Source organism: Camelus dromedarius, chromosome 3, assembly GCF_036321535.1.
Source record: "Camelus dromedarius isolate mCamDro1 chromosome 3, mCamDro1.pat, whole genome shotgun sequence".
Classification (NCBI taxonomy): Eukaryota; Metazoa; Chordata; class Mammalia; order Artiodactyla; family Camelidae; genus Camelus; species Camelus dromedarius.
Window position 1 is genome coordinate 116,886,955 of NC_087438.1, and position 60,948 is coordinate 116,947,902.

Consider the following 60,948-nt stretch of genomic DNA (forward strand, 5'->3'; position numbering starts at 1 on the left):
TACTGAACTCTAGAAAGTTCATGATGTCTTCCTACAAACACAGCACAGGCTGGGGCACGTGCTAGAACTGGAGGCACTAGGGAAGTTTAAGTTTTATGACTCTAAACACATGAATTCTCCTTTCCAGCTTCCCCCTCCTCACATTAAGTGCAAGAAAAACTAATGCAATATAGAGATTGACAAATTGGATGGGGGAGCAACTGAAAAAGGATTCAGTACCTAAAAATCCACTACGATGTCTCCTTATGGACACAAACATATCCATCCTCTCATATGAGAACCTGAATGTGTTCTATTCTACACATCACCCTCATATAAACTCCTTACCAACTGGACCATAAATAGCTCTGACTTGTAGATAAAAATACTATATATTAAATAAAATCACATCAAAAACTAAGTAGCCTTTTAGCCAATGTTTAATGCAAAATGATACTTTTAAGATGACTCTAGAGTTCTGAATTTAGAAAATTTTTGTTTAACAAGGGTCTTAGCCCACGAAGATAAAAAGTAAACTTAACTTTTTTCTTCAATCATCAGGCTACACCAGTTTCTATTCTCACTGTTTCACGTTTGAAAAGCAGAGGCTGTCGTACATACCACTGCTTATCAGTAGTTTAAATTGCCTCACGTGGTTTGTCTTATTTTCCACTTCATAGAAATCAGTGTCTAACAAAAAGTGAAAACGGACACAGAAGTGATTTGTTAGAAGCCGTATGTAGAACGTAAATACAGACATTAAAGAAAAGGCCCTATAGAGGGTCTGCAGCTACAATAGTTTAAGCTAAACGCCTCCTAGAAGTTCCTAACTTGAAACGTTTCTCTGGCAAATGAACACCGCGAGTGTAAAGCAGAAGTCAACCTACAAAGCATCATCCAGACCAAACAGAAGACAGGACAAAGCTAAGCGTGGCTCCGCAGTCAGACGGTCAAAGGGACAAAGGAAAGAAAGGCAACAATCATGACATGGAATATGCGGATATTTTCTAAATTACCAAATTAGTCTATAAGCATCCAAAGCATTCAGGAGAAAATTTCAATCCAAAGCTTTTAAACACACCTTGAGGTCTTTAAGCACACTATGGGGAAGTCAAAAAGCTAACCCTGAAATAAAGCACTTTGCACAGCCACCACATGATGCAGCTGGTCCTGGAATACACTGGAAATAACAGTCAGCTTCAAAACCCAAGTGATCAAGAAATTACATGCTTTTAGCAAACTTTAACGTCAGTTGGGGGCTGCAGGGCTGCCACTGTTCTCACAATCCACTCGCTGCAGTAAACGTCTCCTCCACCTGCGAGTTTAAGAAAACTCTTCAAGTTGGGTCACCCAGGGGCCATCCCTCTAAAAGACTCAAAATAACGCAGCCTACAGAGCAAACAACATCTAGAACCGGCGTTATCTTCCTCCCCCCAACCCTCTCCCCTGGGCAGCAGAATGTTTTTACTGACCATAAACACAGCCTCTTGCTCTGTCTCCGCAAACCCCGGGCGGGGGCGGGGCGCTGTGCGGAGCCGCGGCTGCCCGGCTCGGACACGCAGGACGCCGCTGTCTCCCCTCCGCCGGCGGCCCCGCCGCGGAGCCGGCTCGGTTCGGACCGTCGCGCCCGTGAAGATCGGCACAGCGGCCCGGCCGGCGGCGCGCAGCCCCCCCGGCCCGCGCCCTGGGCGGTGGCTCCGCGCGGCGCAGCGGCTCCGGAACCGGCCGCCGGGCGGGCGCTGGGGGCGGGAGCTGGGGTTAGGGGTTGACAATGTCTTACTTTGCACTAACTTTTTTTTTTTTTTTAACATTTTTTTTATTGATTTATAATCATTTTACAGTGTTGTGTCAAATTCCAATGTGCAGCACGATTTTTCAGTCATACATGGACATACACACACTCATTGTCGCATTTTTTTCTCTGTGAGCTACCATGACATTTTGTGTATATTTCTCTATGCTATACACTATAATTTTGTTTATCTATGCTACGATTTTCAAAATTGTACTTGGCACTAACTTTAATCCTAAGAGTTATGCCCCTCTTGGGGTCTGGCAGATCTTCTAAGAACCTTTACTAGATTGCTGGTTACTTACTGGTGGGCATTTGAAAACAATGATACAATATAAAACTTGAAAGCAATAATGAAAATCAACCATATTATTTGATATATAAAATACTGAACTAGGAAAAATATATGTTAAGAATAAGGGTAATAACATGATGGTGTGTATAGCACTTTATGAACAACTAGGGCTGAACACATTTTTTTAAAAATTTATTCTATATTTCATTGAATAACAATCTTGTGCCTTGAGTTTGCTCTTTGTGTATGACGGATGTCTCATTTTTAACAATACTGCTGTAAACACAGATTGATGAAATTGGGTCTAGACTATGCAAATGTCCACAATCTACTGCTCAAGAGACAAATTATAAAAATTATGTCACAAGGAGACAAGTCTCAAAATAGTTATGTGATTCATAGAGGAGGCACATTTTTATTTATATTTTGTAGATGAGCAGTTTGCAGTTTGATGGGAGCTGGGCTAGAGAATGAAAATTCTAAGTTGAAACAAGTGTTGCAAATGCGTGGAGACAGGAAAGAGTCTGCAAGGAGGACCAGCTGCATATTGTTTACGACGCCTTTTGTGGGTTGACTAGTAGAGTATATGGGGGATACATAGCAGCCTGAGAGTTAAGGGTGTTGTGCTCTCTGCTGGTTAGTCAGAAGTTTATTTTATTAGTAATGTGTAATAATTGAGATTAAAACACAAAAAGTGTGGTCATTTATGAGTTTTAGTAAGAATATTCTGCTAACAATGTAAAAGTTTTGGGGGAAGGGAGGGGTACGACCTAGAGCAGTGATTCACAATCCAGATAGATTGTAATAAAAGAGTTACACAGAGAGTTAAAAAAAAAAAACACAAAACTCCACATATTCTGGTTAACATCCTAAACTTAAAGAATCACATAGGACTGGAACTTGAGAAGCTATGTTTTTAAAAATCCCACTTAGTAGTTATATATTGCTAGATAAAAAGTTATCATAAAACTTGCAGCTAAAACAACAAACATTCATTATCTCAGAGTTTCTATGGGTCAAGAATTGGAACATTGTTGAGCCAGGCCTTTAGCTTCAAAGTCTCTCACAAGGATGTAATCAGGATGTTGGCCAGGACTGGAGTTTCATGTGATAACTGTGATCAAACACTGTAGAAAACGTTTTTTCAACTTTAAGAATTAAAGTCAAGCCAAGTGTACGGGTTCATCATAATACAATGTTTAAAAATGATGATAAAAATACAACTAGAAATTTATATTTATGTATGTGTATATATATATGTGTGTGTATATATATATATATATAACCTATAGGTGAAAGAAAATTTTATTTTGAAAATTATAAAATATTTTTAAATGAAAAATACTGATAATACTATACATCAAACTTTCAGGATGCAACCAAATCACTAATTCCAGTGAAATTCGTGTCCCCAGAGCCACATGCTAGTAAAGAATTAAAGTTGAAGACAAGCTAAATATCAGTCACTACACGTGATACAAATACAAAGTAGAATAAACCAAAATAAAAATGAAAGCATACTTAATGAAACAAAAAACGAATATACAGTAATGGGATCAAAGCATCCAAAATGTTGGTACTTTGTGAAACTGGTAAAGCTAGACTGACTAGTCAAAATAAATGAGATCTGTGTTCCAAATTGCTAAGAATCCAAAATGCCTCAAAAAATAGTGTCACAGTCTGAAAAACAAGAAAGGACCAAATAATCTACAAAATCATGCTTTTAAAAATCCACCACAGGTTATGTCACAAGGTAGGAATATAAACTGAATTCCAAAGGGTCCAAATCTCCTTTGAGAAGCCACATAAACTTTTTGACCACTAGTAAATTTTAGAGATTAGAATAAATTAAATAAAATGTTAATGAATTTCTTGAAGACTGAGTAATGGCTAGAATCTTGAGAAAACTTGACATAAGAGGAATCCACACATACTCATAAAAAATGTCCCATTGGCCTCCATCAGGTGCTCATAAGAAACAGCAGGTGTCAGGAAGAAGATGTGTGACATCCTTGGCTGGACAGGCTGACTGCACTTCCCAAGGTTTGAGGGGCAGCAGGAAGACCTGGAGAACCCAGGAGCCTGTAAGCATGCAACAAAGCCTTGCACTGAGTAACAAAAGCAGCAGTCTACCATTGGAATAGGTCAAGGGCACAGAGAGAGACTGTAAGACGGGTCAGCAGGTCTGCTAACAGTTGAGGGTGGAACAGGAATACTCAGGAAACCCTCAGACCTGCCACTCAGAGCAATGCCATGGCGGAGTTCCAATGGAGGAATGGGAAGCTTTCTGTCTGCTTGATGTAGCTGCAGCAACAGCAGAGCCCAGCCAGGTGGGGTACAGCTGCATTGGATCAGTGCCCCCCACAATCATCCTAACTGAAACTTTTCAAACATAAATTATTATCTCAATATCTACTTTTTTACAATGCCAAGCATACAATAAAAATGGAGTCAAGCAGAAAAACAGAACATGTTAAAACTATGAATCATAATGAGATAAAATGAGGAACAGAACCAAAATCAGAGATAGACCAAATGTTGGAACAATCAGACAGGGCAGGGATTTAAAATCGCTATTATTATTATGTTGAAGGATCTAGTGGGAAGGTGAAGAACACACATGAACATATGAGAAATGAAATGGCAACTACTTTTAGAGTTAAACGAAAATCCTATAAAAGTAAAGCACAGTATCAGTGGTTAAGAATTATTTTAATGGAATGAACTAAAACAGATGTGGGCAAATTGGTGGAAAAAATCAGAGAGCCTGAGATAGAGCAATACCAGTTTCCACATGGAAAGCAAAGACAAACAGAAAAAAATGACAACTGAGCATTCAATAGCTGACAACTTCCCACAGGACAGTGTCTAAAGGTTTACTGTAGGTAACTGGAAAAATCAAAATAGAAGAAGTTAAGAAGAAAGGGAAAAATATATTTGAAGGGAAAATGGCCAGGAATTTTCTAAAAGTCATGAAAGGCAAACAAATGTCAGATGAAAAGCTCATTGAACCCCAAGCAAAACAAATAGAAGATAGATATGGCCATGTACCTCACAGACTAGCAATAAAAACCAAGTACAAAGGAAAAACTTGTAGGCAATTAGTGAAAAAATGAAACACTGCATATAGAGCAAGAAAAATTAGGATTGGAAGCAAACATTGCTAGAAATTATAAAAACGAGGAGAAAGTACAACAACATCTCTGCAGAGCTGAAGGAAAAATGTCAACCAGAATTATCTACATAGTAACAATGTTTTTAAAGTGAATGCAAAATAAAGACTTGAAGTATAGCTTTTGAACCCTTGTACCCTGTTGGTGGGAATGTAAAGTACGTAGCCACTATGAAAAACTGTATAGGGGTTGCTCACAAAACTAAAACTACAGCTATCATACAATCCAGCAATTCGATTCCTGTGTTTGTATCTGGAAAATCAAAAACACTAATTTGAAAAGACCCCTGCACCCCAATGTTTGTAGCAACACTATTTACAATAGCCAAGACATGGAAGCAACACAAGTCCGTATCAACACCTGAATTGATAGAGAAGACCTGGTGTATGTACATGTAAATATATACATAAAGTAATATTACTTAGTCCTATAAAAGGCCGAAACTCTGCCATTTGCAGCAATGTGGGTGGGCCTAGAAAATAGTATGCTTAATGAAATAAGTCAGACCGAGAAAGACAAGTACTGTGTGAGATCATTTATCTGCGGGATGTGAAAAATAATACAAATGAGTGTGTATGCAAAACAGAAACAGGCTCACAGATGTAGAAAAAAACTAGTGGTTACCAGTGGGGAGAGGGAAGGGTGGGAGGCAAACTAGGGGTACACCATTAAAAGACACGCACTACAATGTATAAAACAGACATCTAACAAGGAGACATTGCACAGCACAGGGAAGTATAGCCATTATTTTATAATAGCTTTGACTAGAGTATAGTCTGTAAAAATGATGAATTACTATGCTGTACACTTGTAATGAATATAATTTTGTAAATCGACTATACTTAAAATTTTAAAAAAGGAAAAACATGGAGGCAGGGGCTGGGAGGGGGTCAGGTACTGTGAAACTTTAAGGACTAACCACTTACAAGAATATTAAATACATTTTAAAAAGTCAAAAAAAAAAATAAAGCTGACAGACTTTATTGCCATCAGGCTTTCACTTTAAGAACTGCTGCAGGCGGGCGGGGCGTCGGGCTGGGAGCAGGTGGCCGTCTCCACAGCCGGTCCCCCGCCCGGCCGCCTGCTCTCCCGCCCCGACCCGCGCTGCGCCTCCGCCTGCGGCCGCCGGGCTCTCCCCCCCCCCCCCACGCCCCGACCCCCGCGGAGCGCAGCGGGGAGCGGGGAGCGGGGAGCGGGGAGGGTCCCGGCGGCCGGCGGGGCGGCGGCCGTGCCCGCTCGTCGGCCGCGCGCGCTCGGGGGCCGGGCTGGGCGGGGGCGGCGGGCGGTGCGGGGCCCCGCGGGCGCGAGGAGAGGATCCCCGGGAGTGCAGCGTCCCCCTGGGTGCCCGAGGGCTCGCGTGGGGTCCGGGGTGGAGCGGATCCCATCCCCCGACTCGCCTTGACGCGGGCGGAGGGGGACCGGACCCCTCCTACCTGAGTGCGTCTTGTCTTTCTCTATTTGAGTGAAAAACTGCGGTGCAAAATAAAAACGCAGAGCAAGGTGGAAGCTGATTGAAGAAAAAGTCACATCTTAGATTAGCTGTTCAACTGCTGCCTCATACTGGATACAATTTTGGTTTCCTATGAGTACAGACTTTAACACAGAGGTTTTTGGAATTTGACCGTTAAAAGATTGTGAAGTTTAAAAGGCCAAGTTTTGTTACTTTAAAGTATTAGTACATATGATCTTTCATTTTCCTAATAATTGTTGAAACCAGATTGTAGAATAGTGTCATATTTCATGCCATCGTTGCATAATAAAGTGAAGTTTCAATTCAATAGGCGCTAAAATGGAAGGCTTCAGGGTATATTGTGTTTGATACTTTCAAGGTAATACCATTTTACATTCATTTTAATGAAAAATTGTGTCTTTTAAATTCCTTTTTTATTATGTACAGATGTCAGGGTAAGATCTTTAATGCTTTTAGTGTTGGGGAAGTATTTCAGTATACTTGATGTCAGAACTAACTAGTAAAGCATGGATGATTTAAAGAGTGACATTTTAGTATTGAAATTTTAATTACTGTCCTTGCTATTTGAAATCGAATGTGCTTGTGAAGGGGGCCATATCTTTCAGAGTTGTGCTTAGTACCTACCTATAGGCTCTTGAAAATGCAGTAATGAAGTGGTGTGTTTTAATTTGATAGTTTTCATTTTGTGGATTTCATTTTTTATTTGAACATGCTTTTTTCTCTCTAATATGGTACATAAGAGAGAGTATGGATATATTTTGAGATTAGATTATGTTAATAGCAGATACTTTAACCACATATAGTCAGTTTTGGAAGTTGAATATAAAATATAAAACTATAAAAAGTTACTGATTATTAACTATATTTATAAACTATAAAAAGTTACTGATTATTAATATATTTATTGTACATTGGAAGCCTGCGTTTTCTAGTTTATATTTCAGCTATCTAATTGTTACATTTACACTGATTTTAGATTTATGAAATTTTATACCTTAGCACAGTGAAAAATAATATATTTTAGGCAGTTATTGATGTTTTCTTAAACCACTGAAATTTGTTTTGAAACTGTTGCTAAAAATTGTGCTGGTCAATTTCATATCCCATTCGTTCCTTTTCTGTACTTTACATCATTGACAGTATTCTCCAACTGGGGAAGGAGGAGTGCAGAAGCAGTTTTGGACTATGTTTTAAAACTATTTTAAAATTACACTTTCTATTAGCTATAATTTTGTATTGTTTGCTTCTTGGTGGCATGGGAGGGAAGGAGTACCTGTGTAGTTGTGAAATTTAAAATTAGGTGAGCTCGATAGACATACTGTACATGTTTTGTTTTTTAATCGAAAGTAAACATCTATCTTACTGTCAACAATGAACTAATTAACTAGTGTATGTTAAAAATAAAATTTTGAGCTCCCAGTCTGTCCCTTCCCACCCCCCTCCCCCTTGGCAACCACAAGTTTGTATTCTATGTCTATGAGTCTGCTTCTGTCTGTATGTATGTTCATTTTTTTTTTTAGAAGTGACTTTGAACCTCAATAAGCTTGTGAGAGCGTCATTTTGGTGAGCATCAGTGAAATTAAGACAATGATCAAGTAGTTCCACACTGACAGTAAAAAGAAATAAGAGAATCAAGAAAATTGTCCATAAAAAGAAAATCAGTCTATTTCCTGTATCACATGTCAGTCTAGGTTACAGCAGTAAAGGCACATTTTGCAATACCGAAGCCTTGTGACTTTTATGTGATTGACACAAAATATGTATTCATAGCAATCTTACAGCCCTAACCAGCTGATTTAACACATCATGTACCAGAAGTGTTTGATGATGCTTTCTTAAGGCTTTTCATTTTTATAAAGTGAAGCAACCTTGATTGATAGTATGAAGAGGATATAAAAGCTGTAGATGTTGATTTATTTCAACAGCTATACTTAAGCAAGATAATGATTTCTTTTAGATATTCTGCTTTCTGTGCTGTATTAGGTGTCAAACTTAGTTCTTTCAAAGAAATTGTATCCCCAAATCAGGGCTTATATCTGTCATTTCTACATCTGTACTCCCTGAAGATTCTATTTATGTTCATTTTAAATATTTATAGTAGGGTTTAGAAACAGTGTTAAATATATAGAAATGTGTTTTTTTTCCTTTACATAATGAACACACTAAGAACAAGGATAGCACATCTCTCTCTCTCTTTAAATTTGTGTGTGTGTGTATATGAGAGAGAGAGAGAGAGAGACAATTTTGCCATATAAATAAAATTTACCAGTGTTCAAATGAGCTCAAAAGCATTATCTCATTTATTTCTTGTGAATTTTCAACAGTCTTGATAGTGTAAGCCCTTTCAGATAAGAAAACAACAATTATGACATTTTTAAAAAAGTGCATACACCTCAGTTCTCACAAGGCCAACATATAAACCTATATACTCAGGTAACAAATTGTTTTATTTATTTTTTGTTGCTTATTTATTCTGCAATTGAAGCATTATTGATTCAAGTGTTAATTAACTGACACAAAAGATATATTATCACTAAAAATTTAAAGCATAACATTTTACAAATCTGAAATTTTACTGTTTTTGTCACACTCCCTCTTGCATTACCATTTCATTTTCATTCATTCTTGAGTTACTACAAAAGAATCATGGGCATTTTATTTATTTGTAAGATATCTTATCCTACTTAGTTTAAAGAAATTTAGCGATTTTTAAAAAAAGCACTGATAAATTCACACAGAAAAATATTAGAAAACATCCAATGATAGGCTGCCTACGAGTGACTCCACTTAGATTTAGGATGCACACAGACTGAGTGCAGGAATGGAAATAAATGTTTCAAGCAGATGTTAATGTAAAGAAAGCAAGGGTAGCTACACTTATACCAAACAAAACAGACTTTAAGCAAAAGATAGTTAAGAGAAAAAGAAGCATTACATGATAATGAAGGAATCAGTCCATCAAGAATATATTTGTAAAATTGGGTATAGAAAAAATGTATCTCCACATAATAAGGGCCATATATGATAACTATACAGTGGTGGAAGGTTGAAAGCTTTTCTCTAAGATCAGAAGCAAGACAAGGGTGTCCACTCTCAGAACCCTTATTCAATATACTACTGGAAGTTCTAGCCAGAGCAATTAGGCACACACCCAAAAAATTAGAGCCATCCAAATTGGAAAAGAGGTAAAACTCTTTGTAGATGGCATGATCTTTTCTGTGGAAAATCCTAAAGACTTCACCATAAAAAACCTTAGAAATAATAATCCAACTCAATAAAGTTGCAGGACATAAAATCAACTGACAACAAAATAGCAGAAAAAGAAATTAAAGAAGCAATCTCATTTACCATCACACAGAAAAGAATAAAATACCTAGGAATAAACCTACTGAAGCAGGCAAAAGACCTGTACTTGGAAAACTGTAAGGCATTGACAGAGAAATTGAAGACAACACAATCAGACTGGGAGATATTCCATGTTCTGGGATTGGCAGAGTCAATACTGTTAAAATGACCCTGCTACCCAAGGAAACCTACAAATTCAATGCAATCCTTCCTGCTTTGAAGTATATAAATCATGTTAAAAGTACTCCATGTCAGTATTATAAATGAGTACGAATAAAGTACAATATTGCCCAAGGCAATTTACTCCCTCTGAAGAACATTTGTTTCTAAATCTCTTAAATATGGTGTCTGTTATTAGACTTTTATCATTGTTTTAAATTAAATGAAGAAAATTAGAAAAGGCATGGAAAATCTAGAGTGAAGTCATTCTTCTATTTGGAAAAGTGAATCAATCAATCAATTTCCAACAGTCTCAAAAAACTATGAAATAAGTTTGACTGTTTTCCCTTCTAAATCAGCTTTCAGCTGGCAGCTTAAAAGTGCCTTTGCCATGATACTAAAGCCCAGTGATTGTCTCATATATTTTATGTCCTGAATGCCAAATATCATTCAATTTCAGAAATATATTTGGCAGTCATAAAGAGGAGAAATGATTACTTTTACCATTTACAGTAACCTTAAAACTCTTTCCTTTTATTCTTATTAAAAGTTCCAGTGTAAACTTCTTACAACAGTGGTATAACATTAAATAAAACAATTAATTAATTGATTAATTAAACAATTTCAGTTTTACTTTTCAAGATAACATACTTTACACTTTTTTTTTTTTTTTTTTGCTATGGTTAAATTCCACCTTTTCTGAAGAAGGAACAATACCTCAACTCCTTTAGCAATATATCATTTGTTTCCACAGACTTTTCAATTTTCTCACTGGCACTGTTTCTCACAGCACAACCAGACATTTCTGGTAAGGTCGCCATCCCAGGAAACGTACATCCTTAGCAAGCTAAGAGGGACTCAAATACCCATTTGAATCCCTTTTGCTTTTTTAAATAGTTAAAAACTTAGTTAATGTTTAATCATTCATCTGTTTTAATACAAATCAAGTATTATTTTTTAGCATTTTGTTATATTATTTAAAGTCATCTGTGGTTGCATTTTTCTATTATCTAAATATTTAAATGTAGTATTTGTTAAATATATTTCCTATCTGTAAAGTGTATATCCAACTGAATAGTTTCCCTAAAAAAAAGCAATGTTTTTGTATAATCAATCTTTACCACACTGATTCAGTCTTTACATCCAGAAACTTAAATGTTCCACCTGTTTCCCCAAATCAACTATTGAATATTTTTTCTTAAACATAATTCATAAGTCTAGTTTCTTATAAATAATTTCTTATAATATCCTATGAACACTGGTTTTCCCTATATAAACTGCTGTAACTGTTGAGTATTCCTTCTAATAAATAACCATTGGAGTAGAATATGATTTTCCTCAGACTTTGGCTCAAAATATAATAATCAACTCAATGTGTTTACTTATTTTATTTCAAGTCAAGTTAGACATATTGAAGCAGTCTTTCCAAAGCAAATTTTCTAGCCTTAGAAATTTGGTTAAATGATACTATTTACAAACCATTTTTTAAAAAGTTTAGAACATTGATCAGAATATTTTATTACATGAGAAATATTTAAAGAAATCAACCTATGCATTTGATTAGTCATTAAGTAGAAAACAAGTGTAGCTATGCTAGATTAATAGCACTGAACTGCAAAATAAATAAAGCTCTAAAAATAAGCTAATTTGGCATGAGTTGATAATAACCCACTTCACTGATGAACATGAGTTTAAGACATATTTTAACTCTTTGCCCTCATAAAAAAGACCAAATTGAACCAAATTAAAAATAAAGAATTCACCAAGGCAACTTTCCCTTTGGGAGTGATTTTAGGTAACTTTATTTTTCACTCGGGTTTTTCTTATATCTACCTTTTACATCAGTAGTCTTAATGAGGAAATTCAGGGATAATGAGTTGTTCTGGGTCAGTTGTGGTCATTTAAAGTTTAGCTCATTCACCCAGAATGACACCACTGAGTTCCTGTCATCATTACTGAAGTTACAGAAAATGAGTATTAAAAGTACGTGATTGACTTATTAGAATGTTGTGACATAAGACAAGCACATAATTTTTTAAACTGAAATTTACTTTATGTTTCCTGATTTCTATATCACTGATCAAATGGAATGAGTAATTTTACTTTTCTTTGCATGAAAATTTAATGAGGTGATATCACACCGTTTGGGTAAAATTATGTCATTTAACTTTGCACCTCATTTTAAGAGTTCCAGTCATCAACATATTGTCAGAAGGAATTTTTGTGAGTTGAGACAAAACGCTTGCAAAAAGACATCCTAACTTTGTGAAGGACAGCTAGAAAGATTAAACAGAGTTAGCTCTCAGGTGACAACCAGGCTGAGGAAGTTTGGTTATTGACAAAGAATTAGCGAAGGAAATTCCTTTCTCTCTTTTGATAACAGATGCAAGAATAATTAGAAACTGACCCAGACATGTTCATAGTAAACCTATTAAAAATATAACGGCAGCAGCCAGCAAAAAACTGTCACATTTATTCTTTCAATACATACAACATTCTTACAGCGGCCACGCATTTGCCAGCAATTTTCATTCCCTTTCCTGCTCAACCCCTGATTTAGGCCAGAAGAAATTATGAAGAGCTGGGGACAGGAGGTGGGAAATATACTTAATATATTTGAAACATATACAAATATGCTCAGATAGCTACAGCTCTCTTTTCTCTCTCCCTTTGACTCTCAGTCTAAGGAAACAGTCCCTCCTGGTGACAGGGAGACAGTATCAGCGAATCTAAACTTTGAGTGACTATTGTTCATTAGAGCTTCTCTAATCATTTTCAGCTAGTAAATTTATTTTTGTGCTAAAAATAAATCTTGAAATTTCTGTGTACTTATTTCCTGTTGCTGCTATAATAAATTAGTATAACATTAGTAGTTTGAAATATTTATTATTTTATATTTCTGGAGATGAGGCATCTGAAATCCATCCTGCCGGGATCAAGTCAAGGTTTTAGGATGGCTCTCAGGGGAGACTTGTTTTAGTGCCTTTCTGGCATCTTGTGGGTACCCACATCCCTTGGCCAGTGGACTCTCCCTGCATCTTCAGAGAACATCACTCCAATCTCTGCCTGCCACCACATCACTTTCTGTGTCCCTGTCTCCTTCTGGGGCCCCCATATATGGATTCATGTGATTAAATCAAGCCCATCTGGATAATCTAGGATACTCCCCTCCTATCAAGAACCTTGTCTTAACTGTATCTACAAAGTTTCTTTTTCATAAAAGATAACATTCATAGGTTCTTGGGATTAGGACATGCACATACTTCGGGGTGCCATTATTCAACCAACCATACGCTGGATTCCCAGAAACTGCTCAGGAAAGTGATGCCTTCAGTTTATGTGGTATCTACTTCTGATGCTCCTGATCACAGATACTATGGCCTTAACTCCTGTTCATGAGCATCTGGAGGGAAAGGCACTGTCTTGATCTAAAATACAACACAAATGAGATTCATGTCAATCACCACACTTTTAAAAATAGTTTCGCCAGTGATTTCTTTTAAATTTTTAAGAGGCAACTTGTAAATTGTAAAAATTTCTACAAGGGTGATTTTTTTCCTATTCATTTTTCTGTGTCATTATTAATGAAGACATATTGGCACTTTTACTTTCTCTGAGGCATTTCAAGTGTTTATATCTGTTTCTTACAAATATAAGCGTTTCAACCATTCACAGAAATCGCACTAATTTAGAGAAATTAAGCTGTCACTTCTTATAGAGCTGTTTTAATTCACTTTATCATTTGATATAAAAATTCTACTGAAAAAAAGCAAGAGAAATAATAAAATATATGCTTATAACTTCTTCCATTCTTGCTCTTATAATGGTATGATATAAAATCAAGTCAAATTTTAAGTGTGAGAGAAGTTTTTGAATATATTCATGACTTACATCCCTCTTAAATTTCTCCCTATGACAAGACTAGAGCTAGTTGATTAATAATCAGTAGGAAATGTGTGGAGTCACAAAATACTACTCATCACAGACCAGTTTACACCTGCATGGACAAGTGACAGTGACATAAGCACACCTCCTGAGTGTTTTTATTTTTGTCTTGGAACAGCTATTAAGACACCTATACATTTCCTGTACAAAAGCTATTGAGAAACAATAGAAGCTGTGAGGTAACTTCAATTTCCCTTCATCTTTCTAAGCTGGGACTCTGTGTCGCTTTATTACTGCCTGCCGCCTAGCTACAAACGATAATTTTCTCCAGCTCAGAGAAATTGTCTATAATTTGATTAATTATTGCTTCTCCTTCATGTGTTCTTTTTACTCTTTCTAGAGCTGCTATCATTCACGTGTTAGACCAGCTCGATCTATTCTTCCAGATGCTCAGCTTTCTTCATCATGTCATTGCCTAATTTATCCACTAAATTCTTCAACAAATAACTCTTGAGCTCCTACTGTAGATAGTTATTCTTCCAAGTAGGTGCATATTTTGATGAACAAATTCCTTTCTCTCACGTAGTTTATCTTTTAGTGGGAGATGACAGAAAAGAAAAATCAGATATATTTCAAGAGAAACATAAAGCAAATGAAAGTGGACAGGAAGCTCTGGTAGTTGCTTTTCCCTCAAAGTTTGCCAAGGACAACTTCATGGGCAAATTACCACCAGTCTAGCAGAAATTTAGAGTAAGAGTCATGTATACAGCATAGAGGTCAAAGCAGGTCCCCGTTTCTTTATTTTTAACTCCTCTTTAAAATAGTTCTTCCATTGAAACATTCTAGATTGCTGTAACTTGAGTCACTATTTCCCTTTGAATTTTTAAAATTAACTTTAATTCAAAAGTGGTTTGTAGCTGCAGTTTTGCTGTGTACACAAAATGTCTTTGTTCTCCTTTGAACCTCTTTCCATATTTTAACTATAGTTATCTAAGTTGTCCTCTCTTTTCTCCAGAGACTCTAACCCCTTCAAATTGTATCCATTTTATTCTAACCCATTTTTATCCCTTCCATCCTTAAATTCAAAACTGAGTAGATTCTTTGTGGTAAAGGAGACGGAGAATACCTAAGTAGACTGATTCTGACCCACCTTCACTAGTGAAAGTGTACTGATAACGTACCCACTCTCTTCTGCCTATTGTCCCAGTGTTCCTTATACTAACTTACAAATGCTTACCTAGCTGACAAAGTCAGAAAAGTCTGCAGAATTGCTTTGTTGAGAGAGGCTGAGACCTAACTTATTTTAGTCACACAAGGTTTCCACCGACAATTTTGGTCAAAGAAGGCAGTTGCTTTAAATATGAGGAGAGAAGTGAGAAACCCATTTCAGATCATTATTTGCCTAGAATAGCCAATGGATAGTTATATTTTATACAAACTATTATTTTATAATCAACATGAAAATGTTGCAGAAACCTGAATTCTGTTGAGAGACAAAGTGACACTCGGAGGGTTGGAGTACTCGGGTTTATTTCACCTGTGGGCCCAGAGGAGTTAACACTCCAAGCTCTGGACCCCATTTGTAGGTTTACACAGGATTTTATAGGGTTTTAGGTTTTGATTAAGTTTGCACCATGTGCAAATTAGGTGTTAGAAATGGACCAATCTGGAACGAGCTTTTGAGAACCAATGGAATTTTAGGGGTAAGTTTCATTTTCCTAGAAGCAAGCAGATTTACAGAAGCACAAAAGTGGGAAGGCAGTGGCCTTGCCTTGGAGGTCTTGCTGGTCCCTTTGTGGTTTTTTACCCTTAAAAACTATTAGGAAACAGAGAATATTTTCAGGAGACTGGAGGGTAAGTGGGATATAAATGATTATGATGAATAGGTTAAAGGTATCATTTTCAGTGGTAAAAAGGGAGATAATATATGGAAAAGCAGAGAGGAATTGCAAAGATACACATAAAGAAAGAAAAGAAAGATAATGGAAATAAAATATCTCAGTGGAAAAGCTAGGGGAAAAGAAAGAAAACAACTTTATCCTCTCCCCCTGTGTTTGTTTCTCAAGATGATTTCCTATAACTGCCTTAAAAGCATCTCCATTATTGGGCTGCATTTTGTCAGTTAGGCCAATACTTATTGGACAATTGGCTTTACTCTCTTTCTTGGACAGAGTTCCCCAAACTTTGTTCAATTACCAATGAAATACATGCTACTCATTTTAAAGAGAAGTGTCAGGCTATGAGGGGACGCAGCATCCAGAAGTGCAGAATAATGTCATCAATCCCAGAGCAAAATGGCATCACTGGCATTGTGGTAAATCCTTCAGTAATACAGAGATGCCGGCATTAATTGCAGCTGTTTATTTTTTAAGTGTAGAGAACTCATAAAATAAAATAAAAAATCAGTGAATGTAAATATTTAATATATTTCAAATACAAGTTGTTAGAATAGACATTTTTTCAATGTATCTAGGAAATTATAAATTTTATAAAATAAAACAATGTATAATGCCATTGTAAGTGAATGGTAGAAAATTATTGAAGCAATGCATTAAATAATGAAGTAACCATAAAACATAGAACAAAACAAAGAAACTTGAAAATTAAATATTATTTGATTTTTTTAACAAGCTAGCTTCAAAGACAGTATGCATCAAAGACAGTGTCCCTTTTGGCTACTTAGTATATCCTTGCTTAAAAGTTTTCAGCTGCTGAAATAGCTCTTTGAAACTCAATACTATTCCTGGAAATTGAAAGGAGATAGTTGTAAATTAACTCAAAATTGTTTTCTCTGACTCTGTAATCTTGAAATACTCTTATCACTTGTTTGAGGAATTGGAGGAGGTTCTTGGTGTATTTTGGGGTGGGGGGCTGAACTATTCTATTATAAGTAAGTTGTAATTTTTGTCTCAAATAGAGCTTTGTGTTTACTTTTGTCATCTTTGGATTCATCATGTATAAATGAAGATTCCGATGCAGAGTTACTTGTATCAATTTCAACACTGTCATGTTCCATTTCTTAGAAAAAGCCTTTGAAGTAAGTAAAACCATTCTTAAAATAGAAGCTTTGCAATATTGCTGGATGCTCAGTCTGAGACTCTTATGGGCACAGACAAGTGTATAACAATAGATCACTCATTTCATCAGTTTATCTTTTTGGCATAAACTGGACAACTGAGTCACTATCCAGATCTAAAGACACAATGCATCATATTTCATAGGTTCTTCAAACCTTAAAATTAAGTTATCAGAGCAAGTCTCTGTATTTTGGCCATTCAAATGAGCATGATAGACTTTAATCCCAGGAGACAGAAAGTCAATATTAAAAATAATAAAACAGCCATTTCTCTGGCTTACTGTGTCCTTAGACTGTGGCACAGAAAATCATAAATGCATAAAATATAATGATAGACTGTGATAAGGGCTATAAAATTTAAAAAATAAGGACAGGTTAAAGCAGAGAGAGTAGTGGAGAAGAGCTGTTTTAGGAATGTTTATTAAACTCAACAAGAAAGACATCTTTGAGGAGATGGTATTTGAGTAAAATCCTAAATGAAATGAACATTGAGCACCATAATTTCTGGTTAAAATGTGTCATAGATAGAAAACCAACAAATACAGGGATTTGAAGCAGATGCTTAAGGTATTCAAGAAACTTCTTGTGGATCAAAGTGGCAGAAACTCAGTACTCAGAGGCACTGTAGTAGAAGGTAATGGGGGAGGGAAAGGCAGAGACAAAATACAGCCAGCATGATACACATTTAAAGTACTTTAGATTTTATTTAAATGTTACAAGAACCCACTGAGGGAGAGTGGCAGGGGAGTAACATGATTTTAAAACAAATACATTCTCTTGTGTACAAAAGAGATGATAAGGAAGAAAAACATTTCAATTCTGCTTTATCTGTAGCTCTCACCATTCAAATGATGGCAATTCTGCCTTTTAACTGCTCAGCTAAAAACTATAGAATCATTAATTATACTCTTTTAAACTCAAACCAGTATAAGGGAATATCCTATCAAGTCCATCTTAAAAGTCCATCCATAATCTAGCCACTTCTTACATGTCCCCTCTCCCATCCTGCTTCGAATCGCTATCCTCTCCTGTCCAGATCACTGCATTAGCTCTTAACTGAGCTCTTCACATCTATCTGTCCTTCTCTACAGTTGTTCTCCAACATGGCAGCCAAAGCATCCCTTTAAAGTATATGCAAAATAAGTCACCCACTCACCAGCAGCCCTGATGTGCTTCCTATTCACCGTAGGGTAAAAGTCAATGGCCTTAAAATGGCATTCCCGGTCAGCACGTGCCCGCAGCTCCAGTTTCCTGCCCATCCGCACTGCTTCCCCTTGTCTTCCCCTGACCTGCCACACCAGCCTCATGAGTAGGATCTGAGTAGACAGGGACTTGGCATTGGGTTCTCCCTCTGCTGTGAACGCTCGAGATAGCGGCGTGTCCCTTCGCCTCACTCTAACCACTGCCCAGACACTCGCTTTCTCAATGAGACATTCACTCACCATCCTACATACAGTTGAATGGGGAGTCAAAGCAGGGACGGAACGTGGGAGGCTAACGAGATTTCCAGATGAGAAATTTTGGTAGTTTTAACAAGAGAGTCACTTTTATATAAATAAGTGAATAAATGTAAATAGTAAATAGTAAATAGAAAAAGTAAATAAATGAATAAAAATGTTCATACACATGATATATATTTATGGGGAACTTAAAAGATTTACTGATATACCAGAAGCAGGCTAAAAGACAAATGAAAGAAATGATGGATCAAATAAAGAACACTGGCAGAAAAGCAAGTTTAATCCTGGGATTAAAAGTCAACCACAGGGGAGGGTATAGTTCAAGTGGTAGAGTGAATGCTTAACATACACAAGGTCCTGGGTTCAATCCTGAGTACCTCCTCTAAAAATAAATAAATAAACCTAATTACCTCCCTTACCAAAAAAAAAAAAAAAAAAAAAAGCAAAAATCAACCATTTCTTCATAATATATGAAGTTTGAGATGCCACATCAGGTTTGTATGGAAATGGACACCAGTTTACCTGGTTGGATGCAGAATTAAACTGGTTTGGTGTTTTCAGGTCAACAAAACATGAAACAAGGGAGATACAGAATTTGAAACTGAATATACATGTATGCTGAGGGTGATGAGCAGAGAAGAGGAATTTCAACCAGGTAACTAGAGGTACCTGTTGGTGGTAGGAAAACATGACAGAATTTCAATATTAGGATATGTGATTGAGTGAGCTTGAAGTACATGAAGTGATGATCAGAGAGTGGAAACATTTAAATCAAGGTGTTGCAGGGCATGTAATTACAGGTCATGATGAATTAAAAGCCATGACCACGGGAAATGGACCAAGACCAGGAGGAGGAGGGGAAAATATCATAAAATAATTGTCAAAGGATTTAAGCAACCAAGATGGGTGAATTTGCAAGATAGGTACTGATATCATGAAGAATGCTGACAACAGTGTTAGAGAAAGGGACACAAGCCTGGGGATGGACAGGAACTAAGAGGAGAGGAGATGCTTGAAAGGAGCCTTGGGAGAAAGAAAGAGTATGAGGGCGAATGGTCCACGGTATAGCCATTGATGAACATGGACAGGCTTTTGAGGGGGAAGAGGACAAATGGTGTAGATACAGCAACAAATGAATAGAGCCACCCAGGAGGACTACAGGTCCTCAGGTTTCAGTCAGAAAAAGAAAGGAAAAAATGCAAAGAGAATGTGGCATTGGGAAATTTGCTGCTGACAAAATGAGATCCTGAGGGAACAGTGTATTGGATACTGAAGTGTTGGAGGCTGTGCAGAGCAGACTGGCACTAAGGTTCATTTGATATGGTGTCCCCTGGAAGATGTAGAGGTTACACGGTACTAATTCAAACCTTACGTACATAGCTCTGTACTAACTTCTGTCGTGGTGTCTTATTATTTATTATTTGCAGAGAAATAAGTAGGTCCAGGAGTAATGGAAGAAAGGATTATACATGTATTTTCAAAATGAACCACTAGGGGGCCAGGTGGCAGGGTGACCTCTATACCAGTCCCCGGGGAATACAAAATTATATTCATGGTGGCAGAAACTATTCGTGATGGTAAAATGTCAATGGTGTCCCAGATACTTTCAATTGTAATAGAGTTTCAAACCATAACCTGAAATATTAATATTGTGCTTAAACTTTAACAAATTTTTTCTCAGTTAAATTGCAGAATGATTTATTTGAAAGGGAAAGTTGGACTTACACATACAGCTACTGATTTCAAGGAAAGAAAAATATAGCCACTAAGCTTTTGAGATAATTAACCCCAAGAGATTGAGGTTTCCTGTTGGTTAAGAACTAGTGAGCCACCAAGTGGAAACATTCCATTATTAGCAAACTCCTCATCCAAAAGTGTGATTGTTTTTTTTCCCCAAAATTAATGTAAAAATGTAACTTTATTATATGTTGAAAGGAAATCTGTCTACCTATACATTTCTGTGGTCCAACACTCTATTTCAAAGTCACGATGCATGCTTAATTAGGTTGATTTGTGACAGAAACTGAAAATGCTAACTCTCTCCAGGGCTGACATGGTGAGACATCACACAGACTAATGAAATGCTGAAACTGACGAGAAAAAAAAAACATATTTTAATACATTGAATTGACACATAAGTTGGGCAAGCTATAATTGCGACTCCGTGAGTAGGAAACAGGAAAAAACAAAACAAAACAAAACAAAACAATAAGCTAAGAGAATAAAATAGAACATCATTATTCCAGGAAATATCTTTGAATTTGAGGGTAGAAAATAAAAGGTTCAGAAAGCAAAAATCTGTATATAGAACAAAAATTCTGCTTTTTTTTTTAAAAGCATAGTGCTTATTTTTCCAATATCGAGTTTCTGGCATATTTTACAAAAGTAACTCTCAGTAAATATTTGTTTAAATGATTGAGTTTCAGGCTGGAAAAAAAAGACAAACTGATGTAAGAGAAAGACACTGAGTAGTTTCATTAACATCGATTTCCTGATTTATGTTTCCTCATTTCATTCCAAATATTCAGAATGTGATCATCTTTATATGTAGAAAATATTAGAGGCATTACATTCAGTAAATATTAAAATAGGCAGGTGTGTGTCTCTGTGCTGTGTGTGTGTGTGTGTGTGTGTGTTTGTGTATGTGTTTGTGTGTGATGGCAGTACCAGCAGTGTCTCCAAGCCCTCATGTGGTCTAGTGGTCCAGGCCCTTCCCGCTCTGGTGCGCAGCCGAGAGCTCAGAATCTGCCTGCCAGGTCATGATGCCCCTCTGGCCACTGCCCAGTGCTCCTCAGAGGGCTGACCCGGATCCTCAGCACTGACTCTGGAGGAGCTTCCGGGCTGTCTATTGAGCTCCCTGAGCACCTGACCAGCCCACACACCCCTGACTTAATGCCGATTCTCACAACTGCCCCCCTCTGACCTATCTTCAAGGCCACCAGCCTGAACCCCTGATCACCATTCACCACAGAAACCTCCCAATCATGTTCCATCCTCCTCCTTAAACATCGCAGTTATTTGATGGTACCTTCCCTGTCTCCTCCTGTGCTGTCCTTAACAGCTAACCCTCCTGGGCGTTCTTCTCATTCTAATTCAGTGATTGACAACTTGCCCATCACACCTTCCTCTGATACAATCCCAGTCTCACTTAGTTATTTCAATATCTGCAGAGTTGACCCAGTTAGAACCCTAGCTTCTCAGAGGAGGAGGCTGTCTCAGCTCAAAATCTCAGTCTTCATTCTACCTGCAACCTACTCCCACTGCAGGGTTGTCCATGCTCCAAAACCATCACACGTGATGTTCCTGCCATCATCTTAATGTCAAAGATCTCATGCTCCATCAACGGCCTCATTCTCCTTTTTAGCTCACTCCTTCTCATGCTCTGAAAACAACTCTTCAACCCCATAATCCATTGCCCCTACCAACTCTCAAATGTCTTTTAGTCTCTCCCTGTACCCTTACCTATTGAATTAGATTATGTGGCTCATTTCTATATTCACTTCTTGCATATGCCTGAAAATCCCCTGCCCTCTTCTCTCCATTACTGTAGCCCGATCAAGACCCAATTTTAGTTGAATTAAACACCCAAGCTGTTTCATGTGAACATGTGAATAACTTCCCGTATCTGAGGATACTGCACAGTACTGTAGACTGAACTCACTCTTAATCCATGATCACTAGCTTCAAGGAGTCCATTATTGCTGCATATCAGTAATGCTCCATTTTCCTCCTACTCATGTGGATGACTTCACACCTTTTCATTTCACATGACTTCTTATTTTGCTTGAGAAATAGAACAATCAGAAGACACTTTCCAAATGATTCAACCCCACATATTCAAAACACCTAAATCAGTACAAATATCCTGCTTTGTCTCCATTGTAATTGATGTAGTGTCCACCGTCCTGCCTAAGCCTGCTCCTCTGTTTGTGTGCCGCACCCCAGCCCATCTCTCCTACTGTTTAAAGATGGCCAATTTTGAATGTCCTTCAGGTGCCACTCCATTGCTCTATATTCCTAATACCTTTTATAGGAAAAGTCCATTTCTTTCCCTCCATTCACCTGTGAAATGGGTCTACCCAATATTTTCCACACCATTCTGTCTGACTGCTCTTTTCAAGGGAGTCCTTATTTCCAATTTCCAATTGCAAAGATCAGTTCTCATTTCCTCTAACTATATTTAGCCACATTGTTTGAGATAATATAGCACTGTCTTAATATTCTTAAAGTATTTCCTATTTCCTGTGATGATTTTTATAGCCCTGACTCACTGACTGCCACTTCTTAGTTTTATTTTCCTGTCCTTTAATTTCCTCAAATAGAAGAGTGCCCAGGGTCTCATCTGCAGAACTCCCACTTCCCTGTCCAAGCTCCCTTCAAGGTAACCCATCCAGTTTCCTGCTTTAAATGCCATGTCTTTGTTACTGTAATTCAAACACATATATGAAGCTGAGACCTTTCCTCTAGAATGGAAACTTATGCATCTGAATGCCTCTCTCAGGGTTCCCACTTAGCTATTGCAGCCAACATGCCCAAACTGATTTCTTGATTTCCACCCTTCCCAACCATGCTGCTTTTTACACACATTTTCTCATTTTAGATAAATATATTTCAACATTTCAATGGAGCAAAAAAGAAAGCTTAGCATTATCCTCGACTTCTTTTTATCTCTTGATTCACATCCAGTCCTTCAGCAAAATATTGACTCTTCCCTTTAGAAATATATTCCAAATCTGGCCCTTAATTATCACCATCATGTGACTTCCTGGGGGCAGTGTCAGTCACCACCACCTCTAGGATGTACATCATAGCACCTTCCTCACTGGTGTCCTTGTGTCTTCCCTTGGGGTCATACAACAATATACAGTCTAGGAAAAGGATGGAATGGTTCCTCAAAGCAGCACCTGCCAACTAGAATGGAAGTCTCTTGAGGGCTGGGCATTCCATCTGTTACACTTGGCTTTTCTCTACTGCTGTAGAAGAGGGTTTCACTGTTATGAGAGACTCTTCAAGTATTCTTATGTTATATCTTTCATTTTCTGCAATTACTGTAGCTCATAAACTCCATTTTATTTTCAAATTATTAGCACTCACAACTAACACATCCTTCAGTAGTTTCAGAGAATCATCGACTTTCTATTCCACCTGCCTGATGACTCCAAGACATCAATTATCCCTTTTCCTTTCCCACCAGGTTGCACTTGTGCCCCCCATGCTCCCAGTTTGTAGGCACAGGTGAAAATGAGCTCCTGTCTAACCCTGTGTTGCCTGTGGTCAGGAGATGCCAGTTGAATTCTTATGCCTAATGTCTTAATGTCTTTCTCAAGCAAGCACTTTAATTTCCTCTCTCATCTAATCATAGGAATTTAGATCCAGTCCATCTGTGCAAGTACAGAAACTGATACCATCATCACCTTTCTATTCTCCTCTCTTCATTTTACTTCTTCCCCAGCTCCACACTCCCCCCAACCCCGGATTCAGAATAGAAGAGAAAATGCTTGGGTTGAGGTGTGTGGATATAGCAGGGGAGAAGATAAAGGAGGATCTTCCTCATTGGTGCTGTTTGAGTTCAGTGCAGCATCTCAAGAATTTGGTAGAAATACACATTTGCAGTCCTCATGGGTCATATTGAATTAGAAACTCTAGGGGCAAGAGACAACTATTTTTGTTTTAAACAGCTCTTCAGGAGAGTCTAACATAGCTAAACTCTGGTGCAGATAGTGTGAGAATCACTTTTAGAAAAATACGCATTTTAAGATAACAATGCACAGATAATTTTTTTGCTAAACGCATTTAAATCAAAGGGCTTTTATTTTTATTTTCAGCGATTCTCTTAATTTCCTTTGAGAAAAGAGAAATAGTCTTTCAGACTACTTTTTGTCACTGTTTTAACTTCATGCTTTATTAGTTTATATTGATGACATAGCCATCACTTCATTCTGAGTCAAAGTTAGGGAATTTTCAACTATCCGTGGTGAGTTGTGGGAGGGATGAGAATCTGGGTGCTGGAATACTGTTTTTGTGCTTCAGATTTCACCACATTCTTACTGATTTCTGAGCTTGGATTTTCTCTCTTCATTTGAATTGGACTGTGCTATTTCTGACTCATTAATGCAGTTTAGTTTTTACTCTCCTGTCACTTCCCTAATATTTCCTAATATCTCCTGTCAAGCTCTATTAACCAGAAGTCTAATTTAGCCAAAGGATGAGACAATGTTTTTAATTATGTAGTTTTAAATGAGCACAATGTATGTTGTGCTTAATGTAAATTCTTAAAGAACATGGGCAATTTCAACAATTAGAACACATATGTACTGGCTCATATTAATTTCATGAGTTGTTCATTAATTTCAAAGTTGTTACAACTTGTTACTTACTTGATGTATTTATCCTAGAGAAACCTAACTTGTATCCTTATAACATTCATCCTATCAAAAACATGCTTTATAAAGCATTCAAGATCAAATTCCATAATTTTAAGTTTATTAATGATAGAAAAATAAACTGAGGCATGACAGTAATACCTCTAGCTATCTCATTTTCCCTTTGATGATAAAATTTAAAACAAAGCCTTCTAGACAACCAGAATCATGCTAATAAGGGCCAATAAAATTATCATATTTGACAAAGAATGAATTTTATATATAAAGGTACATTTACCTCATTTATATAATGCTATCCATATTTTTAAAAGTACATTACTTTTGTAAGTAGATTCACAAATATACTAGCACTATAAGGCTTAGAGCCAGAAATTATAACTAAAAGGTCAATATCTTTAAAAGGATGGATTTATTGGTAAGTGAATATAAGATTGCATGCACTCACTAATTTCTAAGGTATTGAAATGATGAGGTTTCTCTTCATTCTCTTTTGAAAATGTCAAATTTTAAAAACTGATTTTATTTTTTTGGTAAACTTGTGTTTAGATTCCTTTGAAATTGCTCAAAGTACTGTCTACTGTACATCTGTGATGTACATGAATGCTTCTTTTCAGTGTGTTTTAAGGCTTTCCTGTATCAGAGCTTTTAATTTTCTTTTTTTATGAATATTCTAAAATTTTGAGGCTGTTTACTGCCCTTCATTAATGCCCGACAGAACTTACTTTAAGCAGCTGGATAAAAGTCAAGCAAGAGTGAACAGTACAAATTGTACTTCTTAATGTTGTGAGGAAGTGTCTACAAAGCTATTTAAAATGGTCTAAAATTACAGGCCCAGATAACTAGGTCACTTCTGTCATTCAAAAGTTGGTAATTTTTAGCAAGTTTTTATTTAAATAAGGCACTGCTTCCTAAAACTTTGCCTAAAGATCCTAAATGAAAACTACCAACTGAGATCTGTGAATTGCAGAAAGAGATAATTACTCTACACTTTCAAAATATAATATTAATGTTGTATGTGTGCAGTAGAAGTAATACAGTGGATACTTACATCACCTCTTCTTTCTAAACCTTCAGATATTATTCAGTTATCCTACAAAATTCCATTATAAAGCAAAATATATGTTTTATAACTGTATGTTCAAATTCTGTCTGAGAATTTCTCAAGGATTTATTTAAAACCAATACCACAATGTTTAAATATCCCATAAAAACACATTCACATTTTTCTACTTTAACTGGAAATAACATATTGTAAGCCATTAAATAAAATTTAAGCTTGAAACAGAACATTGTTTTATTTCAGCCCACATGGCTTTAAAATTCATATATTTTTGTTTAAAAGTAGGAAATTAAGTAATCCTACCTGCAATGATCATTTTTGTCATATTTAATACTTGTGGCATCAGTCTTGCAAAGAAATGACTCATGTGGTGTTTGAAGTTGCTTACAAAGCAACTTGCTGTCAATATTGGTGAACACATGCATATGACATCCTAGAAAAGATTAAAAGGTAATTTTTTACAAAAATGTTCAGGTATTTCAAATATAATGAATGGATTCTTACATGGGGAGGGGAGAAAACTATTTACATGAGCAGGTAGTAGAATTTCTCAGTGTAACAATGTGGAAGGTTCTATTTTCCCAAATATCCCAACTCATTTCCCATGTCGCAACCTGTTCCTACCACGGTATTTCAACACTCCCCTAACTGAGAGTTGAGGACTGCACTTCCCTCCTTGAGTGGAAGCAAGCTGTGACTCTGGGGAAAATATCTTTGACTTTCAAAGCTAAGTTTAAAAGACCTCTGATTGTCTTGGGAAGTTCGCTATTGGAACCCAGCCACCATGCTGTGAGGAAGGCCAAGCCGCATGAAGAAGTTATACTTAGGGTTCTGGCTGGTAGTTGGGTCTGGTTGACTGCCAGTATCAACCACCAGACATGTAAGGAAGTCATTAAAATATGAATATGAATTCTTATTATAAGTTCAAGTATTAATCTTATTAAAAGGAAAGATATTCATTTGTAGGAATTATTAAATGATTTCCTAGTCTTTCTTCTTTAACTATTAAATTTAAAAGTTAAAATGTAACAGTAAATATAATGAAATAATAAAGAAAAATTATTTTAAATAACTAAAAATGAAAATTTAGATGATTACATTGTTCACATGGGAGAATTCTGGCAGAAGAACAAAAAAATGAAATTGAAGAGTGTTTTTGAATTTATGGTTTCTATTTAAAATACGAAAAAATGAAAATAAGTTAAGTAGCTTTTCTGATTTTCCTGAATTAAGAAATTATAATATGTTAATTAGAATTTTAATTACTTGTACTTTTCAGACAGATTAGTAATGGTAAAAAATAATTTCAAATAGCTCCCTTGTATGATAGATTCACACTTACCTTTGGAATAGGAGTGCAGTCGGTATGATTCTGACATGGTATCGGTGAACACCCATTGACATCAGTTTCACAATTTTGTTTGAGAAAGCCTTCTGGGCATTCCCCAGTGTAAGCTCTCATTTTGACTAATTCCCCCTTCCCAACAAGACTGAGAAAAACAATGTTCCATTGACTCCTTACAGAATGGGCCTTAAAAGATGACACACACAAAGAAAATAAATGTGATCATAGGCATGTAGCCAACTTAGTACAGAAAAAGGCTCTAGAGTTCATGAAATCTTTTCTAACACATTTTCCTGGTGTAATTTACATATCATAGAACTCACCCATTGCAAATCTAGAATCCAATAATTTTTGCAAATGTATGGAGCTATTGGACCCTCAGCACCAGTGTTAGCACATCTCCATTAACAAAGAGCTCTTATATGGTCCCTTCTTGTCCCTGGCTCCACCCCCATGTGACAATTCATCTTTCTGTCTCTAGAGATCGCTGTTTCTGGGCATTTCATACAAATAGAATGATAACAACGTACTATCTTTTGTGATTGGCTTCTTTTCCTTAGAATAAAGTTTTTGAGGATTTTTCATATTGTATCACTACCTTGTTACCCTTTACTGCCAAAGAATCAATTCAAAACTATACAATATTTTATTTATTCATTCACAAGTTGGTAAACATTTGGGTTGATTTCACTTTTCAACTTTTTTACTGAGATATAATTGACATATAACATTATGTTAGTTTCAGGCTCATAACATAATGATTCAGTATATGTATATATTGCAAGATCATCACCACCATAAATCTAGTTAACATTCATCATAACACATGGTTACAACTTTTTCAAATTCTTCTTTTGTCATTTCATGTGTTCCCTTGTTTACTTCTTGGTCAGTCCAACTCAAACTATGTCAGTTTTGTTTTTATCAAAAGCCAGTGTTTGTTTTTATCAATTTCTCTTGTCAGTTTCAATGATTTTGCCATTAATCCTTTCTTTTGTGTCTTTTGGGTTCAGTTTGCTCTTCTTTTTCTAGTCATTCAAGGTAGACGCTTAGGCTATTGCTTTAAGACAATTTTATTTCTTAATGTGGAAATTTAAAACCATAAACTTCCCTGGAAGCATTGTTTAACTAAATTTCATAAATTTTGATATGATGTGAATATGTGTATTCCACTGTGATTCTTCTTTGACTCAGGTTATCTTAGAAATTTGTTTAATCTCCAAATATTTGGAGATTTCTTAAAATTTTTCTGTCATGAATTTCTAATTTAATTCTATTAGGGTTGGAGAGAATGTATCATATGACTCTAATTCTTTCAGACTTATTGAGACTAGCTTTGTGGCCAAGTTCACTTGTTGACAGATTGTCTACCAACAGCAGAGTTGAACGTATGCACTCTTGGCACTGATTGCAATTTGAGAGCGGATACCTTCTTAAATTTGTACCCCAGGAAAGTCACGTGCCTTCCACTAACCCCCACCCTAAGATTGTGTGACTAGAACAAATAAAGTAGTGACCTTATGGCCTAAGTCTGGTAGCCCCACTGCAGCTTTCGTAAGAGCAGGATCAATCTGTGTTTCATCGCAAGGTTGAGAGGCATTTGTCAGCTATGGGTCAGCATGATGCTTTGGGCACCCCCTAGTGGCAATGAAAGGTACCTGCAGGACTGGCCTGACAAGCCTTGCCTTACCTGTTAAGTCCTGGGCTTCGAAATGGAACATACTCCTTTACTCCTTGTTGGCCTGATTAGACAATTCACACATGCTGGGGAGAGCTGAATAGGGACATGTTCGACTTCCTGCTAAAAATGGCATACCTGGCCTCCAGAAATTACCTACAGAAAGTAAAAACATATATATATATATATATATGTATATTTCAAGTTCATAAACCTTGTCAACCAATCACTTTATAACCTAAGGCCAACACGTATACAAGTTCATTGGAAAAAAAGCTTTAGACAAAACTCCAACTATTGTTACTTAGCAAGAATATATAAGCCAAAGAAAAGAAAAGAAAAGAAAAGAAAAGAAAAACTTAGAATATATGCTATTAATGGATTTGAAGCTTGAATTGTGTGCCAGATTCTAAAATATAAAGGCAATATAAAATGTTGAATGATAACAGTATTGACATTGTTATATTAAAATGGCTCAGCATCTAACTTCAGTGTATTAGTACCTGGATAATTATTCTGATCACACAAAGAACAATGAATATGTATTTCTCAATGTTGTGATATACTAACATATTATCATATTAAATAATTATAGGAAATAAAATTTAATTATATTTAAGACATAAAGGTTAGTTAGCATCATGGGAAGACTTATTTGAATAATATGACTTCATATGTATGTAATGCTTGCAGTTTCCATGGCACTTACATTCATAATATCTGATAAAATCCTTAAGATAAACCTGAGATGTATAAAACATCACTATTATCTAGTTTTATGTTTGAATTTTTTTTTAAATGAAAAACTCATTTTGCTAGCAGTTAAGCAACTTGCAACATGCCAGACAGTTGGTTGATTAATGCCAGGTTAATAATAAAAATGTGTGCATTCCACTTAATCCTATTATAATTCACCACAACATACACCCTCTAGATTTGTTCTTTAAAAAAGAGATTAAGACTCAAAAATCACTTGATTGCTAGCATTAGTATTTTAGACAGTTAGTTAAGGAGAGGCACCAGGTAGATGAGGTGGAGGAGAGAGAGGATGGTCTCTCCTCTCTAGATATTTTAGATAATACATTGTAGCAACTCTAAAGAATGAGCCACACTCCTCCCAACCCATGGATTTTTGTTCTTGTTGTTTATTTATTTGCTTGCTTATTTAGTGACTTGGATGTGTTAGGTGATTAGATAAGTGGGTGCACCAGGCAGATAAGGTGGAGGAGAGGGAGGAAGGTCCAGAAAATGGTGATGTGCCTGCCTTCAGCATAAAGGGGATTTGCTTCCTCTAAATGAGTGCCAGCAGGAAACCGCTTAGAACCTGACAGCCACAACTGCATGGTAGTGACAAGGACATAACCTGATGTGACCCAATGCTGACCGTAATATAATTAGCATTGTGGTTTAGACACCACCCGCACCCCAGGCCTTTCTGTGTGCATCATGGGTAGGGACATGTGCAAAAGGGGGTGAACAGGGGGAGGAGCCAAGATGGCAGAGTAGAGAGACCCCCAGCTTGCCGTCTCCCACAAATACACCAAGAATTACATCTACAAGCTCACTGAATCACACAGAACAACTAATGAACTCTGGCAGAGTGTCTCTCATTTCAAAATACAAGATGGTTCTCAGAAAATCTGGTAAGAAATAAAAGAAAAAACTCAGTGCAGGACCAGTCTTGCAGGGACTGACTGGCACAGGAAGAAAGGTGCCCTCACCCTGGGATGCCCTCTCTATAGCCAGGTGGTCAGTGGGGACAGAAGCGGGGCTTCTGAGGTTCAGAGGAGAAAGTGGCAACTGTGTGGCAGAAAGAACTATGGGGGACTGATGCAGAGGGTCCCTGTGACCCCCCAGCCCTAGATGCAAGCCAGCAGGGACAAGCCAGGACTGGCTTCAGGAGATTGGCGAGCAGCCCAGGCAGAGGGCTGGGCCCCAGGGCACAGAGGCAGCCTCGGGGGACTGGAGGGTGGTGTGACTTCTGGCTGGGGGTGTTTGTGGAACAGAACAACCTGGGACCCTCATAAAAAAGCACCACCTCTGGTGTGAGTGAGGGGAGGGGCACAATGAAGCCATGCCACAGCTGCTTTCTCTGCTTCTCTCCATTGTTACTGCATCCTCATAAGGGAGGTCGGGCTTGGTCATAGCCATGACTGCTGTGGGGAGGCAGGGCTGAAGCTGAATCCATACCCAGCGGCCCTGCAACCAGGGGCACAGGCAGGACGGAGATTTGTTTACAGTCCCAGGCAGAGAGGGCAGGTTTGCTCTCTCTGGACCTTCTGTGGACCCACGCTGCTGGGATGAGCATGCAGTGAGCGGAGCCCTGACCCATGGCATGGGCGGGCACAGGCATTCACAACAGGCTGGTGGGCCCTACTGTGTCTGGGGTGGGGCTGGATTCGGCACTGAAACCCTGGCATGCCACAGACCCAGGCATGCGACTGCATTCTAGCTACAGCGGTTCCTAGCTCCTCATATTGGCAGATCTGGACTCGTGGTTACTGGGGCTCCGAACCTGGGGGACAGCAGAGCTGGTGGTTGACATTCCTGCAGCTAAGGTGGAGACAAAGTAAGTGTCAATAAAGAGCATTTTGTCAGCCCTCATACCAAGTGACATATAACTGCCAAGTGGGCATTTCCTGCCTACTCCCTTCCCAGCTGCAGTGCTCCCACCCAGCCCACCACACAGCACAGCTCACAAATGGGTATAGAAACCAATATTCTAGGGAGCAGACTTGGGTCTGACAAGGCTGTGACAACTACAGAACAAAAAAGGAGGTCCAGCTCAACAACAACAATCAAGGCAGGCACTGAATACCACACCCCTAACCACAGCTCCAATCAAAAGGAGAACAGCCAACACTCACGGAAGAAAGGCATGGCAACCGTCCATACGAAGCACAGCCATGGCAAACAAACTATTAGATGCATGAAGTCTACACAGGAGCACTCCCACTTTAAATAAAAATAAACAAACAAAAATAAAATAGCCCTTCAATACCACAGTAGATAATGGATGTTCCTAAATCCATAGAGCTGGGAAAATACAAGTAAAATGAAGAAGCAGAGGAACCACTCCCAATTAAAAGAACAAGAGAAATCCCATGAAAAAACAATGAATGAAATAGACCTCAATAGTCTGCTAGATCATGACCTCAAAAAGGGAATGATCAATGCACTGAAGGAACTAAGAGACTATCAATAGAGACAGAGAATACTTTAAAAATGAAATTGAAACTATAAAGAGGAGCCAATTAAAAACAGAAAACCCAATGTCTGAGATAAGAGCCAAGATAAAAGCTGTCAAAAGCAGACTAGACAAGGCAGAGGAATGAATATGTGACTTAGAAGACAGGACAGCAGAAGTCAATCAATCAGAACAGCAGACAGAAAAGCAAATAAGAACCAGTGAAAGCAACATGCGATAATATGAAGCATGCTGACCTATGCATAACAGGGGTCCCAGAAGAAGAAGAAAGAGAAAAGTAGGTTGAAAATGTATTTTAAGAAATCATGACTGAAAACTTTCCAAACGTATAGAAGGAAACAGATATCCAAGTACATGAGGCACAGAGATTCCCAAATAAGAAGAACCCAAACGGACATACACCAAGACATATTATAATTAAGTAGAAAGAAAGGATTCTAGAGGCAGTAAGAGAAAAACAAAGAGTGAGTTACAAGGCAACCTCCATAAGGCTTTTAGCTGATTGCTCTACACAAACACTGCTGGCTAGAAAGGAGTGGCAAGATATATTCAAAGTCCTGAATGAGAAAAAGCTGCAACTTAGGATGTTCTGTCTGGCAAGACTATCCTTTAGAGTAGAAGAGAGATAAAGAATTTCACAGACAAGCAAAAACTAAAATAATTCAGCAATCCTAAATCCATATATTAAAAGAAATATTGAAAGATCTGCTTTAAATAGAAAAGAAACAGGAAGCTACAGAAATGAGAAAACCATAATTGGAAATGGGATAACTACAATGAGTTGCAAGAGAGTAAACATGAAGATGAAAAAATAAAGAATATAAAAAATCATAGAAAGGTGGGAGAGGAGAGCAAGAAAATATAGATTTCTCTCTCCCTTTTTCTCCTTTATTTTTCTTCTTTTTTTTAGGATGTGCTTGGCCTACATGACTATCAGTCTAAAGCAAACAGATATAGTAAGGGTAACCACAAATCAAAAGCATACAACAGAGTCACAAATGCCAAAAAGAAACCAAGCTAATACAAAAGAAAGTTATCAAACCACAAAAAGGAAAATAAAAAGGAAAAGAAAGAAATAAAGAAGAAATACCAAGTAACTGGAAAACAAAGTTCAAAATGGCAGTAAACACACATCTATCATCACCGTAAATGTCATTGGACTAAATGCTCCAATATAAAGACACAGAGTGGCAGCTTGAATAATCCAACAAGAGCCTACAATGTGCTGCCTACAAGAGACACACTTTAGAGTGAAGCACACACATAGATTGAAAGTGAGAGGAGGGAAAGATCTTTCATGCAAATAGAGAGTAGCAATACTCATATCAGACAAAATAGACTTTAAAACAAAAGCCATAAAGGGAGATAAAGAAGGGTACTGTATAATGAGGAAAGGAGCAATACAAGATGAGGATATTATGCTCATTAACTTATATGCACCCAATAAAGTAGCACCTAGATACATAAAACAAATACTAACAGACATAGAGGGAGAAATTAATGGGAATATAATCACAGTAGGAGACTTTAACACCCCTGTAAGACCAAAACAAGCAATTCTCCAATGAAGACGTACAAATGGCAAATAGGCACATGACAAAATGCTTAATATTGCTAATTATCAGAAAAATGTAAATCAAAACTATGAGATATCATCTCAGACCCAGTCAGAATGGTCATCATCCAAAAGTCCACCAATAAATGCTGGGGAGGCATGGAGAAAAGTGAACCCTCCTACACTGCTAGTGGGAATGTAGTTTGATGCAGCCATTATGGAAAACAGTACGAAAATTCCTCAAAAGACTAAAAATAGACTTACCATATGACCCAGCAATCTTACTCCTGGGCATATATCCAGAGGGAAACTTAATTCAAAAAGATACATGTGCCCTAATGTTCATAGCAGCACTATTTACAATAGCCAAGACATGGAAACAACTTAAATGTCCATCAACAGATGGCTGGATAAAGAAGCTGTGATATATTTATACAATGGAATACTACTCAGCCATAAAAATAATAAAAGACAGTCATTTGCAGCAACATAGATGGACATGGAGATCGTCATTCTAAGTGAAGTAAGCCAGAAAGAGAAAGAAAAATACCATACGATATCACTCATATGTGGAATCTAAAAAAGAAAAAATAAAGACAAACAAATTTATTTATAAAACAAACTCACAGACATAGAAAACAAACTTATGGTTACCAGGAGAGGAGGGGTGGGAAGGGATAATTTGGGAGTTTGAGATTTGCAGATACTACTATATGTAAAATAGATTAAAAAAACAAGTTTCTACTGTATAGTACAAGTAACTATATTCAATGTCTTGTAGTAGCTTACAGTGGAAAAAGAATATGAAAATATATGTATGTTCCTATATGTCTAAAGTATTGTGCTGTACACCAGAAATTGACACAACATTGTATACTTCAATAAAAATATATTTTTTAAAAAGGGGTGCAAATATGACTAAGCACTCCAGGGGCAAAGCCATTAATCAATCAAGAGACCATATGTAAGCAAGGGTATAAGACAGAAGAGTCAAACAGAGGCCATTGCTGTCTGCCCTTTGATCAGCCTGCCTCCCATTCTTGGAGGTGCACTTTCCCTATGCTAATAAAACCTTTAAAATCTTTAACTACACAACACTTTTTTTTTCTCTACTGTCTGAATTCTTCTCTTTCAGGTGAGACAAGAACTGAGGTCTTCCCCTTTTGGGGTAACAAGTCCAATACTCCCACTCCAGGATACAACGTCATGTGTTAAAAAAAGAAAACCAAACACATAAATAAATAAATAAATAAATAAATAAATAAATAATTGCTTTGGCATCTTGTACAAACAAACAAACAAATTTCTCAATGTATAAATATACCTCTGTGCATATCTATCGTGGCAGTTTCCAAAGTAATCAAGAGGAAAAATTAGTGAACAATGAAATGTTCATTTTACAAGTATTTATTTTGAAGTAATTCACATACAGTTGCAAAGATAGTACTGAGAAGTCCTGGGCATGGATACATCTCATAGAACCATAATACACTGTCAAACTAGGAAACCATCATCAGCACAATGTGTGGCTAAAGCTCTGTGTCATTCTATCACATGTGTACATTCAGGTAACACTACCTCTGACATGGTAGAGAACTATTCCATCACCACAAAGATTTCCTTTGTGTTACCCCTTTACAGTCTCACTCATCCCTAATTCTCTTACAACTTTGTAGCCACTGGCAACCATTAATTTGTTCTCCATCTCTACAGTTTTGTCATTTCAATAATGTTATACAAGTAATGTGTGGCTTTTTGAAATTGACTTTTTTTTTTCCACTTATAATGCCCTGGAGAGACTCTGAGTTCTTATGGACTTAGCTTTGCAATAGGAAGTTTAAAAGAAACTTTTGTACAGACTTGGTGCAAAGTCACAGGAACGATCCACTGAACAGCGAGGAAGGAGTCAGCAATTGGTCAGATCCCCAGCTGACACCTCACTAATGACAGCCAGAATTTTTGGAACAATATGGTGGAGACAGTAAAGCTCATCTGTTATTCCAAAGGTGACATGAACTTCTAAGCCATCTTTATAAGTGGGGCATGTTCTTGCCAATGAGATCCTAGGAGAAATTCTGTGTGTTCAGTCCAAGGCAAAGCCTTTGTGTGTGGATGCACATCCTTCCATCTCTCCCCATCTTCAGTTCACTGGCCACTTGGAAGCCACACGTTCTAGTCGGCGCCCCTCCCATATTCCAGCAGTCTAGCCCCCTGAGTCACTACTTGGGAAAGATCTACCCTACGGAGGCACCAAGCTTCCAATGACTTCTGTGTAAGGAAAACTTTGAGTTAAAATGTAACGTGTCAGGTGAATGTAAGTCTAGCCTACAATGGCAACTACTGAAAACCCTGCCAAAGTTGAGATTCTGCCATAATGAGAAGTTAAAAGGTGTGGTATTGGCTTCCTGAGTGGTGGGCACCAAGGAAATGTGCGGCACCAAGGAAATATGAAAGGGTGAAAAGCTGCCGATTCACATTATGAAGTATCACCTGATGTAACTGGAGAGAAACTGAAATGCAAGCTTTCTCAACACCTGTAGCAGAAGAGGATGGAAAGCACAAATGTAGTAGAATGTTTCAGCTGCTATTTACTGCTTTTGGCAAGATAGTAAATAAAACAGACTATGGTCTATCTGCAAACAAATAAAAGAGTGGAAAAATTGGAAATACCAGGGAGCAATATTAAGAATAAAAACAAAGTGTGACCATTTGCTGGCATGGACTGGTATGGCCCAGAATATGCAGGCTCTCTTTCTACATCTTCAATATGTTAAAATGCTTGAATGATTCACCATGTGAAAATAAATCCCTTTATATCAAAATATAGGGCATTAAAAATCTATTCAGCATAAAATGAATTAGAGGGCAAACACAAAAGTAGTGATGCATCTTTTCATCTTTTAGACATCAAAATATGCATACAGCCATGTGTATATAAGACACATGGTCCAAATAATTTAAACTATTAAGCAGAAATTCTATTCAATCACCTAAGTAAATTTTACTTTAATGGCAATCTTAATGGGGCATCTACAAAGGAAACTAGCTCTGCTCTCCTAAGAAGGTACATATGTCCACTAAAAAGTGACAGTAAAGAGAAGATCATTTTAGACTGCAATATTTTATTACGATTTTAGTAAGTTCTTTAGGTCAGTGCTCTAATGAAGTGTCAAAATTGTCTAAAGCAATTTGGTGTAAAATAATGCATAGCGGTTAGTTGAATATTTTATCCATAAAAATTCATTTCAGTCTACTTTCATTGTGAGAATAAAGCTATTATACTCTAAGGGTAGAGCACACAGAGACGTCATCACATAGGAGAGCAATTTGCCTTTTACTCCTGTGGGAAAAGAAAGTAAGAAAAGGTTGCTAGGAGCTCTGCTCAAGGAGTAGAAAAGTGTAATAAGCAAAAAAACATGAGAAAATTAAAGAAAGACAGCCAACTTGTCGACTCATGTTTGAAGAATTTGTCAAGATGAAGAATTACTTCAAAATAAGAAAGGGTATTTGATGCAAATATTTAGTATTCATCTGTGTTAAAAGTCATCATGTGAAATATTGATATTTAGGTATTTAAGATAAATTAAATGCTAAGCTACTCATTTTATGCCTACCTTAGCAAATACCATTTAAGTACCCTTATTCTTATGTTATTAATTCAGTTTCATCTATGCATGGCATGACATTTTAGCAGTTAAACATATCAGCTTTGTTAACTTCCTAACATGTGACTCTCACTAAGAAAGTAAAGCGGGGCTTTATTAAGGGGTGGATGGTTCACTGTAAGGGGGGGAGTGGGCAGGGGCAGGTGAGCAGCTGCCCTGCGTTTCTTTGGCAAGTTGGTTACACAGGCTGTAGAAATGAATGGGTGGGGTGTTCATTGGGGATGTAAGGGTTTGGGGTCCTATTCCCTGATTTTCACCCCGACTCCACCTTCCCGAAAGGAGGGGGGATTTTTGTCCTTATTTAGTCTGGATCAGAAGTGTCACGGCATTGGTGCATGGTGGGTACTTCTAATCTTCAAGGCTAATTTTATTGAATTGAGTGTACAATGAGCAAAAGGTTACACTTGGACAGTGGAGATTCCTGTTTCCCACCTTTCTTTGTTGGCCTCCAGGCCACTTGTCATCCCAAAATGTGTGGCTGCTTATCAGCCCAGAGGTTCCTGCTTTTCTTTCTCTGCCCAGAGACCCCTGTTGTTTATACGATGTGTGGTTTCCTGCTTTTGGCCCCAGTGCCCCTCCTTTTTGCCCAATTCCTGCCATTTGGCCTGTGCCCCTTTTCTCTGCTCAGATCTAGCTATCTGCCTGCTCTAATGATTATACCCATTATTATAGACTGAATGTTTGTGTCTCAAATTCATACATTGAAACCCTACCCTAATGTGATGACAGTAGGAGGCAGGGCCCGTGGAAGGTAATTAGGCTTAGAGAAGCTCATGGGAATGGAGACCTCATGAGTGGGATTCATGCCTTAGAAAGTCCTGAGAGCCCTCCTCTCTGCTGTCTGCCTTGTGAGGGCATCATGAGAAGCTGGCATTCTGCAACCTGCAAGCCTTCACCCACACCTGACCGTGTGCCCACCATGATCTTAGACTCCCTGTCTGCAGAACCGTGAGGAGTAAGCTCCTGTTGTTTACCAGCCGCCTGGGCTATGCTAGTTCTGTTACAGCAGCCTGAATTGAGATGTCCATTACAGGGGGGTAAATGAGGCACAGGGAGGATAGTTCAAGAAATACACCCATTCCCATATCATTCCCCAGAAGCTCTGAGGACTGTCTGCAAGAAGCACAAAACATAAGACTGCATTCAAGATGTACCTAAAGATGTGTGAGTCATGAAAAGAAAAAAAAAATGTTACCTCAGAACAAATGGACACGATCCCTAAAGTAAACCCACTCACAATTCTCAATTCAGAGCAGCAGGAAGCGGAAATCAAGATGGTCTCTGGAGCACTCAGTTAGGGTACAAGGTGGGTGCAGGGGAATCCAAATCAGACTTTGGGAGCGTATTGAAAAGAAGGATGTCAATCACATATTCCAGGGTGCGACTTTAGCTTAGGATGCCTGAGACTAAGTACACCCATCAGGTAAGTTTTCATTGAATAAATGCAAGTTTTTCTGGTAGAAAAACTACATTTCCAATTAGAAAACTACTTTTTAGCAACAACAAATTGGTGTCAACAAAAAGACAAGGACAGAAGATCTGCCACTAATATTAGAAGTTTCTACCTCAAGGTCACAATCAGTGTATCTCCAATTAGGTAGGAAGGTAAAGCCTCTATAAATCTAATTTTGTTTTCATGTTTAATCAAAGCCTTACAGATTTGAACAGGAATCTGCTCAGTCTCTGGCTGAAAGCACGTCAACACCCAAATACCAGACAAGCTTGGTCACTTCTTAGTGAAAGAGAGAAAACAAAGAAATGAGATCACACATGTGAAAAGAGCCAGTATTTCAAAGGAAGAGTTGAAAAGTAGAGCAAACATCCTTCTCTGGGGCAGAGACACTGGTAGCAGGAGAATAAATAGAAATCTACAATTCAGGGACTGATAGAGCAAAACAAGATGTTTTTTTGAAAAGAAATATTAGAGTCAATCTTTCAGTAATTCTTATCAAATAGTGAAAGAATAGATCTACTTGACATTCAGAATATTAAAATGGTCATTTATATACATATATTTGATTATATGTATTAAAAGGAGAATGAAGTATAACATAATAATTAATAATTCAGTACCAGGAAAAACTGAAAATGGAAAAAGCATGCCCAAAATTAATACAGAAGAATACAGGATGGCTGACTATACCAATAACATAAAACATAATCTGTAAAGAAAATTGGAGAACTACTCGGACGCTGAGCCTAAATTTTCTGAATCATTAAAGTTTGTCAAAAGTGTAAAATTGGATTCATTATGTTCCACAACAGCCTTGTTCAAAGAAATAAAGTATCAAATAAAATTTGAAATTTTCTAGTAGTTACATTTAAAAAAATTAACTAAGCAAATGAAGTTAATTTTAATAATACACTTAACCTACCTCCAATCATTCCCAAACACAATTATTTAAATAATCATCAATATATGGTATTATTAATGCCATATTTTATATTTTTTTATACTGGGCCTTTGAAAACTGACATGGAAAAGTGTGTTCTTTGCACTTATAGCCATAAGTGGCTAGTGGTTCTGTCCTGGACAGCACATTTCTAGACAGAAGAAAAATCTAAATCTTCCAATTTCATCTCACAAAGCTATTTGGAACTTGAAGGCAAACACCTTACTGAGCATAACATTTAATTTCAGTCCCATGCCTATGGATGGAGGAAGCTTAAGTGAAATATGAGCAATTAAATCTCACTGACATTGAAAAGTAGTACTAAAACACAACCAAGTTAGGTCTATCCTGAGGTTGAAAATTTTAGAAAACGTATGAATACAATGTCACACTAATAGAAATAAAAGTGTGTAAATCTGAGGGACAATGAAATGAAATTGTTCGGACACTATCCCCGTATCTCATATCTTACAAAAATTATCAGTACAATCAGATTGGATATTTACATGTGATGGGTAAAACAATAAAAATTTTAGGAAGTAAGATTTCTTAGATATTACACAAATCATTAAAATCTCGTGAAGAATAAGAACATCTACTTATTCAAAGACGTCACTGAGAGACTGAAAACTAAGAGAGAGAATGGGACAAAATATTTTTAACACTGACAATTAGTGAATAGAGTACTTTAGGAACTCCTACAGATGAATAAAATATGTAAATTATATGTATGCATATTTATATATTGTGCTATACATATTATAAAAGCTCTTTAAAGCGTTTTATATATATACATAAAACAATTCAATAAACAATGAACAAAAAAGTTAAGATTCTTCACAAAAAAGATATCAAATGCCCAATAAATTTTCAAAGCATTCACTATTATTAATAAATATAGAAATAAAAATTAAACCAAAATAGAATTCTACTATGTAGTTGCCAGAGTGGCTGTAATAAAAATGGGTGATGTGCTGAGTGATGCTTGTTTGTACAGAAAAGAGAAGTTTCATACATGCTCACAGGAGCATAAGTTAGCACAACCCTTTTGCAAACAATGTGTTATTAATTACTAATATTTAACAAATACATAAACCATGACCACAAACTCCACTGATATGTATATAAGTAATTGATATACATATATGCACATATAAATATGTATATATGCATATATACGTATATATACATTTACAAAGGAGAAACAAGATACAGGTGCAAGAAAGCTTATAGTAGAATTATTAATGAAAGTCACAAACTATAAATTGTCTAGATGATGTCCATCATCATTACATTAGATATATAGTTTTGATATGTTTATACAACTGAAAAGCACACAGTGACACATTTAGCTAAAGCTGAACTCTCACAAGCATAACATGAATAAAGAAGGCTAGGCAGAGTAGAAAGCATACTGGAAAATTCCACTCATATGAAGATCAAATGAAGAAAAGGAAAGCTAAATTATAAAAATTCTGGAGAGTCTTCATCTTTGGGAGTAGAGGATCGGGGAAAATTCCCGGAAGGGGTATGGAAAGAGCTTCTGGGATGCTGGCGATACTTTCTTTCTTGATCTATGTCCCAGTTATGTGGAGTTTTATGTTATGAGAAATCTGTATTCATAACACTAAATGCAATTTAAAAATACGTGAAATTAAAGCACTCCCAAAATTAAAATAAAAAAAAAAACTGGTTTAAAAAATAACTTCTATTATATGTGATAGGAAGATGCTCCTCCTTGTTTCTAAATATTCGCTTGTGTCATTGGTAATCTAACGCGAGCCAACCTCAGGGTCACCGGAGAACTTGTTAAAACAGATTGCTGGACCTCATCTCCGAAGTTTGGGTGTCAGTGGGTCTGCATTCTTCGCCTCAAATTGAGAGTTTTCATTTCCAGTTAGTTCCCAGGTGATGCTGATGCTGCAGATGCTGGACCACACATTATAAAGCACCAACCGCTGCTATTCTCTTTGAAAGAGACTTCCCTCCTTGTAGTCACTTAACTCATCCAGCCCCAGCTAAACCATGTAATAGGTTTTCCTGCCCCCAACCACAACCCCTACCGTTAGAGGGCGCGCTTCTGCGCGTCCACCGTACTTAGAAACGCAGGCGTGCTTTTTATCTCTTTGTCTCGGTTTTTAAAATTTCTCCACTTTATACTGGCATTCTTTAGGGCTTATTTTAACCCTTAGAATTATTTTGATTTTGCTTGTTGAATAAATAAACAAATCCCACTGAGTTCTCAATTTCCTGTGTGGTTTGAATTTTTTCTTTTGCGTTCCTGTATTTCTTGTCTTCAGTTCTCCCTTTGTCAAGTTTCAGACCAGATTCCTCAGGGCTCCCTTCCTCCTGTATCCTTAAAGAGTAATGAATTGTTGAAACTTGTGTCCAGACAGCCTCCTGCCCTACTAACTCAGACGGAGACTGCAGAGGCTTTTTGGGGGTGTTTTTTTCCCCTCCTATATATGAAATCCTATTCACCTCTTTCCTGGCTGGGGGCATCATTCCTTTTGTAAATTGCCAGGAAATTGACAATCAATTGCTCTCCTCTCATTATGCCCCCCAGCGGCTGACTTAATTTTTATTTTCCTTTTCCCCTTTTCTCATCTAAGCTTGCTCTGAAGACTTTTCTCACAGTCTGTGAATTATCTCATTTTTTTTCTTTATTCCAGCTTTACTTTCCACAAAAACACTTTCCTAGAAAATAAATACTTTTCCTGTTTTCTTCACCTTCTGCTTTCAGAACCAGCATTTCCCTTACCACATCCTTTTCCATCTTCTTTCTGGGTCACCAAAACCTGCTTTTAATATACAATAAGAAATAAATACATCCATCCTCTTGTGTTCAAAAAATATGTTTTCTATGTTTAATGAAAAGTCTCTGTTTTATATTTCATCAAATCCATCTTTTTATGAATCAGTACACAATTACATTCTTTAGAGGAGAAGCATTAGAAAATATAGCTTAATTTTATAAATGCTTTGGAATTTTGTTTCTACTACAGAAATATTCAATTACTCTGGTATTCAGGTGATGTGATATATATTAATTTAGATGTGTACAGGTAACAGGTAATATCTGTGAATATTGCAGAAATATTATGCCTTCAACTACCCTCAGACCTAGAAGCTATTATCATTAAGGGGCAAGGACACTTCCTCTGCCTTTCCAACTTTCAATGCTTATAAACTATTCCCCTATGTTTTCTGCTCAGGTGTAATTCAAGTCAGGAAGGTAAACTATAAAGTCATAGACTGTTTTTCTTCTTTGGTGTCTGTATGTGCTAAGAGTCTTATTCTAAACATTTATAACCAATGGCAATTGAATGACTAATGTAACTAAATGTGCATGTCAGTTACAAAGTTTATTTCTGACCAATTGTCTTGATCAGCTGCAAAGCCTTTTGTTATATAAATATATATTTGATTACAAAGTTAATATTGAATACTGTGGTTACATATTCCTTCATTAGGGCAGCAGATTGCCAAGATGGTGGAGTAGAAGGATGAGGACCTCATCCTCTCCCACAAATACAGTAAAATGACATCTACCTGTGGAACAAATCTCCCAAAATACCTACTGAACTTTGGTAGAATATCTCTTACAACCAGAAATACAAGGAAATCCTCACACAACCAGATAAACAAGTTTCTACTGTATAGCACATGGAACTAGATTCAATATCTTGTAGTAGCCTATAATAAAAAAGAATATGGAAAGGAATACATGTATGTTCATGTATGACTGAAAAATTATGCTGTACACCAGAAATTGGCACAGCATTGTAAACTGACTCTACTTCAATTAAAAAGGGTAGGAAAACATTATTTTGTATATGAATAATAAATAATGACTGGAAAAGTGACATTTCAAAAACCTTGAATTTCAAACTAATTTTGCCCAATGTATGTTCTCTGTAATCACTGAGGACAAGTTATATGGTTAATTTTAAATATACTTGTGATGGGCAAGTACCTAAGTAAAACAAGTAAATTTTTGAAACATGGTTTCTGGTTCAAAACTGTGTCCTCTATAGATAGATATTTGTTTTCTTTGTCTTTTGGGAGCACATGAAAACAATGGCAGTGATTTGCTTGTATGTTAAGGAATGCCAAAAATCAGAACCACGAGAACAAACAGACTGAGTAGGTAATTTAAGTCTTTTTGTTTTTCCACAGTTGTCACAGAAAATATTTCTGCTTTATAACTAGTAGCTTTGCTACCAGTCTGTGTGTTTTAGAGGCAAAAACAATGACTAATGGGTTTAAATCAAATCTGGTTTGCTTTCTCTTCTCTCTTTCCTTCTTCCATTAGAAATTTGAACAATGAAGTGAGGTCAGGAGCCTCTTTGATAAAATGCTGGCTTTTCACTTTTCATAAAATGCTGGGTGTGATGGGCAAGTTCATGGCTAAGGACTATGCTTTTAATTCTCTTTCAGTCTTCACCAAAGTCTGTTCATGGATATGGGTGGTCATCTCAACAGGCATTGAAGAACTTGAGGCTTTATGACAATACGTTTTTCTTTCTGGGATACTGATGGCAGAGATATAAGTAAGATATTTTTATGCCTGAATTCACTCATCAAACTCACGTCATACAAACTAGAGATTATAATACAGAGATTTCTTAATAAATTAAGCAGAAATTCTATTTCATTTTATTATTAGTATTTATTATTCATTTAGCTTTTCCCTCCTTATAGTAAAACAAAATTTTATTTCCTTGTCTAATTTGTAGGTAAAACACAGCAGTGATTTTGTATTTAGTGGTTATTCTATATGGAAGTTAATCAGTACTTAAATTACATTCTTATCTTTAATTGTCAAAATAACATGAGAAAAATGTGACTGTCTTACTCTGGGTCACAGATAATGTGATTCAGTGCCTGTTAGACAGAGCAGATCAATTCTCCCATGCCACACTCAGGAAGGCACAGTTACCTGAAGGGACTGGCCTGCTGTCACCCACACTTTTCACCTTTTTTTCCCTAAATGATAGCCATCCTGACATGTGTGAGGTGATATCTAGCTGTGGTTTTGATTTGCATTTTCCCAATGATTAGTGATGCTGAACATTTTTTTCATTTACTCTCCATGGAGAATCTAGGTTTTCTTACCATTTAACTGGTAAGGGAGTGACTTTAATGGAAGGCAATTGTAGTTTTTCCATTTCCCTCCCTCTCTGTACACCAAACATTATATTTTTCTTTTGGAAACATTGCTAAACGTATGATTAGATATCCTTACCTACCCCTCAAAGTCTAGGGTATTCACTACTTTCAAATTATATAGAATTCCATTAAACTGAGAATAAAAATACACCAATCACAAATTTAGTGAACATTACTACAAAGAAATAGAAAGTAAGTTTACTAAACTTTTTGTGGTGAATAATTTACAATATATACATATATCAAATCTTTATGTTGTGCACATGAAACTAATATAATTTTATAGTCAATTACATCTCAAAAATGTAGTAAACAGACAAGCAAAAGCAGTTTAATGGTAGAAGTTTACTATAGGCCTCTCAGAAGAAAGGGTAAAGATAGATAAGATTTCCCTAATACAGATGTATACATTGGCCTAGTGGCAAGATAAATGATTGCTGAGAGACATGTCTAAATTCAGCTATCTCCATAAAAGCAATGCATTGAATGAGTCCTATTTTTCTTTACTAGCAATTCCAATTCCCAGAAGATAGAGAGACTTAATAATCTGAAATTATTTTTGAACACAAAGGGACAAAATGATTGACAATATGGTAACCCCAGGATTAAGAAACTTGACATACTGTTCAGATTATTAAACTAAAACCAACAGGATGAAATATAAGAAAAAAATGAATGAAGTCTCCTGGACTTCAGGTTAAATATCTACATAAGTCAACACATGGAGCACATGTAGATTAATAATAGTTCGTGTGAGAAACCCGAATATCATGTAAAAGAGCAAAGTGATTAAAATGCTGACAGGAGCACTAAAGTAGAGTTAGCAGCAACAGCTGCTGGAATTGGTAAAAACTCTGAGTCTATGTCTTCTTACTTACTAAGTTCATACCTTATTGTTTCACAGGAGTCAAAATTTTATTTTGTATTTATAGCTTCCCGCAGATTCTACTTAGAAACAAAATTTTCCATGGGAAAATATCCTGCTTAATGAGCTACTTATAGGAAGTTCTTTCTGGTTGAATAGATGTCAGCGTGAGCCAAGGCAATAGCAAAGGTAATACAGTGGTCAGCTGAGACAAGGTTCCCACCCACCCACCCCTCCCCACTCCCCGGGAAAAGGAGGACAATGCAAAGGAGAAAGAAAGGAGAGTGAGGCCGGAGAAAGGAGTTAGGAGCCAGGGACAAATTCTCCAGAGGAGAGGCAAGTGGAAAGTCCAAGGAAGTGAAGAAATTATACCCAGGTTATCAAATTTATCATAATGCTTGTAATGATATTAACCCCTATAGGTAAGGGTGGTTTATAATGACCTCTTTCATATATCAATAGTAAGATTATAAATTTGCTTGCCAGGGCTTAAAGGAAATTTCTTAGTGCACATATGTCAAGAATCTTAAAAATATTGATACATGTGATCCAATAGTTTCATGTCTAAAAATTTATTCTAAATTCAACTATGGAAATAATCAGTGATATAGACAAAGTTTTGTATTTATATTATAGCATTATTTATATATTATTATTTATACATATAACATTTATACATTATTATTTATAGTCAACTGATTTTCCACAATAGTGGAAAAGTCAATTAAATGCACAAAGGACAGTCTTTTCAAAAAAATTTGGTTGGGACAATTACATATCAACATGTGAAAAATCATATATGTATATACATTTTAAATGAACATACAACTAGAGTGGTTAAATAAACATACTGACTTAGTAGAACACTTAAATAGCTATTAAATTTTAATATTACATCAATCACTCCTATAGTGTTTATTATGTGTCAGCCACAGCTAGAAACTTGTACATAGAAACTTATACTCATTTAAATCTCACATCTGTTGTATGAAGTAGTAACTGTCATTAGGCGCACTTCAGAAACAGCGAGGTTAGGTTGGTACCCAAGGTCGCAGGTGGACCTGGACTGTATGCAAATCCATGCCCCTTCCTCAGTGTCTTCCCTCTTTAACTGTTAGGAGATGAACTGGTGAACTGGCTACCCCACGGACACCAAATTCTCCTTTGCCTTAAACTTCACCCATGCCTCCAGGTCTTCAATAACATGAAGACAGCTCTAGAAAATACAGAAAACCCTGCTGCATTCTTGAGAACCCAGGATCACCAAAGAATTTCTCTTAAATATAATGGGAGTCGGATCAAATTGCTCTAAAGATATCCAAACCTGTCAAATGCATCGGAGACACCTGAATGCATTGCTAATAAATTCCCCTCTGGAGGGCAAGATGGAATTATGGGCTATAAATAAAGGATGTTCTGCACAGACTTCTGGCAATGGTTAATTGGAAGAGAAATTCCCTGGGGCCAGTGCAAGGTGCGTGAGCAGAGCGCATTGCTTGAAATTCCAGTTTAACAGCCACTGGTACTTAACACATCGGAGCACAGACTGCCCGGCCGGATGGACTTTGGGATTCTAAAGCTGGATTTACAAAGTTAAAAGCAAAAAACCAGTGAGGCAGGGTTACATGGATTTTTTCTTGCTGCCTGGGGGATGAAGCTGTGCATAGTCAGAGAGAAAGCTAAATACTGAAATCTGACCTCCACCATAGTGGATCCAGTATCCAAAAAAAAAAAAAAAAAAAAGTATCAGGTAATAAAATGTACTTTCTAGCATGCTCACTTCTCTGGCCACAGACTCACTCCTCCACCTGTTAATCTACTTTGGTATAAACAACCTCCCAGTTCACAACCTAGAAAGACAATGTGGGCACTTGAATAGACAATAAGGGAAGCCGAATCCAAGAGAGTAATTGCATCTTTGTGAGAAATACTGGGGGAGTAAAGACTTCTTTCTTACGTAGAATGAGTTTCCAGAAAATAAGTAAAACCAATTAGCAGTTGATGAAAATTTCCTGGAAAATACATAAAGAAAATAACACTTGATAAGCATAGAAAAGACATTTTTTAATGATTGTGAGACAATGTTAGCTAATACTGTATGATAGCATTTGTGTTTGCCATGCCAGGCAGGGCTCTACCAGACTTACATGGACAGCTGCACTGACCCTCCAGTGCATCAGGCAGCAGCGTCACCCCCGTTATCAATTAGGAAAATGAAGCAAGGAAGTTGAGTCTTTTGTTTAACTCGGCATGGCTCTGAATGGCAAACCGCGTGCGTCAGACCCAGGGATCCATCGGCACGTCCTGCTCGTGCTGCTTTTCCCTTGGACCTTCTCAACTTACTGCCTCGACTTTCACTGTTCAGAGTCAAACTTCACGAATTTTCTAACTCCACTGCCTCAGATCTGGACTTCCTTTCCACCATCCCAACGATGGACAACATCACTAACAGTCGTCATACTGCAGCATCCAGTGAAGTCTTTTTGTTTGTTTGTTTTTGTTAATGGACCTGCCAGCAGAGCAGCAATTAAAGTGTGGATTGCGCTCTACTTTTTTTTTTTTTTAATTGTGAACACTTAAAACATGAGCTGTCCTGTCTGAACAAAATTTCAAGTATACACTATAATATTATTAAATACAAGCACTATGTTTTACAACAGATCCCTAGAACTTCTTCCCCTTGCATAATTGAAATTTTATAGTCTTAAAAAAAAAAACACCCATTTCCATCTCCCTCCAGCCTTTGGACACCACCATTTTACACTCTGCTTCTCCGAATTTGACTACATTAGGTATGCCATATGTGTGGAATCATACATTACTTGTCATTCCATAACTGGCTCATTTTACTCAGTGTAATGTCCTCCAGGTTCATCCTGGTTGCTGTACATGGCAGGGTTTCCTTCTTTTCAAAGGCTGAGCAATATTCCGATGAAAGTATGTACCACATTTTCTGTATCCATTCATCTGTGAATGGGCGTTTAGGTTGCTTTCATATCTTGGATATTGCAAATAATTATGCAATGAACATGGGAATGAAAATATCCTTTTGGGGCTCCTGGCTCCAATTATTTAGGCTATATACTGAGAAGTGGGATTGCTGGGTCATATAGTAATTCTGTTTTTTATATTTTGAGGATCATAGTATTTTCCATAACAGCCAGGCCATTCTACATTCTCATCAACAGTGTACAAGGTTTCCAGTTTCTCCACAGCCTCTCCAACACTTTTCTTCTGTTCTTTTAATAACAGCCACCCTAACGAGTATGAAGGGCTGTCTCATTGTCTTCATCTGCATTTCCCTGATGGTTAGTGATGCTGAGCACATTTTCTTACACCTGCTGGCCATGTGTATGTCCTCTTTGGAAAAATGTCTATCCAAGATTTTGCTCGTTTTTAACTGGGTTATTTGTTTTTTGCTATTGAGTTGTAGGAGTTTCTTAAATATTTTGGATATAAACACCTTATCAAATGTAAGTTTGGCAAGTAGATCCTCCCATTCTCTTAGGTTGTCTTTTCATTTTATTGATTCTTTGTGCAGAAGCTTTTAGTTTGATACAGTTTCACTTGTGTATTTGGGGGTTTGTTTCCTGTGCTTTTGGTGTCATATGTCGGGAACATTTGCCAAGGCCAGTGTCAGAAAGTTTCTCCTCTATGTTTTGTTCCAGGAGGTTTATAGTTTCAGGTCTTGCGTTTAAGTCTTTAATCTATTTTAAGATGATTTTTACTTACAGTGTAAGATAAGGGCCCAGTTTCATTCTCTGAATGTGGATATTCAGTTTTCCCATCACCCTTTGTTGAAGGGACTATGCTCCCCACCTTGTGTGTTCTTTCTCCCTTGTTGAAGATCAGTTGATTACATAGATGTAGGTTTATTGTCAGTCTGTTTGTTCCATTGATTCATATGGCTATCTTTAAGCCAGTAATACAGTTTTGATTACTGTAGTTTTGTAATATATTTAGAAATCAGGAAATACGATGTCTCCAACTTTGTTCTTTCTTAATATTTCTTCAGCTGTTAAGGAGTTTTTCTACTTCTGTAAGCATTTTTGACTGTCTTCATGTAAAAAATATTATGAATTTGATGGGAATAGCACTGAATCTGCAGATTGCTTTGGGTATTATGAACATTTTAACACACTAAGTCTTCCAATATATGAATATATATTTCTATTTACTTCTGTCTTCTTTTGTTTCTTTCTTCAACATGTTGCAGTTTTCATGGTACGAATCTTTCATCTCCTTGGGTCTAATCCCAAGTATTTTATTGTCTTTGATGTTAGTGTGAACAGGATTGTTTCTTTAATTTCCTTCTCAGATAGTTCACTGTGTGTATAGCAATCAATTTTTGCATATTGATTTCAAATCTTACAATTTTATTGAATTTGTTTATTAGTTCTAACACTTTTTTATGGGGCCTTATGGTTTTCTACATACAAGATCATTTTGTCTGCAAACAGGTATATATTGACTCCTTTTTGAATTTGGAGTTCTATTTCTTTTTTTCTTTTTTTTCTATTGCTTTGGCTAGAATTTCCAGCACCTTGTTGCACAGAAGTGGTGAGAGGGAGCATCTGTAACTTGCTTTTGATCATGAGACAGTCTTTAATTTTTCTTCATTGAGTCTGACGTTAGCTTCGGGCTTGTCTTCTATTTCCTTTACCACATTGAGGCACATGCCTTATATCCCTAGTTTGTTAAGCGTTCTTATCATAAAGGAGAGTTGAATTTTGGCAAATGCTTTTTTCTGCATCTGTTGAGAAAATCATGGGGTTTTTCTCTCTTATTCTGTTAATGTGGTGTATCACATTACTGACTGTATTTGTTGAACCATGCCTACATTCAAGGGGGATAAACCCCATTTGATTATGGTGTATAAGCCTGTTGACCTCGATGGACTAGTATTTTGCTGATAAATTTTGCATGTATGTTCATCAGGGATATTGACCTATAACATTCTTCTCTTGTAACACATTTGCCTGGCTTTGGTATGTGGGTAACCCTGACCTGGTAAAATAGTTTGGAACTATTCTTTCTCCTTCAATTCACTGCAGGAGTTTGAGAAGGAGTGGCAGTAATTCTTTTTTTAAATGCTTGCTAGAATTAACCAGTGAAGACATGTGGTCCTGGGACTTTCTGTTTTTGGAGGCTTTTGATTACTGATTAAATCTCTGTACTGGTAATTAGTCTGTTTAAATTTTATATTTCTTCAGTATTCAGTCTTCGTAGGTTGTATATTTCTAGGAATTAATCCATTACTTTAAGGCTATGTAAGTTGTTGGCGTATAGTTGTTTATACTATTCTCTTTTGATCCCTTTTTATTTCTGTGATATCAGTTGTAGTCTGTTTTTATTTATTTGAGTCTTCTCTATTTTTTCTTAGTCTAACTTACATCTGTCAATTTTTATTTTTCAGAAAACCAACTCTTATTTTGATTTTTTGAAATATCTTTCTATGCTTTGTTTATTTTTGCTTTAAGTTTTATTATTTCCTTTCTTAATTTTTGGCTTAGGTTATTCTTCTAATTCAATAAGGTGTAAACTTAGGTGGTTTATTTGAGGTCTTTCTTCATTTCTGATGTAGGTGTTTATCAATATAATGTTCCCTCTGAGTAATACCTCTGATGGATCCCATAAGTTTTGGTATGTTGCATTTTCATTTTCATTTATGCTGACATTTTCTGATTTCCCTTTTGAACTTTTCTTGGCTCCATTGTTTGGTAAGGAGCATGATGCTTAATGTCCACATATTTGTGAATTTCCCAGTTTTCCTTCTGTTGTAGATTTCTAGTTTCATTTCTCTGTGGTCAGAAAATATATTTACAATAGCAAGATTTCAATCTTTTAAAATGTTTGTGACCTAACATGTGATCTTTCCTGGAGAAAGTTGTGTTTGTTTTTGAGAAGAATGTGTATTCTATTGTTTTGGGGTGGGATGCGCTATATATGTCTGATAGGTCCATTTGATATACATAGCATTATTTGAGTGCACTGTTTCATTATTAATTTTCTTTATGGATGTTCTGTTCATTATTGAGAGCAAGTTATTGATGTATTTTACTATTATTATATTGGTGTTAATTTCTCCCTTCAGCTCTATTGATGTTTGCCTTGTGTTTCTAGGTACTCTAATGTCAATTGTCCTGGACTGAATCTTCTTTCATTTTACAATGTCCTTCTCTGTCTCTTCTGATAGATTCTGACATACATTCTATTTTGCCTGATGTAAGTAATGGCACTCCTGCTCTCTTTTGTTATTTGTTACATTATTTTCCATTCAGCCACTTTATTAATTTGATTAAGGAGTTCAGTTTATATGCTTTTTTATGTATATTTTCTTTGTGATTACCATGAGGCTTACATAAGGATCTTATAATTATAACAATCTATATACCCTTTATCTTTTAACTTTTATACTAAAATTAAAAGGAGTCTACACACCAATGTTACAATCTTTGTACTTGTCTGTATATTTACCTTTATCAGTGAATTTTCTGATTTCATACTATGCTTTATTTTTGCTGTTTATCAACTTTAAGCACTCCCTTTAGTATTTCTTTAAAGCAGTTCTAGTGGTAATGAACTCTCTCTGCTTTTGTTCATCTAAAAAAGTATTTTCTTCTCTTTTATTTTTGGTGTACAGCTTTGCCAGGTATAGCATTCTTGTTTCATAATTTTTTTCCCCAGTACTTTGGATATACTATTTCAATCTCTCTGGCCTGCAAGCTTTCTGCTAAGAAATGGATTGATCACCTTAAGAGGACTTCCTCCTACATGGTGGGTGATTTTTCTCTGAGTGATTTCAAAACTCACCCTGTCTTTGACTTTTGACAATTTGGTTATCATGTCTCAGCATAGACACCTTCTGTTTCATTTATGGGCTACTTTGGACTTCATGAGTCTGGGATCTACCGCCTTCCAAAGATCTGGGAAGTTTAGGGGCACTGCTTTTTTAAGCTTTCTGCAACTTTCTCTCTTTTCCCCTTATGGGACTCCCATACTCTGTGTGTTGTTCATTTGAGGTGTCTCATCTTCAGCTTCCTTTACTCTTTCATTCTTTTTTTTTTTCTTTTTGCTTCTCTAAATAATTTCAAATGACTTGTGTTGAAGTTCAACAATTCCTTCTTTGCTTGATCAAATCTGATTCTGAAGCTCTCTATTGAATTTTTAGTTGTATTCTCCAGCTCCAAAATGTATTTACTTCCATTCTTTCTCTCACTCTTTCTTTTTTTCCCTTCATTTTTCTTTTTTAATGCCTTCTTTCTCTTTCTTGATATTCACATTTTTAATGTATCATTTCCCTGATTTTGTTTAGTTGTGTATATGTGTTATTTTGTAACTCATAAAAGCATCTTTAAGATGTAGCTTCTTGAAGATGATTAGTTTGAACTCTTTTTTTTGGAAATTCATAAATCTCCATTTCTTTAGTCTTGGTCGCTAGAGATTTGTTTTCTGGTTGGGTCATATTTCTTTATTCTCCATGTTTCTTGCAGTTTTCCATTTGTGTCTGCGTACTTGTAGAAACAGACGCCTCCCCCAGCATTTACAGACTGGCTTTCACAGGGAAAGGGCCTCACCAGGCAGCCAGCTAGAGTCTCAGGCTTTTTCATGGATGTGCACATCCCCCTTCTCTCTCTCCGTCCTGGGCTGTGCGCCTTCTTCCATTTGTGCACAGCTGCCACCACTTTCCCTGCGGCCAGTGTGCTGAAAGGCCGAGGGTGTTGGGTGCAGGCTCCACTCTCTTTCTCCTGAGGGAGAAACCATGGGTCAAGCTGCGCCCTCTTGGTGCCGAACTGTGCCTGCTTGGGGGAGGGACTCCTGGGGGTGAAGTGAAGTTATGTCCTTGCCTGTTTCACCTGGCTGTCACTAGCTCTGTGCTCATCACCATGCTACAACTTACTGACTCGGATGTGGAGGTCTCATAAAGCTATTTTCACCCGTGTGCTGTTTCTAAATTAGCATTGCTATTAGGGGACGAGTTGGGACTTCCCACTCTGCCAGCTCTCTGAAGTCACTCCCCATAGCCTAGTTTTTGAACGCTCCTTCATCTTGACTTCCTAACGTCACTGTCTTACCTCTTCTATTGCTCCCATCAGTGCCTGCAGATCGGTGTCTCTGCCTCTTACTTCGTGTGCACTTTCATTGCTGGCATTCCTCCAGACTGCGTGCTAAACGCACTTTTCTTCTATTCAAGTTTTCTCCTTGGGTGATACTGCTGTATCCTAGGAAGTCACCTAAGATGCATATAATAATTGGGACAAAATTAAGAATATATGATTGTAATGGTGGTTACAGTGTTTCTCTTCTGAGTATATTTTGTTGTCATGTATTTTGAAAATATTGTATTTATCTTATCTATTTGTTCATTAAATATGAAAGTAATGTATTATTGGTGGAAGTATCTTTATATGTTGAAAGAAATCTTGATCCAATTTTGTTCCTGATCACTTGCTAATTGAGAAATAAATGTTATTAGGTAATGTAGAGTTAAGATTATATCCAAATGGCCATTGATATTATAAAGGAAATGAGGTATGAAGTCAGAGTTAGCTTTGAAAAGTTGAACTAGTAATTTTAGTAATAAGCCTAACTTTAAAAAATTCCAATTAAATGCATGAAGAAACAAGTACAAAATTAAATTAATTTCATCATTTTATAAACTTGTCTAAATTTTCAAAGTTCAAATATAAATCTCTCACAAGATTTACACTTAACAGTATCAAGCCAATGTCTCTGGTAAATTGTTTTTATTGTATTTTTAAAAATATGGACTATAATAAAGAAAAATCCCTCACCAGATTCCTTCTGGAAAACAAGAAAACATCCAACAATAACAGCAAGCTTCAAATCCACTTAATTAAAATCTTCAGCTTTATGAAACTAAGCAGATAGGCTAAACATTACTCAGGTTTATAAAGGGAACATTAAAGGAATATTGTGATATTTTCAGAGTAGATATTAAGCTTTTCATAAAACAGTATTGAAAGAGTAATTTCATAAATAGTTTTTTCCCCAAAGTTAGTTATTGGTATGATAAACAGGACATTATTATGTGCCAGGGGCTCTTCTAGGTACTGGAGCTAGAATAATTAACAAAGCAGATCAAAATGGTCCCTTCCATGGGTTTTCATTCTGCTAGAAGAACATAACAAGTACATACACATTTTTCATTATTATTATTATTATTATTATTATTATTAATTATTATTATTATTATTATTACAATATATAGCAAGTTAATTGGTGACAGTGAAGGGAAAAAAGCAAAAAGGAGGATGGAGAGTGCTTGAGTGGGGACATAGGGTTTATTACTAAATAATGTGGTCAGGAAGTGTCTAGTTGCACAGTTCAGCAAGGTGGCAGTAAGACTGCAAAAGAGTAAGAGAGGGAATAGTGAGATGGGAGATGAGGTCAGAGATGGAAAGAGGCCAGACCATGCAGGTCCTCATCAGGCATTTTAAGGGCTCGTATTATGGTGATCTAGGCAGCCATTAAGTGGAAGGTTTTAGCAGAGTGACATGATCTGATTCACATTTAAACAGAATCACTCTTGCTGCTATTGGAGGAAAAGGCAAAGGTGGAGTGATTAATTTGGAGACCATGTCCAGTAAACCAGCTAAAGATGCTAAAGATGATGAAATGACACCGAGATGGTAGTGATGGAAGTAGTGAGCAGCAGATTTCAATTCTATTTTGTTGGTAGGGGCAACAGGATTTTCTGAGGGATTCAGTTTAGATGCAAGAGAAGAGAGAAGTCAAGGATAAATGCAAGTTTTTTTGCCTTGACCAAGGAGAAGAATAGACAGAATAAGGGGAGGGGAGAGGGTGGTAAGGAATATAGGTGTTTGATTTGGGGCATGTTGAATTGAAATGCTGATGAGAATTCCAGGAAACATATCAAGTTGGACATGAGATATGAAAGTTTAGAGAAAATATGTCTGGAGATTAATATTTGGGCATTTTCTTCATGCGCACTCTTTTTAGAGCTATGAAAATGTGACTTAGAGAATGTTTGAGGTTGGAAAAATCCCAGAAATAATTAAATCATGTCCAAACTCTTTATATTAGAGATAAAATTAATAATATGCAGTTAGGATCAGAGACTATGAAACATCTAAAACTTTGGATCAGCCTACAAGCCCTTAGGGATGTATTTATTACATTTCCCAAAGGCAAGAAAATAGAAATATTTCAGGAGTTGTTAATGAGATGATGACTTTATACTGATATTTTCTAATAAAAACTAGTACCAGAGGGAACTTTGTAATGACTTTTAAAATTTGAAAATAGATTTACTCTCTGCTTCAAATAGATCTGGATTTGTCTCTTCAACATGTTTCATTTACTTTTTATATATATATATATGTAATGACTGTAATAATCAGTTTATTACACAGATTAATCATTCTTGAATGTACAAGCTCCAGAGGAGCAAATGGGTCTTTAACTATAAACAAGTATTTCCATCAAATGAATTTTCACCCTTACATACAGATAGAGCTAAGCAGTTAAAAACATAAGAAAAATAAGAGCTATTAGCTATGCATTAACTGAGAAACCACATACAAACCAAAGAATATGGAAGCGAGAAAGGGGCTGAAGGATAAAGGGTGGGGAGATGTAAAAGAGTTGGATCAAAGCCCATCACACTTCACATACTCATAGCTCCAATCCATTTAAATGTTGACCAGTTAAACTTAGACCTTAAAACACAGGATGTGGGTAGAGTTTAATCTGGTTGGTCATAACTTTCACCTAAGATGTAGGTCCTTAGAATGAAATGAATACAGAAACAGCTTTGTGTTCTTCTCCTTGCTTTTCAAAACTGTTTTGAGTTTAATAGGATTCCACTTAAAAAAACCACCTCCTACAGGTCAGTGGAGCTTTTCTTCCCCTTTCAAGCACACACCATACCCACCACCACTCACCTTGCTGTTATCCAAATTGAAGTCAATAAGGAAAGCTTTTAATCTCGCACCGAGTTTATGCCTGGAGAACTGGCTTGTCACACACACATTTCTCTGCTTGGAGGCAATGTTGGTACAAAAGTGCAGGAGTTATAGTTTGTTGTTCCAAGTATGTGCAACACGCAGCACTGCTGTTATCAGGTAAACATGTGCACGGGGGAAGATGAGGTGTGGGCACATAGAAAGCAGTCAGATGGAAATCAAAAGGACTTTCAGAGTTTCCCTATTTTTATTTGTAGAGGTTATCCAATAATTTCTTTAATTACATCACATACTTCTGAGTCCATTCCTGAGCTATTCTGCTTTATTTTTCTCTCTGTTTTGTAGATCCTCTGAGCAGTCTCAGGCACTAAAGGATCATCTAATCCATATGCCACACAGCAGAGAACAGATGACGCGAGTACTTTTGAAATAGTGCTGGAGACCACTGTGACTGTAGAATATCAGGAAAAATGTTGCCATGATGGTTGGTATTTGGATGGTAAATTCTTGTTGTAAATGCACCCTTAGGTAGTTTGAAGGGGTAACGTGTTGGGAAATGAGTTGTCAAGAATAATACTCCACCCTGATCAGGACGGTCGTTTGGCCCCATTATTGTAGCTTGCCAATGGACCGTATCACCTCCAGCGGGACCTGCTGAACACTGTGCTGGGGGCTCCCATGCAGGTCATTCAATTCAACTTGGATTCTCTTCAGAGCCATCGTGGGAGGCGGGCGGCGGCGGCGGCCCCGAGGCGAGGACGGAGGCAGGGGAGGGACAGGAGCGGGCGAGGGGGCACGAGGCCGCCTCGGTGATCGCGGATCGGCGGGAGAAGATGGGGCGTTCCGGAGAGCGGATCTGGGGGGACTGACTGAGGCCGGGGCCCACGTGGCGCCTAAGCCTGCCGCAGCGGTCGCCGCGTCACCCGGCGGCGGCCCCCGAGTGCGGTGCCGCCCGGGACGCCGCCGCCGCCGCCTGAGCCGCCGCCGCCTGAGCCGCCTGAGCCGCCGCCGCCTGAGCCGCCGCCGCCTGAGCCGCCTGAGCCGCCGCCGCCTGAGCCGCCTGAGCCGCCGCCGCCTGAGCCGCCGCCGGAGCCGCCTGAGCCGCCTGAGCCGCCGCCGCCTGAGCCGCCGCCGCCGCCTGAGCCGCCTGAGCCGCCTGAGCCGCCGCCGCCTGAGCCGCCTGAGCCGCCGCCGCCGCCGCCGGAGCCGCCTGAGCCGCCTGAGCCGCCTGAGCCGCCGCCGCCTGAGCCGCCGCCGCCGCCTGAGCCGCCGCCGCCGCCTGAGCCGCCTGAGCCGCCGCCGCCTGAGCCGCCTGAGCCGCCGCCTGAGCCGCCGCCTGAGCCGCCGCCGCCTGAGCCGCCTGAGCCGCCGCCGGAGCCGCCTGAGCCGCCTGAGCCGCCGCCGCCTGAGCCGCCTGAGCCGCCTGAGCCGCCGCCGCCGCCTGAGCCGCCTGAGCCGCCGCCGCCGCCTGAGCCGCCTGAGCCGCCGCCTGAGCCGCCGCCGCCTGAGCCGCCTGAGCCGCCGCCGGAGCCGCCTGAGCCGCCTGAGCCGCCGCCGCCGGAGCCGCCTGAGCCGCCGCCGCCGGAGCCGCCTGAGCCGCCTGAGCCGCCGCCGCCGGAGCCGCCTGAGCCGCCGCCGCCGCCGGAGCCGCCTGAGCCGCCGCCGCCGGAGCCGCCTGAGCCGCCGCCGCCGGAGCCGCCTGAGCCGCCGCCGCCGCCTGAGCCGCCGCCTGAGCCGCCGCCTGAGCCGCCGCCTGAGCCGCCTGAGCCGCCGCCGCCTGAGCCGCCTGAGCCGCCGCCGCCTGAGCCGCCTGAGCCGCCGCCCCTGCCTCGGGGCCTCCGCGCCGCCCGCCTGGCCGCCGGGGGTCGCCCCGCCGGTGAGCAAGCGCCCCAGGCCCGGGGCTCCGCGGCGCCTCTCGGTCGGACAGCCAGAGGGACTGCCTGCTGCAGGTGGGCGCTGTTTCTTTCACTTTGAATCCTTGTTTTGGCCCGGGGGAAAATAACGATTTGAAATGCCACGTTTTGTTTTCACTCAACAATGAGACCTGAAATCTGAGTCACGCCTCCTCTTCAAATCATTTCAGTCCTTTAGCCAGCGATATCACAGACCTCCGCCTCCCACTGTTTTACTCACACATCCTCTTGAAAATCAGGCTTTCAAGGTAAACCCAGCTGATCTCATCACAAACCTGCCCTTTTGAGCGAACAGAACGTCACTGAAAATAAAACAGGGCCAAATGGCTGGGGAGTAACGTGGAGGATTAAGTGGTAAGGGTGCTTGGGAGCCAAGCTTTGCTAAACATCGTGGACTTTGTTAAGGACATGAACCATTTATGCACAGATGGTGGGAAGCAGAATATGTTACAGATGGAAAGGCCAATATTTAAAAACAAAACACAATAAAACAAAAAAATTATGAGTGCTTTATAAAATTTGCGTATATTTTACATAAAGAAGCAAGCTGTCTTTAAAATGCATCACTTTTGAGAGGCTACATGATGGAGCCCTGAATCTCTCCCTGTCTTCCTCCCTCCTCTAAACGTACTACAAAAACCATTGACACGTGCTACTCCTGACAGCATCTGAAATATGCCCTTAATGTGAAAATTGTATCAATATTTTAAGGCTTTATTTATACTGTTCCTCCTCTGTGAAGACCTACTGATCTTATTCCAATCAAAATGTCGTTGTTTTCTGTAATTTTATAATTCAATTATCTCTACCCTCTGCAGCATGTTTAATATTTATTATGCATTTGGCCTTGGGGGCTAAAAGGCTAATATTCTGCAAGGTTTATACTTTGCATTGTTGCTGGGTCAGTTTGTGTAATGAACAAGTGAAAAAATTAACGTTGTATCTGAACCTAACATCCCTAAATTTTATGTTTAAGTTATGTTAAATTTATGTTTAAATATGCTTAAATAACTGAGATTTTCTCACTGATTTAAGGGAAAAATTCAAAGACAAATTCTTATATGAATGTATTTCATTAACTGGTTAGCTTTTAGAGTAATTTAAAAAAAAGATCAAATTTTTTAATGTTGCCTGTACTATACAATGTTACATTTATGCAACAGTCAATGAAAATATCAGTGTAACCTTATTTATTTATGAGAGTAAAGGTTTAATGAGACCAAAAGGTATTTTTGTAAGTCAAAGATTGTAATGCTTCATATTTTAGTTCTATTTTCAGGAAAGTTACTGCTTTCCTGGTTGAGTTTTGCTTTATATGATATGTATTATTTAAAAGGAGACATCCCTTATTGTAGGCTAAAAATCAGGAAAACTTTAAGTAAACCATTATGTAAACATGTTTATGGTGACTGATAGAATGGCTGAAAAGTATAACGGGAAGGATGGATTAAATTCATGACAACTGGAAAATTGAATAAATGGTACATGAGATCACTATCTAGTATTTCTTACACTTGCATATGAATCTACAATTATCTATAAGTAAAAAGATTAATTAAAATACTTCACACTGACTACAGCATTTTATTTAAAAATGCATATGGGTAAGAATACAAGAAGAATCTAGCAGCAAAGAAAATTATTGACATAATTGGTCACATTGGCAAAGTCATGAAACAAAATCACAGGATCAACTAGTCAATGCAGGAAAAATATATTTAATAAAATTCCACAAACTCTGAGTATAAAATGCCAGAACATTAGGAATGAAAGGGAGATTTCTAAATCTGATAGTGGTTATTTTCTAACAAGCAACAACACACATCATTTTTAAAGAACACATTATAAACATTTTCTTTAAAAATCCATAGCAAGAGAAGGAAGATGCAATGACAGCATCTATTCAATGTTGTGCTGAGGGGCTCCACCATAACAGCGTGATGAGGGAAAAAGAAAAGAAAAGAACAAATGAAGTTATGATTGTCTATTCAGTCCTTGCCAGCATTTTTCATCTCAGGAGATACACAGAAATTGCTCAAAGATTCAGATCAATATCTTGCCACAATTGTAACCTATTTGTGACACAGCAGGGTTCCACTGCAAATAGTGGGGAGCCCTGTACCATAC

General features: G+C 37.7%; 1 pseudogene; it reads right to left on the reverse strand.

The window, feature by feature from the left end:
- Positions 1 to 26,390: 26,390 nt before the first annotated feature.
- Positions 26,391 to 57,853, reverse strand: LOC135321032 (ubiquitin-conjugating enzyme E2 D2-like; annotated as a pseudogene).
- Between the last annotated feature and the right edge of the window lie 3,095 nt (positions 57,854 to 60,948).